General features: G+C 36.7%; 1 protein-coding gene across 1 annotated transcript; it reads left to right on the forward strand.

The window, feature by feature from the left end:
- The first annotated feature begins 1,124 nt into the window (after window positions 1-1,124).
- Window positions 1,125-37,212, forward strand: ENPP3 (ectonucleotide pyrophosphatase/phosphodiesterase 3). Its single transcript, XM_027634173.1, has 25 exons — window positions 1,125-1,435; window positions 3,171-3,249; window positions 5,957-6,079; window positions 7,274-7,399; window positions 8,890-8,950; window positions 11,092-11,189; window positions 13,775-13,854; window positions 14,415-14,534; window positions 15,886-15,995; window positions 17,380-17,445; window positions 18,247-18,319; window positions 19,667-19,775; window positions 19,938-20,066; window positions 21,168-21,199; window positions 24,088-24,215; window positions 25,935-26,001; window positions 27,440-27,527; window positions 28,276-28,445; window positions 28,545-28,593; window positions 29,347-29,501; window positions 31,429-31,564; window positions 32,070-32,147; window positions 33,484-33,616; window positions 35,174-35,330; window positions 36,859-37,212. The coding sequence occupies exons 1-25, from the start codon at window positions 1,319-1,321 to the stop codon at window positions 37,030-37,032; spliced, it is 2,658 nt and encodes an 885-aa protein (XP_027489974.1). The 5' UTR covers window positions 1,125-1,318; the 3' UTR covers window positions 37,033-37,212.
- Window positions 37,213-53,308: the final 16,096 nt, after the last annotated feature.

A 53,308-nucleotide genomic window follows, 5' to 3' on the forward strand; every position in this document is an offset into this window, starting at 1 on the left:
ATGCAATATTAAAACTTATAGCCTGGTTCAAAGGGACCAGGCATGGAGATTGTAATGGATATAACTTTAAACTATTGTAACCCATTGTTTGAGTTGTGTTATAGGAAGTACTACAGCAGAAACCATATGAACAGAGGGCAAGCCTCACAAGAATGCCTTGTTGAGTGTAACTCAACTTGAGTTGTAACTTGTTGAGTGTAACTCAACTTGAACAGGTTTTGGCAGCCAGTAGCTCCACATAACACACTGCCTCTCCTGTCCTGAGCAATCACCATAACAGATGGAACCCCAATCATGGAAGGAGGGAACTCAATGGGCATTTTATAGACATTTTACAGGGGTGGACCATAGAGTAAAGAAGTGATATCTGTCTATAAATTAAAGGACATGGGGGGGGGGGGGTGATTAATGGGGATGCACTGGAAAATGTAGGACTTGAGCATTACACAAATTATATAGAATATGTAGTAGAGATTGTACTGGTTTGGGCTGCAGTGGAATTAATTTTCTTCATACCAGCTTGCATAGTATCATGTTTTGGATTTTTTTTGTTTTTTTGTAATTATAAATTTACTTAAAAGTTGCAGTTCATGTGGTGCTCAACTTTAGAATTAGATCAACATCTGAATAGTTACTCATGCGTAGCCCTAGTACACTATAAAGGTACATTGTCATAACAACGAATCCTTCTATTAACCACCAAGTTGAAAAACAAATAGTTTATACAAAACTTTTTATTTTTTTATTGGCTTTGATTTGGCTGTATACCATTCATTTTTAGTCAGTACCTCCACAGCTACTGAAAAAAAAAAACATGTAAGAAGCTGAAAGAAGATTGAAACTAAACGGGAGGAATCCCCTGGTGCTAAATAAGGGAAGGGATCTGAAAACATAGGCGTGACACAAAACACGAAGTAAGAAACACGAAGTAAGTCTCCTTTCCTGTTGGTTTTGTATATTCAACACGTTCTTTAAAGATAACAATTCTCTGGAATTTTAACCAAATAGCTGAGTACTTGAGTTTGCATTTTATCGCTTAGCAACTCCTAATCTCCGTTTAAGAGTTTGCCCAGTACCATTCTTATCTTGAAGAGTTCCCTGAACAGAGATAATTCTTTTCAGCCTTTGACCTTTCAGAGTCGTTTTCCTGCTTACTTTGGCTTTCTGCAAAACTGACACTGATGCAAAAGCTAAGATCTCATAAAAAAACTTATGAGCAAAGTACTAAGAACTCTTGAAGCAGGAGTACCATCTCACTCGCAGCTAACCCAGCTGGGGAAGACAGAAGACGCCCAGCTGAGGGGCAGATCTCGGCAAAATGGAGCTTGAGGATGATATCACCAAGGATTACAGATTATCTTTGGAGGAAGTATCTTTAAAAACAACAGAGTACGTGAAGAAAAAAAGCGTCCTGAAATACAAAGTCATCTGTGCGGTAAGTAGGTGCTGCTCTTCAGTGCTGCTAGCGTAACAATTCTCAAATCTGCAGGATTTTTAGAAGTTTAATTCTATTAATATAATCATTCAGGGTAACTTGATAATCGGTGGTTAAAATTTTACTGCATGACTGCACTAGCTTCACTGGCAAATTTCTAAAGTTCTTCTGGTACCTATCAAGCAATTTATTTTTTTTCCGGCAGTTTTTGTTTTACCTCGTTAACCTGACAACTTTATTGCTCAGCAAAGACATTGCTTCAATATTTTTAGACATTCACTTAAGACAGATGCGTTTGTGGCCAAAACAGCCGCAGTTCCTTTTTGCTTACTTTTTTGTCTTTCGATTTGTCGTTAACAAAACAGATCATGTAGGCAACACGTTGGCAAAAAACACTCAGAAAGCAAGGCATGGGAAAAGCCTAATTAACCATTTCGTTCAGTATTCAGTCCCACATCTCAAATATGGTGTCAACTTTCCCTCTTTCCCAAGGTTTTCAGAGTCATGCAGCTGCCTTATAGATAATAATGTGTTTTGTTATGGCTTTAAAACCTTTTGTTGTAACTTCTGTTTGTGACCACACAAGAAACAAACATTATATATATATATATATTTTAGAAAGACTCAAGACTTAATTTTGAAAACAGCCCAATGGAAAAAGAGAATCAAGCTACTATATTTTTCAGCTCTATGTCATCAGAACAATTTCATGATACGATTTCCTATTTAATGTTGCATTGTTCAAGGATTGCATAAAACATTAGGCAAATATTGGAAATTGTGAAAAAAAATAAGGAAGAAAAATATGACTTCTTTTCCTTAAGTCTCCAGTAAAAAGCAACGAATCATGAGAAACAATGTAGGAAAAATGCGTGACTGTGAAGGAAAGTGAATTATGCTTTAAAGCGCTACTTAGAAGAGTAAAGTGCATATTCGTGCACTAGTTTTCAAATGCCTACTTATACGAAACCCAAAATCTAAATACTGGAGGTGTAAACTGTTAATATTCTACACTGATTATCTATGTTTTTGATAAACTATATGCAGGAAGTACTTCCTTGGCACCTTTTTTCTGAAAGCTTAGGCAGAGAATTGTATGCTCACTAACAGTAATCACACTGCCTGATAAATCCTGCAGAGAACAGAGCATATGCATTAGGAACAACTTTTCTATCGATAAGTAGCTGTAATCTTGAATTTAGATATAGAACTTAGCTGTGGAAAGCTTGAATATTTGAATAGGTGCTATCAATGCTATTTCACCTTAAGAATTAATGTCCCAAAATCTAGAGTCTTTGTGTAAATGTTATAATAAATGCAGCATCTTCTCTGTGTACCAAATACAAGTTTTGGGGATTACCTTCAGCTGTGTTATTACTTGTAGCAGTTGAATTACTTGCTGCTGTAATAGCTGTACTTTCAATTTAGTATCATCTAGATATGACATTATTTATTAATTTCAATTACAAATGTCATCTCCCCAGTTACAACACGGGACTAGCCACAGTTTAAAAGGCCTTGACTTGTAAGCAGTTCACAAGGTGAACTGAATTCTTGTGCTTCTCTTGTCTTCAGGCTCAGAATGTCTCCGATTTTTTGAATGACAAGTTCAGAGAAGGGATAAGTTCAAAAGAAATCACATGTTCATAGAAATATTAATCATACAGTTAATTTCTAATAAACTTAACAGTTTATCACAGTTGTGAACTTTGGTTTTCCTGTATCCATGAAACAGATTCTGCTGTGTGCTTTGGTGGCTGTATCCCTGGGACTAGGTTTAGGACTAGGACTGAACCGTGGTAACCAGGAGCAAGGTATGTATGTTTATGATACTTTCAGCATAGTTACCAATGAAGCTGGATCTGGTAAAGGCTTTCAGCAAAGGCTCTTTTATAGTGTAATGTAAATGATCTGTGGAAACTCACAACCTGTGAAAATAAAGCTGTTGCATTTTTCAAGTTGGACTGTGTAAAAACTGAACACTCAAAGTCTATACTCAAAAAACCTATTCTAAACCACCAAGTGCCTTGCTGATCTTTCCAGAAATGTGAAACCTAGTTCACAACAGATTTGAAAGTTTTATTATATTGATACTTTTGGGAAATTTGAGATATGCATTGTCTTATTACATATAATGTCTTTCAATATTTTGTAGAAGAAATATTATTGGACCATCTTCAGGACTCATACTTTGAGTATATTAGTGCAGCTGGTTGATGATAATACTGATCACCAATTTTCTCTAAAAACTTAAATTTCTGTAAAACTATGGTAAAAAACGGCATAATGGTTTGAATTGATGAAATGTTATTTTTTAGTTAGAAAAACAAAGTAGTGTTTTGATGAACTGGATGAGAACAAACAAACACAGCACACAGTGAATTAAATAAAACACTTCCTTTAGAATCATAACAACAGTAATCTCACATTGGAGGAGTTCGAGGAAGCACAGTCTGTTTCTCATTCCTAACCAACACATATTGTAGTTGTTTACCTAGTAGTTTATCAAGTCTTAGCTCCTTCTGAAGTCTTTCAATGCTATGGGCCTAGCAAATAAGGTGAAGTAGAACTGTAATTGTTTTTTGATGATGCTTGTGTTGTATTATAACTTTCTGTGTAAAATGTGTAGACACTGGTTAAATCTTCACTGACATTTACTTGAAGAACTTGCTCATAACTGAGGTAAGTAATGGCACCAAATGAGCATGTTATGATTTTGGTGCCTCTGAATGCAGGTGTTATAGAGCAACCCTAAGTAGGGACTGACTAACTTTATTTGCAATTTTCATAACCAGACTTACTTGGGAAAGATGAATTAGCAACCCATGGTATTGCAGTGCAGACTGGGAGGTACAACCTCAGCCCTGAGCATCATACACCTTTGTGCAGCTGCATTTGCTATGAGTGCAGTGGGAAAGAGTGTTGCAGTTAAGGAACAAAAGGAGTCACAGTAGAGGTGGGTGCTGGGGGATTGTGATCTTGGGAGAATGGGCCTAGAAAGGAATCAGGATTATCTCTCATTCTCTATGTTTAAAAATTAGCACAGAGATTGTGTATGGTGATAATAAAATTGCGTTTATACACTCAAGGTTAATTGCCTTATAGCTCCTGTAATAGTATTGACTATATCAAATAAAAGTTAATGAAGTACTAAATTCCTGACCTTGAACAGTTGTTTAAATATTGTGAAGAATTAGAAACGTGGTCTGAAAATTATGAGAGCTATGAACAGTTTCGTTACAGACAGAGGAAAAGGTTCATATTTTTGTATTTATTTTTTTCTGACTCAGACTCATGATTCTGTATCATTTTAAATCACGTAGACCACCTGAACAACTCTGTGTTGTTCTCTATCACTGGATAGAGAAAAAATAAAATTAAGGACTCTAAACTTTAGCCAAAAAAGCACAGCATATACTTATGTATATTTGTGAAAAATTCTAACTCCTTCTTGACAGAACAGACTCCAGTCATAACACACTTAACTGTCAATTACTTCTTACCATCCCTACTTTTGACGTGTCCATTTGTGACCATTACATATATTGTTTATTATTATTGTAATTATTTGCAAGGCTTTCTTGTGTTGAACAGTAGTTGTTGATTTAAGCGCTTCAAGTGCAAGGTACAACATGACAACTTTCTACATGTGAAACAAGTTGTCTAGCTTGAAAAAAGTCTTTTAACTCTGCATGGTTTCTACACAATGGATATGAAAGCCCAAATTTTGTAGGCAGTGCACCCTGCAAAAGCACAAACCTTCTCGTAGTTAGAATTGTACCGGCAAACTGGAGTAGTTACTTATACCTATCCCTGTCTAACACTGTGAGTAGAGAAGAAAACTGGAAATGCAGGTGCTCAGCATGGTTCAAACAGTATTTCTGCAGTATAGAGAATGTGGACACAAGGTTTGTCCATGTGGAGGCTAGTGTGGACCTGCAGGTGATGTTTGGACATTTGCCCTGGTGTCCCCCAGGTGCCCTGCCCTGACTGTGGTGCTGGGGTGGGCCCTGGCTGCTGGTCTCTGCCCAGTTGCCCCTGGGGAGCCCTCATGGCTCTGGGTGCCCAGCCCTGAGGGAGCCCCCATCCCATGAAGCTTCTTGGCAGGTATATTAGGGAACATCCCAAGTGGGACTCACTCTTCCTGTTTCATCTCAGACCCAGAAATGAGCAAGGGAGATGCCAGTCTCCCCCTGCTTCTGCTGGGAGTGTGGAACACCCAGGCATTGCCTCCTGTGCCACTGCTCCTGGAGAGACTTGTTGCAGAAGCAGCCCTGCCACAGGCTGTGGGCCAGCATGGTCCCAACAGCTGTCAGGACCTTCAGCACCCAGAGGAATTTCTACAGCTTCCGTTTTGCCTCATTGGCTTGTGTGCTAGTGACTGCATTGGAAAATGACTTGGGAATTGGATTTGGGAAATTATCCCGCACGTTTCTCCTCGCAGCCTATGTCCATGACCGTTTAATCAACCTACCTGGGAGGGTTATCCAAACACTCAGTTTTGCTACCTTCTCCTTACAGTCAGCTGCAGACACAAGTGCAGTGACCCACGCAGGAAAGACGTGCCTGGCTGCCAGTGTGACAGTGGCTGCAAGGAGCGTCGGGACTGCTGCTGGGACTATGACGACACCTGCATGGAGCCAAGTATGTTCCCCTACAAGGAGTGCTCACTGGTGTCCATTTTATTTTGAGTTTGTTTTTTTCATGTGACTGTAATAGGAAAAGGGTAATTCTTGTATTTATGCAGTTAATACAGAAGTTATGTCATATTCCCTCAGGGGATAGAATCACAAAATAGCAGAATGGTTTATGTTGGAAAAGATCACTTGAGGTCATCTAGTCCAACCTTCCTGCTCAAGCCAGGTCCCCTAGAGCACACTGCTGAGAATTGTGCCCAGATGGCTTTTGAATGTCTCTAGGAAAGGAGATTCCACAACTTCTTTGGGCAACCTGTTCCAGTGCTCTGTCACCCTCACATAAAGTTCTTCCTCATGTTCAGGTGGATGTGGCAGTGTCAAGCTGCCCCTGCAGTCATATTGCTAGAAGGCCATAACTTGGTGACCTGACAGGACACAAAATCTTCTCATGTCTTTCTCAAATCAGACTCCTGTATTTTTGTCCCCTATGGATAAACAAAGCATTTGTTGTGCATATTTCCTGGCACATATAAAGCTGTAGATGAGCATGAGCAGAAAACATACATTATCTTTAAATAGAACACTTGAAACGACTTGTGCTTTTGAAAATGAGTGAGTGTTTCCTGGTCAGTTATGCTCTCCGGCCTCATGCAGACCTTGGTGAGGGCCTGGGATTGGAGGAGTCCATTTATCTTGCAGGGGGCCAGCCCAGCTCTGCATCAAGACCAGGCTCCTCTCCAGTTACTGACTCTGCTTTCCCAGCAGCTGGTTAGATATTTCTTCATCATTATTACTTTTTCTGCGGGCTTCAGCCCTTGCTTCCCTTTTTGCACTCTGCCAGGAATCATGTGCAAGAGCAGGAAAAAGATCAGTTTCCTTCTCTTACTTCTCTGTAGGAGAATATGAACTGGTTGAGATCTTCCTGGAAAGATGGAAGGCATTGAAGAGGATGACTTTGGGGACAGCTTTGTAAAATAAATTATTCTGTAACTCTGTATTACAGAATTTAATGGCCAAAGAAATAGGCTTTACGTGTTAAGTGAAATGTTGAATTTTCCTTTCAAAGAAAACTTGTAAAGCAACTCAAGCAGTATATGCAAATTGTAATTTTTTTTCTTTACCTGTCTGGGGGATTTCCACACAAAGGAGTTTACATAAGGTTGTGTGACCTGAACTATAATATTTTTCTTCCTATTTTCAGCTCGATCTTGGAGGTGTACTAATTTCCGTTGTGGTGAGACAAGGATAGCTGGAAGCTACTGTTCTTGTTCTGATGATTGCTTGCAGAAAAAAGACTGCTGTGTAAATTACAACAGTGTTTGCAAAGGTAAATCAAAATGCAAAAAAGTTTTCATTATAAATTATCCCATGAAATAGATAGATGGGGAAACATGGAAAATATAAATGTAGATGCATTTTTTCCTCAAGACTAGAGTCTGACAGTGACATTTTGGAAAATAAAGGTGTTTTGAGATAAAGCTTTTGGTATTTTTGACTGTGAAAACCAGTTTCTGGAGCACAATGTGAATGTGTGTCATTCATAAAAAGACAGAATTATTTCAATATAGTGGAAGTATACCAAGTGTGGGGGCTTTGGGTTGTTTCCTTTTTCTTTTTTTTAAATTTTTTTTCCGAGAATAGATGGAGACATTTTTCTGCTTCAAACTTCATGCAATCCAAAGTACATATTGTAGTAATCATCCCTAATTTAAAATTTCCCATCCTTTTTTTTAGAAATCTATTTTCAGATTGTATTTCTTATGTTTTATTTATTTCTGAATATCTTTGTTCATGGCTAATTGTTTCATACAGGTTCTAGCTAACCACATAAAGGATAGCACTGGTATATTTAGATTACAGGAATGATATCTGAGGAGTATACTGATGACATGGTATCTGCTATCAGAATTCTGTTATATTGTGAAGTGGCAGAGATTTAAGGCAACCCAGCCAAATTATATTTGTTATCTAAACACAAACTGAAGCTAAACGCAGCCAGGTGTGTGACTAGGTGCTAAATTGATTGAGCTGACATGCTTAAGTTTACTGTACATCCCTGCCACTGGCTGCTTACAAAGAAAGAAATTACCAGCTTTCTGTGGTGAACTGAGAACTTCAACAGACATTTCTTCTTCTGTTTTCTTCATAATCTTTCCTTTTAAGATGCTTTCTTTTTTTCGTATCTTATTGACCTCCCTTATTTTTTACATAGAGATGGGCAAAGTTCAGAAGTATAGCTGTGAAGCACATGGAAGATGTTCAAAGGAGAACAGAAAGAATTACTTGAAATTTGAAAGCTGTGGTCAACAAGGGAAGATTGAAGGAATTTGGGCGCTTTACAGTGTGCTGATTTTGGCCAACTTGGAGCTTAGTTTCCAGCTAGGGTTAAACCATGACATACAGAAAGAAAAAAAATGCTAAAGGGAGGCCTAGCAATCATCTCTAAGTGTGTAAGTGGTATCTGCAAAAGAAAAATGCAGTAATCCAGTGTGGACAGGATACAGTTTAAATATTTTTTTATTTAAAACCAGAAAAAAAACTAAACTAAGCTTTCATAGTGATTTCTTCTCCGTTTTGTTTGTTTGCTTCACTCTGTAGTATATGTGCTTTGTTTTTAAGTTACAATTATAAGCATTAGCCCTTCCAGGATTTGAGGGCTTAATAAGTTGATTTCCAAAGGTATCTTTAGCACTACATTTCTGTATCAAAGCAGAAAAAATTCCAGGAAGTGCTCTAAAAAGATCATTCAGGAAAATTCTTTGTTCTTTTGGTGTGGTTTTTTTTCAATGCTAACTCAGTATTTTCTTTTTCTTTTAGGTGAAATACCTTGGGCAGAAGAACCATGTGTGTCCCTTGAAACTCCTCAGTGTCCAGCTGGGTAGGATAAAATAATTTTGTCTTCTGAGCAAATAAAATCCTTGTGATGGTCAGAAACACTGCAGTGTTCTGAAGCAGATTTTCATATTTACTGAGAGTAAGGTTCCTACTCTAAGGAATATTCTACAGAAGTGGCTGTGGCTAGGAATGCTTTTTCTTTCTAAAACCTTTGTCATTTTGTTGTACATTCATTGATCATTTACAGTTTAGAGCAGAGTACAGGAGTTCAAATCCAGATTGAAAGTCAGTCTGCAAAGACCTGGAAAAATTATTAGGCTTATCTCAAGGTTCATTTATCACAAATTGTTCATAGTCCATTTTATGTTACGATATCATATCTGTGGCAATTCAAATAAATCACCTTATGCAATCAATAATAAGTGTTAGAATCTGTGATTGCAATTCTTTGAGCAGCAGGGTTGTTTTGGGTTTTTTTTGCTTCAATTGTTTGTGGGAAGAAAGGTGTGTGAAAAAGAAAACTATGAAAGTAGCTTTATATCTAGAAATGCTAAAACAATTTTACTATTTTTGCTGTGTTGCAGAATCATAGGTAGAGAATAGACAGAAACATAATTTTAAAGTTGTCCTCAAAGAAAAATGACTAAATTTCTGGTTCAATTATGGTATTTGTGATGTTATCCATTATTGTATTTTACTGCCAGTTTAGTTTAATTGGAGCAGTAAGACCATTAGTATTGTGGCTTCTTCATGGGTTCCTGCATGCGCCTTCCAACATAGGTATAAAAATGTACTTTTTAGGTCAATAAATAACTTGCTGAGTTAACACAGTTTCCTAGGCTAAAGCTTAGAAACTAGGAGAGGAGGGTTTCTTTACATCATTACGATGTAAAGCTCCCTTTAATTTCAGATTCAAATCAGGAAGCTGTTTTATACAAACTGTATTTATGCAAACTATTGATGCCAGTGTAGTTCTCTGTTTTGGAAAGACCACTGTGAGTGAAAAACAAACTAGGGTAGTGATTACTGCCTGATGTCAATACGTAACTTTTTTTTAATAGTTGTGACTCAAAGTATTACTCAAAAAACTAGTTTGGAGTCAGTTATCAGTAACTGCATTTTATCAATCATTTTATCTTCTAATATTTTCCAGACTTATTTAATGAACTATTCCTATAAATTACAAATACGGATTTTAATTCTTTTTAAAGATACTATGTATAATGAAGCCTACTTCAAACCACATTTTTACAAAACTGCGTTTACTACATGTTCATAATTTTTATGTTTCTTTATATGTTTCTGAGGAGACTGCAGAATATATAATGATGCTAAAATAAAGACTGAGTTTGCAGTGACTTATCTTACTGATTTTGTCACTCGGTATTAAGAAAAGAGGTACTATAGCACCAGCACTTCATAACCACTTTTTTCCACTTTTCTAACCATTTTTCCTTAGTAGTCCTTTTACACTGGTTAAAAGAAAGCATCCTTAATAACTTTGAAGTTTATTTCACCTCCTAGTTTGAATTTTTATAACAAGTATTTAAATATTGTTCTAGAAATCAGCTGCAGTATGTGTCTATTTTACTGTGCTTACAGTGTGAATTCAGATCTGAGCCTGTTGTCCTTGTTTCTTTACCTAAAATCTTACCCTAAGCCCATTAGCAGCTTCTGCTTTTAAGTTTAGTTTGTCAGGGACCTGGAGGCAAAGTAGTGTTCTCCAGCTCCATGAGAGTTGGGAAACTTGAAAGACATAATACACAAAGAGCACGGGCTGCTTAGTGATGTCTTCATAAAGGAAATGTGGTAAGGTAAGGGGTTAGCCAAACCTGACATTGCAAATACGTGACATTTCTCAGCACTGAGGCTAATTGACCATAACTGCTTGCTGGGAGACTGCTGTACTTTTGCAGTCCTTGTGTAGCTGCCTTGAAAGATTTTTTAAAATGCATTAAGACTCAAGAGATAGAAGTTATCCCATTTCTATGTAGATATGTACTTTGACTGTTCTTTAGTCTGGGTTCGTATTTGGATGCTAGTCTGCAGAATTTCTGTTTATTCGTACTTGTAATTAAATATCTTTAATAAAACTATTAACAAAACCCAGTTTCTTTTTCCAGGCTTAAAAAGTAACCAACACTCCAAACTTCTTTATCGTGATAAACTCCTATTTTCTTGTAGTTTTGATCTGCCACCACTTATCCTTTTTTCAATGGATGGGTTTAGAGCAGAATACTTGCAAACTTGGAGTTCTTTGCTGCCAAATATTGAAAAACTCAGTAAGTTACCAAGAGTGCTTTGACTACATTCTTTAAAATCTGCATGCAACCTCTCCAATCCCTTTTGCTCCTGTCACGCGTATGTGTTGCTCAGCAATAAAAAAATGAGAAATCAGGTTTCCCTCATCTGTTGTATATTTTCATTATTATATATTCTACATTAATTCTTGTATTTGACTGCAGAGCAAATATGGCTTTTTTTTAACAAGGCCTTTAGTACTGGTCAGCAGCTTTTTATTAAATAAGTTGTTTAACACTGAGAAAAAATTATGGGGAAGAATTTCCTGCATTCTCTGTTCTGCATTGAAAACCAGTTGAATAGCTGTTAAGGAGATCAACATTGAAGTATAATACTAAGAGAAAATGCATTGGATTATTGGGAAATTTTCCTCAAAGATTGATTTTTTCAAGACAGATATTTTAAGATGTTAAAGAGAAGCTCTATGTTTAAAAGTCTGAAAGTGAATATGATTATATTGGACTTAAATGAAATATAATTTAAATATTGGCATAATTTAATATCTTGATATTATTGCAGTAAGGCTCAAGTAGCTATTTTCCAGTATTTCTCAATATTGAGAGGAAGAGTAAGTTGAAGATCTTCAACTTGTGCTCTAAAGGGCTCTAAAAATGAGAGCCATTAGTGTACACTTGGTTAAAATTTCCTCGCTTCATAGAGCTCTCAAGACACTTTGTACATGGACAAAATGTCTGCATATTTATTCACTTCTTCTCAGCAGTAATATTCTAAATTGACAGTATTCGTATCTCTTCTGAATATGTCATATTACGTTTCTATAGTGCTCATTTGAAAACTTCACCTGAATGTTACAAAGTACTAAATTTTACTAAATAGTTAACAATCTTGTTTGTGGATAATGACAGTATCCAGAAGCCTGAGCTTGAAGCAATGTGCAAACCTGACTTCTTGTGCAAATGGTTTATTCTTTGATGTTGTTCTGACTTGAAGGAACCTGAATCATTGAAGAAATCATGCATGCTGAAGTAGTCCTCAGTTCCGGTCTTTTGAAACAGGTGAAAAGGAAATGCCAAATTGACAAAAGGCACAAATACGATGCAATGAGTATGTTTCCAAAAAATACTTTCAAAAAAGAGCAGATATTATTCAACATTACTCATCTTTGTGGTCAATTACTTATGGACATTCATGCTTATATTTCTCATAAATCTACAGGAAATGGAAATTCCTTTCTTTGCAAAAGAAAAAATGCAATATTGATTTGTAGCATAAAATATTTTCTCTCTATTAACTGCATTAACCTAGAACTTTCCATACAGCTTTCAAGCTAGTCGTTACAAAATATGTGCACTATGAATATATCCCCTTTACTGTTCAAGAGAAATCCATAAAAAATCATGCTGATTTTCTCATGTATTTGTCAATTATTCAGCCCTTCTTCAAACACACTTAAAGCCTTTTTTTTCAGTACCTACTGGCACAGTTTTGTTGAAAACTTTCAAACTTTCATTATTTGCGTTGTTTAGTTGAAATCAGCTTCCATTCTTTGACTGAAATTCTGTACATCAAAGTGTAAAGTATTTGAGTATGAATGAAATAATCATCTGGCTACAGCTTAATATAGTTAAGAGTTAGATTTAAAAATGGCATTAAGACATCTTCCAGTCTTCACACCTTTCTTTTGTGGTTAAATAAGTTGGATACTACAGTGGATTTAGACATTAGAGATGCTCAGGTGCTACATACCTTGGATTCATGAAAAGTAATGCAACGTTTGGAGATACAGATAGGACACCTGGCATGGGATTTGCTATATATCAGGACACCTACATGTCTACATATGTCTACATTTGGACATATTCTTGGAGGTGTCTGCATGTGAGATGTCGAAATGCTCATTGAAGTCAGTGCCTTCATGGTTAGTACAGTCTGTACAGTGCAGCGCAAGAGCCTAGAGAACAAGGCAGCTCATCCAACAGACAAAGGGTGCCACAGGACAAATTGTTCCCTTAACCTATGTATTTAGTATTCTTAAGAGTGCCATGGCCTTCAGCAACCATGTCAGAAGAACACAGATCTGGCAACTTTCATGCAGATGCCTTGGACACTAGAGGATATCTGGAAAAGGCACCCAGCTCCAGTGCTTAAGCAACTGGTCCTTCCCTACTGGTCACCAAACAGCTCTGCAGAATATCTTGCTTGGTCTGATGTCAGGCTCAATCTTATTGCATAAAGATGTATGTCTAGGACATTTTGGACCTCAGAAGTATCTGAGAAACTTATTTGGGTTGGCAGACAGGATGTAGGAGCAGCATCTAAGGCCAGACAGGATCATAAAAGACTTCTCAAACAACCCTAGGCCTCCAGGATTTAGGCAGCTGAATTGAGCATCCAGGTCCACTGAGTACAATGGGACAGTAGGCTTAGCTCACAAGGAGACACCAGGAATGCAGGCATCTTATTTTGGGGTCACATTTCTCCATCTAATACTACAGCAGCTCCCTGTGGTGATTTTTTGTTTGTTTGTCTGTTTGTTTTTAAGACTGTTAGTTTTCAATTAAACAAATTATAAGAAAATTTATGTTACTATCATGATCTGTTGCAGAAACATGTGGCACACATTCAAAATACATGAGAGCCGTTTACCCCACAAAAACCTTTCCAAACCACTATACTATTGTCACAGTAAGTGAGAATTTTCTGGTTTTCCTTTTCATTATCTGGATGACAGAGAAAGGATTTTGTGGTGCCAGTCTTTCTGTGGGACATGGGAACTCAAGCTATAGGTATAGAAGAAAGATAGAGATGCTGAGGCAGGCATGATCTATGTGGCTATATATGTATGCTATCTGACCCTGGCCTGTGAACCCATTAGTCTTCATCTTTGTCAGTCTAAGTGGATACGGGTGAGTATGGATGCAGACACAGTCTATGGATGACAGTATGTGTTAGGATGGGTCTAGCAGCTGATATACAACCATGTGACTTATGGGGTACTCAATCTATAGCACCTTATGTTTTAATGGGGCTGGGAAGAAAATATGGAAATTCAAGGAAAAGTGGCAGACGCACTAAATTCATTGGCAGGAAGTTGATGATCTGTGTGAATTAGGAAAGTTTGTTCTGTTTCTGTGATAATACAGTCCAAAAAAACCTGCAGTGCTGTAACATTGCTTTGAAACATAGTTTAGGCTCCATTTGATTTCAAGACTAAGCATTTTATTATGTTTATTTTCATTTTGCAGGGGTTGTATCCAGAATCTCATGGTATCATTGATAACAGCATGTATGATGTAGACTTGAATGAGCATTTCTCACTTTCGGGGACGGAAAAATTCAATCCTTCATGGTGGAAAGGGCAACCAGTAGGTTTCTTTCTCCTATAGCATTTTCTTAAGTCCAGAGTGACTCATGCATCATACAATAAAACCACATAAAAAGGGAATAAAATGCAAAACTATGCAATATATTTTCAGTAAGTACTAAATAACCTGTAGACTGCCTACAAAATATTTTGGCTAGTATTGGAATGGATTTCTTGCCACAAGGAGCCACAGTAAATTTTTGGTATCATTTGATTTTGGGGTATTTTTTTGTTAGTCTTTTGGCAACTAACTACAAAATGAAATCTGAAAATCTAGTTCCAAATTATATCGATTTACAAATACACTTAAAATGTTCAGGCATATAAAAGAAAGGAAGGGAATAGCAAAAAGCTTGATTTCCAGAAGAATTAACAATTATGTATAACGTATGGCACATTTCATAACACTCCCCAGTTGTACCTATGGCTGTGATTACCATTATTAGTTTAGCAGAAATATCAAGCTGTAGTAATAGTACTAAAAATTAAATACATTACATAAGCAGTATATAGTACAGCTACTAATATCATCTACTAATATACATTGATGTGTGTGTGTGTGTGTGTGTGTGTGTGTGTACCTGTGTAGTCATGTTTATAGTACACTCAAATACATGGATTTTGGTGCTATTGATTCTTGAAGGATTCCATCAAGTTTGTAACAGAACCATAGCTGCACTTTCTAGAAATAATAGAAATATACTCTCATAATAAAATCATATAATTAGAATCCATATTTAGAATAAAAATAGGAATAGAATAGAATAGGATAGAATAATTTCATTTGGAAAGGACTTACAATGATCTTCTAGTCCACTGCCTGACCAGTTCAGGGCTGAGCAAAAGTTAAAACACGTTGTTAAAGACATTGTCCAGATGTCTCTTAAACATTGACAGGCATAGGGCAGCAACCACCTAGGTTGCCTGTTCCAGTGTTTGACCACTGTATCTGAAAAGAAATGTTTCCTACTGTCAAGTCTGAATATCCCTAAGGCAGCTTTGAACCACTCTTCCATCTTCATGATCCGTTCCACTGGCGTTTGCCACAGGAAGAAGGATCATCACCTATTGCCAATTATGGAAGTACTTGTGTGATTTTTTTCTTTGCTGACAATGTCCAAGAAATGACAACACCGTTTCTTCCATGCTACTAATTTTTCTTCAGAATGTGCACATAAAAAAGAAACTTCAAATCTGACAGTTAGGCAACTGTGTGATGTGTGAAAGAATAAAGAAAAAAGCATGCTTGTAGCACATATTTCTGATCCAATTATGTATTTCTACTTTAGTGATCTGAGGTCCTCCAGTGATGTAAATTACTTAAAATAATTTGTTTGTATCTTTACCCATAGATCTGGCTGACAGCAATGTACCAAAATTTGAAAGCAGGCACTTTCTTTTGGCCAGGCTCTGATGTTCAAATTAATGGAACATATCCGAACTTGTACACCATATTCAACAGGTAAGATTTAATAGAGCTTGTACTAAATTCCTGCAAATTACTCCAAAAATCCAGATGCTATTTGACAGTTGAAGGAAGGAAGTTAAGTACAGGATTTTCAAACAAGTCTGACAGATAAATGCCATGTCACATCATCTAGGTTTTGCCATGGAACTACCAAAAATAGCTGAAATTTTCAAAACAATTCAGGAGATTCACAATGACAAAGTCAAAGGATACTGTGTATTCTAGGAATACACTAGGAAAGCATTCTGGAACCGATTAATAGCCACTGCTAAGCTACACCAATGACTGCCATATTTCCATGCATAAAATCTACACATATTATATAGGTCTTTAAAAATACTTGCACTTGAGAATAAGCTTTCAGATAACCTATAACCTAACAAGATGAACACAAACTTGGAAACCATGGCAAGATGCTATAGGAGACAGAAGGTAATTGAAGAGAGGATGCTGGATAGGGAAGTTACTAAAGGAAGACAAGTTCTATATCAACTCCCTCTAGTCTTGCTTGCATGTTTAATAATGTGCACTCTGTTGCTGAATCATAGTTCTGTATGTTTTTTTTTAGCTAACTCATAGGTTCCACATGTGAAGCAACAATTACCTTCATAGTTTTTTTGTGGGGTTTTTTGTTGGTTTTTATTTGGTGGTAGAGATTGTTTGTTTAGGGTTTTGGGGGGTTTTGGTGTGGTTTTTTTGTTATGGAAGGCATTGTTATTAGTAAATTATTTCTAAATTTTTGTGATGATTTCAGGAAATTTCCCTGAGTCTTTGCATTTACAAAGATAATCTAAAGCAAACGTATAACTGTAAGTCTCTATAGATAACAGGCTTTGCAGTGATGTGTAGGATTGGTACTCAGAAAACACTTGAGTACTTGTAAGTAACATAAAGCTTGTGCACGACTTTGAGGTAAAGCAGAGCTATTAATGGGTAACTTCTTTCACAGAAGAGAAAGCATGATCTCACAAAGATTTTGATTGGGATATTACTTACTTTTAAAATATGAAAGTCTAAGGTTTATGCATGCTGGAAAGAATAAAAATTATTCTGAGTTGTACTTTAGATTTATTTCCTGAATTTGAAATCTCTTTCTTTTGCTTGCATATATTTATAAATATATGAGTAATCCCATCAACATCACATGTTTGTCTTTGCAAAATCAGGATGTGTCTAATTTACCATTAGAAGTGAGTAACAGTCAAGCAAAAATGAGAATAATAAAACTAATGACTGGTACTTTGTTAAAATGCATAATTTTTGAGTTCCAAATCTGTGACTTTAATACATGACTAGAGTCTGGACACTTTCTCTGTATCTTGGAATTAGAAGCACTTATCAGAAAATCTTGTTAACATAAACTTTTTTTTTTTTTCAGTTCAGTTATGTATGAACAGAGAATTTCAAGAATATTGAAATGGCTTGATAATAACAAATCTGAGAGGTAATACTTAGTAATGTCCAAGAAACTATAGCTTAAAAAGGTTTTAATGCTTAACAATTGAAATTTCTGTAGATGAATCATCATCTCAAATGATAATTTGCAGAACTTAAATCTGTTCTATAAGAACAGCTAATAATTTTAGGATCAGGCTGTACATACAAAAGTTGAAAAAATGAACATATTTCTGAATGGGGTGAACTGTTGTAAAAGTTTTATTTTATTGTTGTGGTTTTTTTCTTGATGCATGGCCTAGAGGAAACATGGAACATTCAGTTTCTAGTCTATGGATAAAAGCTTTCATATGAAAGATACTGCACAACAAAGGTTAATTTTTGAAAGTAATTGCAGGAAGTAATTCAAGATGGAAATTGTATATCTGTACCGATTGTGGTGTTAATTTTGTGACATGTAAGCAAGGGAAATCTTTTATATGATAATGTTTACAAAATCCTAATGTGCAGTTAGGAGATGATCTCTAGAGCCTCATTGCTCAGTCAGGAAGAGATCCTTTAGATGGTAGTTCCATTTACATCTCAAAAAGGAACAGCTTGTTCTGGTGTCTGATGTCTTGAATTTTTTCAGAGTGATTTCTGGATACCATTGAAGACACTAGGTACTGTTTTGGAAATGGTAATAACCTGTGTTGTTTAATTACAAAACTCAAAGGAAGTTGAATGATTATATTTGCTGTATGGACTTTTAAGGTTTCATTTAATATTTATTTTTCAAGTAAAAGTGTTCTTTTCAAATGTCACCTCCAAATCCTCTTAATATGCTATCCTTATCTGTTTCTAACTTGAGGCCTGATTTCTACACTTTATATATCGAAGAACCAGATTCTTCTGGACATTCATTTGGACCAGTTAGTGGTGGTGTAAGTAGTTTATACTTTTCTTAGACTAAATCACACTACAAATGGTGTTGTACTATGAATTTAAACAATTTATATACCTGGATAGTAGATTAAAAATTGCCATGACTGTTTTATGAATTTTTACTAAGAACTTTTACTTGTGGTTGAGCCCACTGTTATGATTGCAACACTGTGTGTGAATCAAAAGAGCTGTATCCAAACAGACTAGCAGAAAACAATTTAAGATCATACTATTAGAAATAATATTAATGGTTAAGTTCAGACTGAACTTTAATTATATTGCCAAGTGATACTTGGAACTATGTGGCCAGACAAATCCTTAGAATTGTCTTTTATTTATTCCTAACACTGTACTTCAGTGTTTCTTAATTTGTAACCCAAAAATATTATATTTCTACTTGCATGCAGGCAAAAAGTTCAGCCTTTAAGGATCTTAGGACTTATGATATCAGCTCCTTCCTGGAATGGCCTTCTTTAATATATTTGAAGATGGTCTTCAGCAAAAGGCCTTGTAGCGAACAAGGGCAGAAAAACCAATTTTGTAGGATAGTTTTAGGGCCCCTAAATGGAAAGGGAACTCAGAGGTTTTTTGTACGTAAAGGGCTTATTGTATGTGTAGTTGTATATGTGCACATTGTCCAGACACACAAGACATTTAAGAGTGCAGCAGTTAGGAGAACAAGTAGGGTGCAAGTGCTCAGACTTGGAGCTCTCAGACTCAGCTGGGTATCATTCTTACTGTAGGACTTAGAGAAGAAATATAAGTCAGCTGTGCCAAGTAGGAAGAGGCATCCTCTGTGAACGGCTGCAGCGTGGGCTGGGCTGGATTTCTTTCCTTTTACTTCAGTGGGGGTCAGTGGGTTTTTGTAGGAAGTTTAAAGGGACTGTATGTGTGAGACGAAGGCACTGTGCCTTCTTGGATGTTATACTGGCCATACAGATAATACATGAGTGTTAATATCTTTGAAGCACCACTTATTGTTAGTATGATGACATGTCATAGTAGAACAAAAACAGTATGATATTTTTATATAAATTTGGGAGTGAGGAACAAATTCAATCTGAATGTGTTCCTTTATTCCTTTCAATAAACACATTTTAACACTTCGTTTTTCTGGAGTAGCAGAAAAAATTATTTGTGAGTCTTTTTAAGATGAGTATTCTGTGGTAAAGTAGTGGAATTCTGCACATCTATACTCTAGTGGTAATGGAAAGAGAAAAGAGGAAGCAATATTAAGAACTAGAAAACTGACAGAAAAGCTCACTTTTTTAGACTTTGATGATTGCATTTAAGTGAAAACTTGAAATAAGAAAGAAAAATTCTAATGTAACTGGTTTATCTCACAGGTAATTAAAGCCTTACAGGTAGCAGATCAAGCACTGGGGATGCTTATGGATGGACTTAAACAAAGAAACCTCCACAACTGTGTAAACCTCATTGTTTTAGCTGATCATGGTAATATATATACCTCTTTTTTCAATCTGAATTTTACAGAGTAACTGTTTTCTTTCTCTGTGTAATATATGTGCTTACTAGTTTTAATCTATTTTATAATAACTTTATCTTCCTTGCCATATATTGTACATAAAAAATAACTGTTTCTATATTGTCCTTTAGGGATGGAGAAGACCTACTGCAAACAGTTAGAATATATGACTAATTACTTCAAACAGGTTGATTTCTTCATGTATGGTGGGCCTGCAGCCCGCATTCGAGCACAAAATGTTCCAAAGGACTATTTTACCTGTAAGTGGTGATAAATCCTGGGATTGCATAATCAATATAGCAGGAAATAAATATATAAATAAGGAAAATGGGTAATCAGTAATAAACAGGAGAGTGAACCTAATCATCCATGGAAGTTGTTTGGGTATTTTTTGCAAGAATGACCCCTTTAGATGAAATTTGACATTAGCTTTCTAAAAACAAATCTGAGCATTTTACAGAAGAAAAATTCCTACAGAAAAGTAAGACTGTTAAAGGAAATAAGTCGACAATTATACTGAGATTGAGACACATACAAAACATCATTATTTTCTCCTCCCCTCATTACTCTGCTTCTGTCTGACTTAGACTGTTTTCTACTTAAACCAAGGAAAGGCTTCTTTATGTTGTATAAATATTGTGCCTACACGTATAAGTACAATTAGAAAGAACAAATAAAAGTTGCAATGGGGTCCCAGCTCTTACTTGAGATCTGGAAGAAATATACCTCTAAGAATACTTTAAAAATTCTATAAAGTCTATACACTTGATTTTACCTGCATTCTATTCCCTGACGCAGAAAGGTTTGGGATTTTTTTTTTCCAGTCTGGTAGCAATTTTTCTTCTGTAAAATGCTCAGATTTGTTTTTAGAAAGCTAATGTCAAATGGTCAAAGTCACTCTTTGAAAATTTGGAAGGTGAAAGTACTAAGACAGACTGAAATTTTTTTCTGTGACTGTTACTGGAAGTGGAATACAAAATGAGTACTCCAGGTCCAGCTCAATGTAAAAAAATTTATACTTCAAACAGAGGTTAGATAAAACAGAAACCCTTGGGTCTGATAATCATTCAGCTTTAGGTGTTGGCAATCATCACCATGGCAGTTTTCTACAGTCTGTCTTGACTTACCCAAAGTACTAGGCACTTCCACAGGCACGCTTAGAGGCAGTTACCCTTGGAAGTGTAACATTCCTACATTACTGACAGTTACCCTTGGAAACATAACATTCCTACCTGTTATGTCTTCACAAGCTACTAAAGAAAATCAATTTCAGAGACAGAAAGCATGCTGAAATTTTTTTCATGAGGCTTTGGACCTTCAGCTGTTTGAATGTATGTTAATTCATCTTTTCTTTTTCACAGTTGACTCAGAAGGAATTGTTAAAAACCTCACAGTGAGTAAATATTTTCATAACATTTCCTCATAGCTACTCTTAATAGAACTCTGATCAAAAGGGACAATTTGTAAAAAAATAAGACTACAGTGCCTGTTTAAATAGTGCACTGACTCCAGTGTACTGTAGGAGGCAGTTCTGGAAGTTCTTCAAAGATGATGCACCAAGGTTTGCCATAGGGGACCTCTGTTCAGAGCAAAAGATTTTTCTGTACTTCACTTTGAAAGAGGAGTGGTGGACTTTACATGGAGAAAGTAGGGTATATCTTCATTATAAAACACAGTACAGCACAGAGATGCTTCACATAACAGGCATCTATTAGCACTGGACCACAATTGCTGCAGCTAGGCTAGGTTAAAGCAACTTTTCCACGCAACAGATAATGACATCGTAGAATACGTTGCCGCAGAGTATTGTAGAGGATGGAAATAAAAATAGGAAAGGGGGATTTTAGACACATTAATACAGGGCAACCCTGTAAGGGCTTATAAACATGATCCACAAGGAACCTCTGACTTGAAAAATTCCTGAAGCCTACAGGAAACTGAGCAGGTACAAGAAAGAAGCTCTATTTGATACTTGATACTTGTTCTTACACTTTCTCTAAGTATCTGATTCTGGGAATTTTGGAGATCTGATTTGAAGCAGAGTACTAGGCAAGATGGACCTCTAGCATGAGGCAGCGTGGCTCTTTTAAGATATTTTATGATGTATCACTTAAATACTTGCAATGCTTTTATGTATGCTGCACCACCCCTGGGACCCATACTGGTATTTCTGCTTGGGTCTCTGCCATGCTGTGTGGATGTAGCACTTAAGGGCAGGTCCAAGTTTACCTGTGTCTCCCATATTGCTCCCATGGCTCTTTGTGGGTACACTTTGGCAGCTGAGCTCTGAAGGATGCAAACAAAGGAGTGCAGAACAGTGCCAAACAAAGGAAGTCCAAGTCTGTTTCTTTTATTGAAAGATGGTGTGACAGTGCATGTTTTTTTTTCTTACACTGTTTTAGATAGTTAATTCACTGCCCTTTTTTTTTAGTGTTCAAGATATACATTGATACATCTGGGATGAATGTGGTAGACAGACTAAAAAACTTGTAGGAGAGTTGTCTTTTTGTATTTCTTTGCATTTACAATTTACAGTGAGTAAATAATTTAAACTACTTACTCTCTATGTGCTGGCATAAATTCCCCTTCTTTTCTTCATTCTTTTGTGTGACTTGTCCTAGGGCAAGCAGTAGACAGAAGTTCTAGTAGTTTTAGAACAAATGCTTTCAGTTTGGAAAAATTCTGGGCTCCCCATTAGGCACATCTCTGACAAAGCACCACTAGATGTCTTCCTTTAACCTGTTTAACAGCTCAGTTATGCAATATTACACTTAGCTTTTGCCTGCCTTTGAAGTTCAAAGGGCGGTGAACCTTCCTGTTTAATTTTCTTCTGATTCTGAATGCCTAGGAGCATGTCCTTTATTCACCAGTATCCAAAGTAGATGCAGGAGTAGGATACCAATGGTTGGAAATAGCAGAGGAGCTTTTCAGTGCTACATTCCCTACCTCACTGTATGACATGGAGTCTGTCATATCAAAGAGCATTAGTGTGAGGGGAATATCGCAAAATGCATGTTGTCAACCTCAGTTGAAGCTGTTACTGCTAATAGTTGCAGAGATGTGATATCTCTTGCCTTATGGGAATAGCCCGGTATCAGGATACGTCCTCTTTTCTATTCACAAATGGTTAGTGTATTTTGTCCCTCTCAAGTTCTTAGAATGAGGGTTTTGGACAGAGAAGGGAATCGTGTGTTGTATATTAATTGCTGATCAACAGATTTAAAGTTGTATGTTGATTTCCTCTATTTTTCCCTTTAATTAAACCTCTTCTCCTGGGCTAGCAAACACATTGAATCCTTATTTTTCATGTGCATGGATTCCTCTATGCTTCTTTGATGACTACTGATGCACACTTACTTCATATGTTAATCTCATTCTGTGCAGACCATACAACTCAAGTACTTAGAGGTGAAGATGTCAGATCAGATTCTAAGGATGCTATAGTTTGTACAGCCTTTGTGGTGAAAGAGGTCCACTTCTGTGGCTTAGCTACCTTGCTAACAGCACTTCCCTCAGCATTTTAGATGTTCTGTGTAGTCCCAGGGCTGGATTCCTTATCAGGAGCAACACTTCTGAAACTTTGCCATGATGCTTGCAGCCAGCTGGAATGGCTTCAAATGGCCATGCATAGTTAAGTCTTTGCAGTATGTCATGTGGTTATCATTAGGCTCTCAATTCCAAGCTCATTCATGGCATACCTACTAACACAACAGTTTTGAATGATATTAACACATTAAATGTGGATGTAAAAGCTAAGACCTTTAGCTAGCAGCTGAGCAATGGACATTCACATAGCACGAGAGTACATGTTCAGGCTTGCAGCTGAAACCCTAGACCACAGTCTGTGTTATGTATACTTGGCTTGCTTTGTTATTTATTGAATGGTAAAGTAACAGAATATGGCAGAAATAAACTGCCAGGGAACTTTGTCTTGTAAAGTGTAACCTTACCAACTAGATGCCAGTGATATTAGTAGGAACAGATACACTAAACACTACTATTGAATGTCTTTCAGCCTTGGGTGTACCTTTACCTCAGTATTTGTAGACTTGGTATACATATTATATATACCATATTTTTTAACAGTTCCAAAAAAGGGCCACTTTTCCTTCCATTGCTTTTTGGGCCAAAAATGACATCTGCAGGTTATCTGAGAAGCTATCTGTGAATAATGGGCTCTGTGATTACGTTCATGTCACTAGGATGTTTGTGATAATTTTGAATGATGGGTGGTTTTTTGAAACAGTGAAGCTCATGACTGGACTCTTTGCTCTCGCACAGTGCAAAAGCTCCCCTCAGCACTTCAAGCCCTATCTGACGCCTGACTTACCAAAACGATTCCACTATGCTAACAACATTCGTATTGATAAAGTTCATCTTTTGGTGGATCGACAGTGGCTGGCTGTGAGGTAACATAATTTGTGTGACTGTTATCCTGTTTTTTTTCATCCCATTCTCATCCTTTTTATTTCCTTCACAGATGCCTCAGTTCCTTTAGGCTTGTTACATTTCCATGTTTATTAAATTTAAAATCTTTACTATGTGTAAAAAGGATACATGCCTTATACATAAAGCCAAGAATGTGTTACTAGTGTGATTCAAACTTTAATAGTCTAATATAAGAATCATCATTATTTCAGATTAAATTTTTACCAAAAAAAAAAAGTAAGCAAAAAGAAAGTAAAAAAATGAATACTACCTCAAGCAAAATTCTCAAAAATCACAGAATCACAGAATATGCTGGGTTGGAAATAATGCAATTAAAATTGTTACATAAAGCATTCTAATGTCTAGCCCTTTTCTTGACATTGCAGTCACCCCTCCACTGCCCTTCTGGGTTCTAAGGTTGATGGCTTCAGTCTGGTGCATGTGTGAATATGGCCAATGACAGTATTATGAGTCCTTCACCAGAAGGAATGTGTCCAAGTTTCTTCCTCACTCTGTGATCTGAATAGGTTCTTCCCATATGTGTGCTAACACTATAGTTTACTCATTCTTCACCGGTCTGCAAGTAAACATTACTTCTCAGTTCACTCGATATGGTGCATTCCACAAGTGTCAGACGTACTTGTATTATCGTGCAAAGATAGGATGATAAGGTAACAAGTTAGACATAACCACCTGGTCATTACCAACAATTGCTGTAAGAGAGAAACATTAAAAAAATAGCTCTGAGCAAGTCAAGAGCAGTTCAGACAAGCCTTAGACCCAAGGCTTTGAAAAATCAATTCAAAATCTGTGGTGTTTGCAGCAATACTATATTTACTGAGTTACAGTATTGCAGTAGAAGCAGCATGATCCAACTTGGAATTTCAAGACTACCAAAAGAGTAGAAAATTCCTGATCTAAATGAATATATGACTTGATTGTTTTGATGCAACCAAATAATCGTCCTGGACATATAAAAAGAAATGTCCACTGAAAAATCTTAAAATCACTCTTTTTTGAACAGTGCTCAAATGTTCAATCCTCTGAAAACAGGATGCTTGTGCTTTGTGCATTGAATTAATATGGGATGACTATCTCTTTATCTTTCCATGTGTCTCAGCAACGGGTAAATTAAAATAAGTGTTAGTCACTATGTCAGACTATTCTGACATGTTATTAATTCTATAATCCAACCCTATACTTCCACATCTCACCTTCACCCTTCAGAATCCATGATGAAAATGCCTTGCCTTGTAAGGCAAAATTCCTTGCATTCTTATTTATATTATTCTGCAGAGGCTGATATCAGAGTTCTCCCCTTATAAATTTTCTGTTAAAATGGAAACACCACAGAATATAACTGAGGTATTCTTCCTAAGCAGATCACACTTGTTCTGAAACCTGTAGCTAGGTGAAGTCCTCGTTTCAAAAGTAACCATTCTTTCAATTTATTTTGAAAACATTGTTTCACTGTAAACTTCTAACCACCTAGGATAATTTATTTCTGTCCATAGCAATTTCTCTTACAGGAGAAAGACATCTTCATAAAAATGAACACTGTAATGAGCAGTAAGTACTGCAATATTATGTCAGAGTCAGTTCTTAAGACATGATCCAGAGTCCAACGCTTCACAATGACTGTTATTAACTGGTTCTATTTGTGCTATTTTTATTTACACTCTGTGATGGTTTCTCCTTAGGGATGAAAGTTACACATTTTGTGATGGGGGTAACCATGGCTATAACAATGAATTTAAAAGTATGGAGGTAAGATGATTTCTATTCAAGTCTTACACTTTATTAAATACAAAATCATGGTTTGCTAGGTAAACCACCAGAGTACAGAATATATGATAGTTTTTACCGTGTACTTTTTCTTCTATATGATAGTTTTTACAGTGTGCTTTTTCTTCTATGTCAACAAGATATGTAAACTGTTAACGCACATTCTGCATCCACATATTTGTGTTGCCTTCCATCCGTGTGTACAAGGGCTACTTCACTGGGGTCCTGTAGTAAAACCTCTCCAGGCTTACCTTGGCTGCTGGGAGCCAGATAGACTACAGTAAATTAAGTACACCATGTTTAACTACGGGACACTGAATTCTTTTGTTATTTCATTCTTCTACCAAGACAATGACTGAAAAATCCCCATAGGCTCTGGGTGTTCACCTAAGCGTCTGAAAGCCTGTATACTTAAATAAGCCAAATCTCATTGTCTGTGCTTATCTTACAAGAGTTAATCATATCATCAGAACAAAAAAGTTAGTGTAGTTTCATCTAATTTTCATTTCTGTTTACAATGAAAATATTTTGAGGTCTTGAGCTTTTGATTTTTCATGTACTTTCTGTGATGTGAACCTTTAGATATTATCAAGCATGCCACTACATATTCTGTGTCCAAGAATCAAATTCTTCCAGATCTTCACAACTTTTTTTAAAACCAAATGTCAGTATACTGATCAGAATGACGCTGAATGTTTGTATGGAAAGAAAAGGTAAATTCTGGTTACCCTGGAAACGTTAATCATAGAAAACCTTATGCTGGTGGCACAATGACCAATGCAATTTTTTTCTTTATAAAGGAGCAAATGTCATCTTTCTAAAATAAGTTAAAAATTCCTTTTCTATTATGGAAACATAATATTGCTTTAGAACAGGTCATTGTCCTTTTTAGTCATGTTTCCTGTGTCTTATGGCAGAGAGCTTAGGAGGGTTATAAAGTAGTAGAAACTACTGTGAGGTTGTAAGTAGTATCAGTGTTTTGCTACAATGCTTGTAAACTCCAGCAAGGGTCATCCAGCTCTACATTATACCATTGGTGATAGAGAGGTAAGTCTTTGCTGATCTTGGAATGGGTCTCCACAGTTCTCTGCCGACTGCTTTAGCCATGGCTATAGACTCTTGAGTGACCCAAAGCCTTAAGAATGCAACGAGTTTTAAAAAAAAGCCCCCAAAACCCAAACAAGAGTCATTATATAGTTCAAAGTATCTTGCTAAATGAATTTGTGTTTTGCAATTTTCTTCAAATTATATGCAATGGCCAAAATTTGCCTTCTTTACCAGAACAATCCTGTATTTTTAACTTTTATGACTGCAGAAAGACTATTTTGTTTCATTGTCTTAGTTTCCATAAAATGCAACTGAACCATTTTTGAATTTGGATTCCTTTAGATGACCTTTTTTTTTTTTAATAATAATCTAGGCTATATTCTTAGCACATGGCCCAAGCTTTAAAGAGAAGACAGAAGTTGATGCTTTTGAAAACATTGAGGTTTACAATCTTATGTGTGGTGAGTAGAAACAATCCAGTACTTGAGATAATAAACTGCTTTCAAATACCAGTGTTATAAGTGCTAAAAGAAGAGTAACTAAAAATTCAGTGAATTCATTCAGAAATTAGATTTTTCCCACAAAACACTAAAGAAATGCTCTTATGCCTTCTGTACAGTGCTGAAATGTTAACTGCCAAAAGCAGTTCTGCTTTGAAGGTTTTTTCTGTTTGCAGAAGAATTCTATTCAAGAATCAGAGAGAACAATACCTACCATGTGGGCTTGCTGTTGAAATGATGCCTGCGGAATTGTGGGATAAGAATCTTGTAGCTTGTAATGTATGAGGGATAATTGCAGTTCTGGCAATGAGCAATTAGGAAGTATGTGCCTCAGGAAATATGTATTAAAGCATCACAGAAAAATGCAATAGGCTAGGATGCTTCACAGTATAACACAGTTGCAATCACATTTGTACTCCACATTAAATCATCTAAACTTGTGAATGTTATGGAAATATATAAAACTATACCAACAGTACTCAAGTCTATAATTACCAAATTTTGATGCAGTGGAAGATAGCAAAGAACCCCCCTACCTAGAAAATTGCAGGTTGATGGAAGTAGTTACCATCATAGTTTAGATAATGGAAAAAGCTATGTCTTCTACATTTAGAATGCATAGGAGGTGTGTAGAACTGCAAAGTGAGTGACTTTTGAAAATGCCATTTTAGTCTTAAAATATGTTTACAAATATCAAATGTTCCAACAGATTTGCTGCGTATAACACCAGCACCAAACAATGGAACACATGGCAGCTTGAATCACCTCTTAAAAAAACCTTTTTACAGTCCTTCACATCCAAAAGAAGAATCACCTCCTTCTTCATGTCAAGTTTCCAGTTTGATTCCTGAAGATGCATTGGGATGCACATGCATGCATGTAAATAGGGATTTCTGGTATCATTTTCAAGTGTGTTTTGCTTCCTTTGTTTTTTCTAAACTGTGGATTAATTCTGAATGATTCTCTTATACTTTACAGATACAAGAAGAAAAACTAAATGAGAGGTTAAATCTCACTACAGAAGAAAGTAAGTAACAAAATTGAAAAGTACATCAGTACTTTTAAATCTATACTTGGTTTATATTTTACGTAGTTGGTATCAGTGGGGATTTTTGCAATGTTAATTACAGTTGGAAGTGAAGTAGGAAAGCCAAGTCAGAAGCATATCTTTTTTCCTTTTTCCTTTGTGTTTCTTTAAAGAATGCCAATGGATACTGTTATAGAAACATATATATATAAGAATAGGGTCTGAATTCCATTAAAATCTTGGAAAAAATTATACAGGTTCCAGTGGTCTGTGGAGAAAATCTGAGTACCTACAGCCTACACGTTGTAACTCTTGTTTCCTACCTTGTATCCATAACTTTGTCTTTCTTTAATCAAAAATTCCCATAGATATTTTTATGTGCTTTTTTGTGGTTTCTGGAAATGTTAGGAAACATTGTAATGCTTCCTAGCCAAATAAGATGTCATTTTCACTGCACTCCAAGATAAGTTCAAAATATATATATTGGTATGAGATTTCAAAGAAACAAGAATTTAAAAATCTGATACATTGGCTTTTGTACATTAAACATAATAAGAAAACTATTTTCTACATTTTTTATTCCACTCATAAACTAAAAGCTTAAAGAAACACATATCCATGTTTTCTGGTGTTTTTTATTTCTATGTATTAAAGTTTTAATTTAAATTCTTTTCTCTTCTCTTCTCTCTGAAACCTTTGTGCCATCCAATATGTTAGAGAAGAATAAATCAATAATTATTGTTTAAATTTTAGTAAAGAAGGCAAGCTCGTATCATTTGCCATATGGGAGACCCAAAGTTCTTCAGAAGAAAAATGTATACTGCCTTCTTTCCCATCATCAGTATGTGAGTGGATACAGCTATGGTATCTGGATGCCACTGTGGACTGCATACACTGTGAATAAGCCTGTAGGTTATCATATATCTGTACTATTCTTAAATATATGATATAATGGTTTGAAAACGGGGTCTGTTCATCAGGAATCCTGGTTAAGTACTGATGGCCTAAGGCCCTTACGTCTGAAAACGAGAAGTGTCTTTGATATCATTTAAATTTCAGCTACCTTTAAATATAGTTTTAAAAAAGTGGGAATGGCCATTTTTTAGGGACACAAAAGGTATAGAACAATAGAGCTGCTGATAAGCTGGTTCCCTTCAGCCTGTTCTGTAAAAGGGATAATGCTGTCAACACAGTGCTCCAACTTGCCCATCAGTTCCTGAGGAAAAGCAGGCTTTTTGATTTCCAAAATCAGAAGCTTTTAAGCTTTCCTAAGAGTATCGTGATCTTTTTTCTATTTGGAAAAAAATTCGGAAAAAATTTCCTATTTCTTTTTCCAAACTCTTCAAGACAGTTTGTACTAATGCATATTTCTGTATGTTCTGCTTATTTGCTCTCTGTTACATGATATCATTTCTCAAAAAATGTAATTATAGTTGAATCAACCTCTCAGGGTTCAAGGATATGTGGCTCCAGAAGAAATTGTTTGAGTTTTCAGGGTCTGTAAACTAGTGGACATTCATGGGCTTATTTTCCCCCATAATTTGACCCTTTTTCTAAGTTGTCTTGAGGAAATAACTTCTACATTGATTTTCCTGTCTGAAGAGGTCTGTTACTGATGTCTATGAGATTTCTTATTTTATCAGCACAAATATGGGGAAATAAGAGACCATAGAAAAGTTAAAGCTGTTGTTTAATATCACAGCTTAATCATTAAGTTTAAAATAATAGTTTCTTCCATGACCCTGATCCATTAAGCTCGCCTTACTGATTTGGACACTATAAAGGACAAATTGATCAAATGAATTGGATATCAGATTTGTACTTGGATATACATTTGCTTGACAATGACGTGATGTGCTCAGGTGGCAAAGAAAGACTTTTGTATTATATATTTCATTCCATGTGATATATATGTTTTCAGTTAATATACAACCTGACCATAATATGGGCATCTGAAAGAATTTTGACAAAATAAAGTAAAAAATTTAAATCCAGGAGTACAAAGAGGCACAAGAAGAACATTCTTGTTTTTTATTTCTACTTGGTTTTAACCAATCAAAATAAACAATCTACTGAAAATCAATTTAGATGTTTATTCTGTTTATAAAGGTATAAAACAAATAAATAGGTTCAATTCTTACAAAAATTAAAATAAATTATATGCAATTTACATGTACAGGATGAAAAAGAAAATGACGGAAAAGCATATTCAGATTATTTAGTTAATGCTATCACAAAATTCTGAAAAAAAGGTTGTAGAAAAGGTTATAGGAACAAAAGTTAAGGTTATAGAAACAACTAAACACATCAGAATCACTTTTGACAAGATCTTATCTAGTGTGCATGTTAACATGTCTCAGTGAACTTAGTGAAACTAGCCAGTAAAATGTACCAAATTTACTATGAATTTCTTTAGATATAACTCTTCAGCAGCACAGATTCTTATGGAGACAGCATTCTCAGATGCTGAGATGATAGTGTCATTTTTGTATACTAACTGCTTTCCAGGAGGATGTGACATCAAGTTTGTGTTTCCAGAAATATGTAAAAGTGACAAATGAGTCAAACGTCATCTGTTTTTGCCTAAGGTATCACCTTATTTTGCTACTACAATTTTACATGCTGCATAAGGATTTCCCTGAATTACCTAAAAACAGAAGTAGAGGAAAAACACTATCCAGAAAACATTAGTATCCCTTACTTGCAGTGACCTGATTCACTATGAAAATAGGAGAGGATTCAATGAAGTCCATTCTAGAAAATTAAAACCATACAAAGCACTGGCTTAGCCACAGCCGTGGGTGTAATACCTTTTTATTTTTTTCCTTTTCACAGGAAAACACATCTTCTCTTCCTCCCACTGTTTCAGACTGTCTGCGGGCTGATGTTAGAATCCCGGCTGCTCAGAGCCAAAATTGTTCCAACTACCCAGAAGAGCTGACCTTCACCCGCAGTTTCCTCTATCCTCCCAGTGAGCATGGTTCTTTTTATAGCTAGACCTTAGAAAGTCTTAATCAGCTGGATGTGGGTTTATGTTTAAACATATACCCAAACACCAAAAAAAACTTCTTTTGGATCAGCATGTTGGGCAGAAAAAGGTTTCCAGTGTTTGCAGACTGACCAAAAGCAGGACAATTGCTACTTGTATCCAAATATTTTCAGTTTAGAACATTTAAGTTTTTCTTTAAAAAATGGAACAACTTGAACGTGATGAAAACTGGTTGGAAAGATGTAAAGGGTTAGAAGGAAGGGCTATGCCTTTTCCTCTGCATAAATATTAATTTCCTGTTGTCAAAGTTGATAATTATTATTTATTGAACAGATTGTACAAACAAATAAGGTGATATGTTTGCAGTAGGATCATACGCTCATGCTCAAATATAAAATGTAGTTGAATTACATATACCTGCAATTCTTAGTGATATATTGTCTTTGTATGGTATTCCATTCATTTATACTTTGGTCTTTCTATATAGACTTCAATTCATCTGCTGTTGAACAGTATGATGCCTTACTTACCAGCAATATTGTTCCCATGTATAGAGCTTTCAGAGGTAGGTTGCAAGATTTTTATTAATTATGATTAATTTTCTGTAATTCTGGGTTTGATAAAGCTATCACAAGGACTTAAAAACATTTATGCATGGCCTGCTGTATATCCAGATGTTGTGAAAATACATTTAAAACTTTTGAAAACTTTTGAAAAGAACACGTTTGCAATTTTGAAACACACTTACATGAGTTTTTTTTTTTTCTGTGTATAGTCCTGTCTGATCTCTGCTTAGATGTACCTGTTCACTTTTGAATTTTCTTTTCATCTACCAACATGAAATGATAGCTAGGAAACTCTCATAAAAATATCCCCTTGGGAAAATGCCCAAGGTGAATTAAAAATGGTACTTTTTCCTTTTGCAAAATCTCAAGAGAAGACAGAACACAATTTGTAAACAGTATCCTGATAAAGTGCCTGTTTCATCAAGCAGAAACTCAAATCAGATAATATTAATCTTGGAATATTATTTCTATAATAGATCTTTTAATTATACAAATGTAATAAGCTACATTAACTTTTCTAATCAAGCCTGACTCACATTTGTTTTTAATCACTGATAAGAAATTTTCTACAACTGCGTGTCATCCTGTTTTACTCTTAGGCCTAGGCTCATTTTCTTAGAAAAGAAATAAAAAGAGGAATTGTGTAAGGTAAAAGCTGGAGAAAAAGCAGTGATGTAACTAGCTTTCTAATGCATTCAGACCTCATTTAGATTATGAAAAATTTTTCCAAGTAAAACTATGAGAAATTCTCTAGACCATGAAGAAGAGGAAAATCAGTAGGAGATGCTCTCAATCCTCAAAACACATGTTCTTTTTTGCCATGCTAGTTATAAATATTTGAATAGCCTCACTAGTTTATATCTTACAAATTGTGTTTTCTCTAATGACATCTGTGAAATAGGCCAAGTTGTCTAGTGATATTAGATGTGAGTTCTGTAGAGTTAAACTGACTCTCAGGTGGTGAATATTTCCTCACAAAACCATTATCTCAGTTCCTACCAATTGTAATATACTAACAAATAGAGCAGAAATGAATGACCTCTCAGCTCTAGAATTGTAGCTCAATTTCAGATTGAATGCATTATATCTTCAGTTGTCCAATTTACCTTGCAGAACTATAATAGCATTTACTGTACCTCTTTCAATGGTGAGTGAGAATATGCCCCTTCTGATGAAATCCAAATTCTGATGAAATCAACAAAGAGTTGATTTTACAGGCAGTTTACTTCTGAATTTTTTATCATTATGGCAAAAAGAGAAATATGTTATTTTTCTTTAGTGGTGAAATTATTTCAAATTTATATTAATTATGCTTTTATTTTCTTTTAATGACAGAGATATGGGACTATTTCCATAATGTGCTTCTTCAGCAGTACGCTAGAGAAAGGAATGGTGTAAATGTTATCAGTGGACCAGTGTTTGATAACAATAATGATGGCCATTTTGATAGTCTTGATGAAATTAAGCAGTAAGTACACAAAAAAGCCAGAAGTCAAATTCTATATTATTTCCACTGTATTTCCACATAAGCAAGTTATTATTTAAAAGGAACAATAAACAAATATCATGGAGATATTATTTATATATATATATGGAATATTCTCTTTTTAATCCTACATCCACTATTACTCATAAACCAGCAAATACTCTTGCAAACAGATACACTACTGTAGAAGTTGAAGCTCCAGTAAAGAGCAAAAGTTTTGCAGATACATATGTATCTCCCTACACAGGCACAGATACAGACCTGTAATTAGTTTCCCAAGCTTTATGCCTTAGATTTTGGGCCTCTGCAACAGAAATACAAGAAGAATATATGTAATGTAATTATGCAGAAGACGTGCTTAGCCATAATTTTCTCACTTTCATGTTGTGCTTGCTCACGTATTTGTTGTTTTTTCCTTTGTATCCAACTGATGTGTTTTATCAAAGATCAGATTTCTGTGTTTGCCTTCACTGAATTGTATAACTGGGAATGCAAAATGTAGCATTCCTGAGAGGTACTTTTCATAGCTATGACTTACACAGCTCACTTCAACATCTGACATGTTTGAGGTACACATAAAAGATAAAGACTGATTATTTATGTTAGTGATAAGGACAAAGGGAAGTAAAAACAAAATTAGAACTACAACTTAGATTAAGGAAAATGCCTTGTGACAGTAAGAGCATTTATGGAGTAGAAAGGTGCTGACAAATCTGCACAGCTGAATCTGTCACTGGAGATGTTTTATTCAAGGCTAGACTTCATACCACATCTGTTAATAATGGTTTGAGAACAGGAAAATCAGCTCTACCACGCAGTAGGAGCATGGAAGGGAGGAGAAACTACAACTTCCTTCCAAGCAGAATGCTGTAATACCCAGCTGACTGCATAATGTTGCCTACAGTTTGGAATAAGCATGTTTTATTCAGCAGCATAATGATTTCAGTGATGGTGTTTTGTTGAATACTGAAGATACACAGAAAGCTTGGGAAGCGTTCAGCTCCTCATCAGTTTATACACAGAAGTGACCATGTTCACAGAATAGTCAGAAAAGGGTGGCAAAGACATTTTCAATTGGTTATCCTAAGCTGGTTTCTACAGTACATAGCCACAACTCATAATTCTGGCATTTCTTGGCATTTCTGGCAAGGAACCAGAAGTTAATTTTCTCATTACTCTTCTCCAATTCACAGGGTTGAAATTCTTAGTGTAATGAAGGGCAAATATGATGTTCTATCCTACCCCTTCCAGATGTAGATATCTCTGGTTTTGTAAAAATTAGTATTGACCTGTAAGCAGTCCTGTTGGTTTCAGTGGGACTGCTAGTAGCAGAAGGAATAATCTATGTGTGCATGCTGTTCATGAAATAGATAGTGAAGCTGCCTATCCCATCACGTATTTTTTTTCAACTATAAAAGAAATTTAGTCATATAGTATTGAAAGATCTATGCTGAGAAAAAGTCTATACATTGTTAATGGCATCAGTGGTTTTAATATTTGATAGTGCAATAAATGTCTTAATTGATGTTTATTTTGTAGGTATGTAAACAATACAGAAATCCCTGTCCCAACACATTACTTTGTGGTTCTGACTAGCTGCAAGAACAAGTCCTATACTCCACTGAACTGTTTAGGGTCCTTGGATGCTTCATCTTTTATCATTCCTCATCGACCTGACAACACTGAAAGCTGTGCTGTAAGTATAGTTCTATGCTCCTGTGTACCAATGAGCTTTGTGAACTGATTCCCATTGGAATCCAGTCATCAGGAGAATCTTTTTAATTAATTCATTCCAAATGGGTTGAGAGTGAGTTGAGAGTCAAAACAATGACTGGAAGAGCAAGAAGCTCCAGTAGAGGTAGCCTGAAACTAATCAGCTGATAGGAAGCAAAGAAGAAGAAAGGAAGGTTTGACAAGGTTTGACTTGGAAACACTGTCACCTAGAACAGCCAAGAACGGCAGTACAGGCAACAGGGTAATGAGATAGCTTTACGGAAGGTTATAGCATAAACTTACTCCAGAGATATCAGAGGACTTCAGTGTAGCTAGAAGAATTCCTTCAATCATTTGTTCCATCTCTATGAGAAATTGGACAGCAGGCATTTAGATGGATGGTTCTGCAGTTGAAATTCATACTTGGATTAAATAAAATCTATGCTTAGCACTAACAGTGTAAATCCCATGTTTTGTAGCAAACAAAATAAATTATCTGAGTCTAATATGTGTTGTTGTGCCAGCTGAGTATCTATTCTGCAAACTCTGGATTGCAGAAGGTTCCTTAACTCAGTGTGTGTATTACAGAGTCTCCAGACACAGTAATATAGCTGCATGGACTTGAATTGGCTCTCAAAGCCAGTTTTTAGTTTATTTATATCTTTGAACTCATAACTCAACACAGGTGCAAGTTTGTGCTATTTGGAAACAACTTCTGTCTCCTCATTTGTGGTGTGTGTAATCCACAACTTACCAGTGATCCTTTTGGTAGTTAAGAGTTGACTAACTGTACAAAATAAATAATTAGAATTAATTAGTTAGCCTTTATACTTTGGAAATTAACTGTTATTTCTAAAGTTTAGCAAAACCCCCCGAAATTGTTGCACTTCATATTCATTGTATCTTGCAGTAACATAAATTTTGTGAACCATTTGTGTTAGGAGCAGATATTATTAATGGAAAAGCAAATTACCATCTCTTTGCAAAAAAACCCCCTCTGTAGTAAAAGAGCTGAACAGTAACATTTTTGATTGATTAGTGGTTACATTTCCATTGTTTTCTCCATCTAGCTAGCAACTATTATTGCTGTACAACAATCAAGACTGAGCTGTTGTAAGGACTTTGTTCGGGTTGTCGGGTGCCTGTTGTTGGACTAGCCTGAGCGCTGCAGCTGATTTATACTGTAACTAAAACTATCCTTACTTGTGTGTTTAAAATATGACTCATATGTACTTAGTAGTTAAAGGTATACTTGCCATTTCAGCACAATTTGCTTCTTTGTGGTTTTAAAAATGGGGAGGTGGGAAGAGGAGACATCCATTTGATTCTGTTTAAATGAGATACCTAAAAGCAAGGCTATAAAGATGCCTAGGAAAACCCAAAAGAAGTTTTACCAACTGGAGGCCTTTAGCCTGTCAAACTAGTTCAAACACTGGTAATTGCCTAGCATCACCACCAAAAAACAGAGTGCCTTTTTTGTGTTTGAACATTGTTCTTGTTTGTTTTGACAGGAAAATAAGACGCTTTCCGAATGGGTTGAAGAAAGAATTCAGGCTCATTCTGCACGTGTTCGGGATGTGGAGTTGCTAACTGGGCTTGACTTTTACCAGGAAAGAAATGAACCCATCTCCGAGATCTTTAAGCTAAAGACATTTTTGCCAATATTTGAGACTGAAAATGACTGAGTACCTGTGAAAAAAGTGTCAGCACATAGAAGAAAGAAAATTTAAGTGATTTCACTTTTTTCTTTGCTAAAGTATGTGGGAAACATGACTCCAGCTCTCCTATAGGAAAACACACTTAGAGGAGCTAATTTCTTTTTTTAAATTTGTGTTTTTTGGTCAAGGGTTTTGTGCCAATAGAAATTGAATAAAAAATATGAATAAAAATTATGTAAAGTGAATTGAATCATCATTGTTGAGCCAGGCTTTCAAAATACAGATTATATTTTTATTATATAAAAATTAATATACAACATTATATAAAATACACAATATAAAATATTAACATAGATATTTTATTAGTCATGGGGAAAAAACCAAACCTGCAAAAGGACATATTTTATAATAGAGAGATGCCAGAATTGTAGACTGTATAGAAAATATTTCTATAATGGAATTGGAAAATGAAACAGTTTGAAAGGAGCATGTGTGATTTTTCCCTTGTTTATCACAGAGATTATGGTTATCTAATACTAGGATTCCCTTAAATGTTCTGAAGTTCTCTTTCTCACCTATTAATTCACATGAAAACATATTCAGCGTCACAAAAAGTTTGCATGTTGTGGAAATGTCTTCTGCAATCATTCTCTGTGTTTTCCACTTGGCTTAATTCATTATGCTGGTAATGTGAAGTTGGAGTAAATGAGCTATACTCTGTACCCTTCAGAAATCTTAAAGCATTCTGAACATGAAGAGGTAAAAGAAATGCTCTAGCCAGAAGAATTTTGTCTGGATGTTTACCTGTATTTTCAGTAATTTCCAAATGCCTGGTGACAAACTGTTTGTGTCTATTTTTAAGTAGTTAAACCTGAGATTAGAGCACCAAATTACTAGTAACATCCAAAACCAAACAAACAAAAAATCAGTATTCCTTTCTGTAGAGACTGTACACAGAGACTCTGTAACTCACACTGTGCTGTACACAGATTATTACTGAGGGTGGGTAAGCAGGACAAGACAGTGGAAATTCTCAGACTCTGCTATTATACAAATGTCACCCATTAATAGTGTTGAGCTGATTTACTCCACTGAAAATGCTGCTAAATATAGGTATGAATAACAGCAGATAATTGATCACTTGTGTTATTTGTGGGTACAGTGGGGGCATTTTAAAGAACTGTGTCAAAGACTGTTTCAATCTGTAACTAACTGTGTACTGAAGGAAGTATATCTGTTTAAAGAGGGAAACTTTAAAGTCTGCACAAAAAACCCAAACCCACTCCGGGACATTTTTTCCCCCCAAGTCTTGATCATTGTATGCCCACACATTCCAAACATAGTTTAGCAATATTGATCTTAAATCATGATGTGGGACCAAAGATTTTTATCTTTGGTTAAGCCACTACACTGTCTCCTTGAACACGGAATTGTATTTCACCACCCTATAACACTACAGCATCTAAGTCTGCCCATCTAAATCAGAAACTTATGCTAAACTGCCCCAATTAAGACTACAACTGATTTTTCACTGCATATTAAATCATGCCTAACTCTAATCAATAAATCTACACAACACATACTTACTTAGGCACGTACATTAATTAATCCAAATCATAAAATGAATTTCAGAGATAAGAAGAAACAGTTTCTTAAGAGTATAATATTTGGTATGTCTACATAAGCAATTTGAACTAGCTTGAACGATGTGCTGTTCTTGTGACTTGATATATTTAAATTTTAATTAACCCCTACATTACCAACCATGGCAGCAATACAAGCTTCAGGACAATACTCTACTTCAATTATGAAAGCAAACTTCTGGTGCAGATAAGCCTTTGTGAACAGTTACACTCATTTTTGAATTATGTATATCTCTGGGTACCTGCATGACAAAATAATATCTTTGAGTTTTGTGCAGACTTCTGAATATTAATTTCATCCATGTTCTCACACATGACAGGTACTGGATTTAGCAACAAAATTCATAGCAGCAAAATTGATTCGTTGTTCTCCTTCACAATATTCTTTCAATATTCTTACATATCAAAGTGCCTAGCCTCTACCACAAAGCACCCCATCCTGATGATAAAAGTTGAGCCGCTATGTGTAAAGGTCCCTGCCTATCAGGCTGATAAAAACTGTACTTATTTTCAGTATTTGTGTAGCATCTAACACAAGAGGCTCTTGATCACATATTTGGGTTTTACACAAACTTTTGTGGTAATGGTGTCTGAAACTGCAGTTATTCTAAGAAAGCAAATATGAAAGTGATTTTGCTGTAGTCATGTTTATTTCCCCCTACTATTCATTCAGCTGTCATCTACAATGCTGCCGTTTCCTTTGAGAAAGCACGCAGGATCACTCTCGAGGAGAAAAGACAACGCAGAAAGAATCGTATCCTGCTGAATACACCACCTAAGGAGTCTTTCTGCTGTGCCTTTTGCAATCGGATATGTCTATCTCGTATTGGTCACATAAGCCACCAGCGTACCTGTAACAAACGTGGATAGAGCCTTCCTAAATCTTCATTCGCGAAGCCCAGCCATGACGATTCATTCAGCTGTCATAATATCTAGCATTCAAAAGTGAAGTGGGTCATTTACAGGTAAAAGTATAGACATTACACAGGAATATCCCACTGAAATTTTTCTATGAGGAACCTTTATTCTTCCCTTGGCACTGACGGTTGGGTACTTTCTTCATGTTGCAGAGTCTCCAAGTGGCATTTCCCTATTCAGTATCATACAGCTTCTGTCATGCCCCATAACATAAACTCTGATATAAACTGCTTTGGGCCTCCTTAAACCTCATGAATTTTTTGTTACTTAGATGAACAATCCTGGAAAATTTTCTTTCCCTTGTCATTACTAAGTTCAACTAGGGTGTCAAGTCATTGACTGATGTGTTGCATAAACCAACCTGTCCCCAGTCCAGGAAGGTCACCCACAGTGTGTTTTGCCTGTAATGGTTGGAAGTTGGAAGGAGAGAAAGTGCTTCCCAAGACTACTTCCAAGGAAGTGCAGATCTCCAGTTCTTACTCCATGTCCGAGAAACATGGCTAGAGGGAAGAAGACATCAGTTTTCCAGAGGCTTTCCAAGGAAAGGCAAACTTGCAGAGCTTTGTTTGCTGCCTAGCTTGCCTCTTATCAGTGAGTTAGATTGCTGCCTAACAGATGGAACAATTCCCTAAAGGCATGTGTGGTTTTGCACAAGATTAGGGACTGTATAGAGCCAAGAGGCAGGGTGGCCTCATCTGGGCAGGTGGTGGGCACAGGCTTTCCTTCCTACCAAAGAAGAGGCTCAACTAATCTGATATTTGGCAGTAAGGATGACATTTCTCTGGCTGGTCATACCTCAGCAACAGATCCCAGAATCACAGTTAGTGACAGCAGGACATTATTTAGAAACCACTCTCAGGAGAGCCACAGCTGGACAAGTGAATCCTGACCACTTTGTAGCTTCCGTGAGATCAACAGTTTACAAACAGATTTCCCAACCATATCAACTCCAGCTGTGCTTGCAAGGCATACAAAAAAAGACAACTGAGGGTTTTTTAATCATTTGCATAACTGCCTGTGGTGCCACGTAGCTGAAAGAAAAATGAGCTCTTGGTCTGCCTCCACATTTTGATGGGAGCATAGGCCAAAGTTAAGTTCTGTCATTTCGTTAAAACTCCCAGCTTTTTAACTCTCATTCTGTCCTTTGGTAACCTGTGTTCTTAGCCAGATCCAGGAAGGATATCTACAGTAATTCAGGAGGATTGCAGGGTGGCTACAAGGCACCACAGGGTAAGGTGGAGGTAAAACTTGAAAGGACCTGTAAGGTTAGTCTAGATGCATTTTATAGATCATTGCAAACATAGTGAAAGAATTTTTTCTTATGTTTAAGCTGAATCACCTGTGTTTCAGTCTGTACCCATTTCCTCTTGTTCTGTAACTGGGCACCTCTGAAAATAGCCTGGCTCCATCCTTTTTGCACCCTCTGTTTAGGTATCTGTCCACAGTGACTAAGACCCACCCCAGGCCTTCTCCAGGATGACCACTCTCTCTCTCTCTCTCTCTCTCTCTCTCACAGGGGCTCCCAGTCTCGTTCCTTGCAGAAAAGATAGTCCAGTCCCTTAATCACTGTAGTAGCCCTTCACTGGACTTTCTCTGGTATGTCTGTACTGGGCTCCTGTACCAAGGAGCCCAGAACAGAATGCAGAACTCCAGATGCGGCATCACTACTGCGGAGTAGAGATGAAAGATCACTTCTCTTGACCTGCTGGCAACACTCCTAGTGCAGGTCAGGGTACCATTAGCTTTCTTCGCCCCATGAGTACATTGCTGGCTGTGTTCAACTTAAGCCCCAGGTCCTTTTCTGCCAAGCTACTTTCCATCTGGATGGCCCCCAGCATATGCTGGTACCTGGAGTTGGTCCTACCCAGGCTCAGAACTTTGCACTTCCCCTTGTTGAATGTCTTGAGGTTCCTGTCAGCCCATTTCTCCAGCCTGTCAAGGTCCCTCTGAATGCAGTATGGCTGTCTGGTGTTACCACTCACTCCTCCCAGTTTAGTGTCATCAGCAAACTTGCTGAGGGTATGCTCTGCCTCATCATCCAGATGTTGGACACTACTGGATAGAGTATAGACCTCTAGTGACTACTCAGCAATGGGAATGCCTCAAAGGTTTCAAGGCTAAGATCTGTGCTTTTTCTGGAATGCTTTTTGAAGGCAGTGGTTTTATATATTGTGATGATTTTTTTTCTCAAAGTCCTGTATTTCAGATGTCAGACTTTTTTGTATAAGCAGCTTAACAGTCATCAGCACAGAGGGAAGCTATGTCAGTCATCTGTAAATACAAAAGACTCAGTTTGATCAACCAAAAAAAATTTTCATTACAGCTATGATAACTAACGATCTTTCTGTCCTCTTGTTATCAGACAGGTCATCCACAGAATTCTCTCTCAAATCTCAAAAGCAACCAGGTCTCTAGGGAAAAAAAGAGGACTTACAGGGAATGACTGAGAAAAAGCATTTTAAAAAGAAATACTCCCTCTGCTTTGCAGGAAAGCTAGTGAATATAATTTCCTTCTATTCAGCTGTACTGGTTTGGCCTTTTTTCTCCGTGGCTATTAGTTTTCAGGGGAAAAGCTGATAGACGGGTGCCTAACTATAAAAACTACAGCTGTGAATACCATTTCTATCATCTCTAGAGCGTTTGGGGGATATTCCCATCAGCCAAGAATGCAAAACAGGATTCAGAAATGATAGTAGGTTTTAATTTCTCCTCACGAATTTCTCCTTCATTTGAGGGAAAATGATGCCTTTTCTGTATCTAGGAACACATTTTCATGCAGCAGCATATTCCAAAGAGGTTATTTTGCAGCCTACTTTTTGTCTCTTCCCCAAGAGGCATTGTCCACATTTTTTCATCTCACCAGTTTCTATTCTTTTACATTTTTTATTCAGATTACAGATGCTAGATATCTCCCTAGCACCATTAAGCATTCCAGATCAGTGTTCAGTTACAAGGAAGAAGAAGGGCAGAAAAAAAGCACTGTCTGAATGCAGAAAAAAAATGAATATTCAAGTCTTTGTTCCTTCGTATTTTTAAGACCTTAACTGTAAACCCATGGGAAAAATGAGTTCAAGCTGTTGCTTACTCTAATTCTTTCCACAGAATGAGAAATCTTACCTCATTTCCTTTAATCAGTTATGAGTTAGACCACATTTTATGTGGTACCCAACTTAATCTCATGAGTAGTACACAGTTTTGGAAACAGTTTAGCTGCATAGGCTTAGGAAACATACATGATAGGAGCTCACATTTGTTTCAGTAGATTTGTATTGGTGAACATTTTCAACAATTTTTGTATGCTGTTTGGTGTATCAAACTTGCTTTTGGCGGTTTGGCAGCAAATAATTCCCTATAATCCTGGTTCCTGAAGGCACTGTCAGATGAAGTGATAGCAAACAGGATGCTGTCTGGTGGAAATGCTGTGGAATGAGAAAAGAGGAGGAGATGGCAGTGAGGTGTGTTTCTAACAGGACTGGTAATGTTTCCCTAGGAGACTGTGGGCTGTGGAGGGCACAAGGATTACCCAGTGACCTCTCTTTGCAGAGACCCATAACGTTGGGTAGAAGAAACAACCACACAAGTTTCTGTTTTTTGTGTAATGTGTTACTGGCTGTATTTTCTGTCTAACATCTTCTACTTCCCATGGTTCCAGCTTATCATTTCTCTTATTCCAGTGTGCCTTCTCTTCACAGCCCCCGTCATGTTTCTTCTCAGTGCTTGTGTCTCAATGTGATCTTTGGCTTCTCCAGCAGTTACCACTTATAAGGAAAGGAGTCTCTGTTCCTTTCTCCAACTTGGCCCTTAGCATTTGGCTCAACTGTTCACATGCCAACCATAGTTCCTAAACGATAAATTGGGAATAGAGCCAGTATGTAAACTAGCTCCATGCTCAGTCTTTGGGACTGTGATCACTGCCACCCATGCTTTCTCTGACCAGAAATCTTACTACTTCTGCAACTCAGGACTTTCAGAAAGTTTAGTATAAAAGTGATTAATTTAGTCATTAAAATCAGATGGCTTCTGCCAAAGAAATAGAATAAGCTATGGGAAGCTCAGAAATAAGCATTTTCAATTACAAAAACCTTTTAACGTGTATGGCATCTAACAGTTCTCTGAGCTACAGATTTAATTTAATGTACCCTAAAAAAGACCCTGAGCTAGAAAAATTCTGTTGGTCTGAGTAACTTGTTGTTGAGAACTTCTAAGTAGCATCATTGCATTAGAAATGCTGAAAAACCATGTGGGTTGCAGAAGTGTATATATAGTTTTTCTTTTAATGTCTTCCTCACAAGCAAAATGCTTAAGAGAAATAATCCAGGGAAGATGTTGATAGCTGTTCTGCCCACTGTTCTAGCTACTAAAAGCTACCAACTGTTACCAAAAAAAGTGCATAAAAGAAATGTGAAGGCTTTATATAACTTTATATAGAAATAAAAATAGAATAAAAGTTTTTTGTATCTTGCATAATAAACAGTGCATATTTCAAAACAGCAGGGAGAAATTGCTACCTGCTGTGAGTGCAGTTATGGAAAGTTCCCTCTTTTCCTTTATGAATAATCTAACATAACCACGGACATAATGCTGCAGTATTGCTTGACAAATTTGTTGATTAATTGCTGTAAAAAAAATGGGACCTTGTGAAACACATTTGATGTATGATGTAAAGTCAAAAGGGAAGCTGATTTCTGGAATAACTTCGGAACATTATGAAACCCACTGTAAGAAAGATTATATTTCTTCATAGGAATTGATTTTATATTTTCTATTATATGTTTCTGCACTGTGATTAATGTAGAATAACTGCACTGTAAACCAGCACTGAACAAAGTTTGTTCTGGATAAAGCTTCTGCTTTATGAATAACTGAATCCACAGTCTATTTCTTGTCCAACCAAGCTGCACAGCATTCTAGACAACTATAGCATGGGATAATGACACACAGGACATGACACACCGCTGTCTTGTTTATGCTCAAGGATTTTCCTGTGTGACATCTTGGCTTGTTTATGGAGGTTTGAGGTTAGACTGAAGAAAACTGTGATTTCCTCCTAGTCTCTCATAATCCGTCTGCTTTTTAACTGCTCAGTGTGATTTGTGAACTGCTGTCAACTTGTACTCATTGCTTTGAACACAAAAGAGGTGTTCCATGTATATTGGTGTTTATATAGCCATGGGGACTTGGTTGGACTGAGTAACAACTGCAGAGATGCCCTAATGGCCAAGGAGAGGAGAGGAAATAAAGAATGGCATAATTTCTTCTTCCTATATTAATTCTGAGTGGTTTTATATACAGCTATTTACAGGTTTGGCCAGCTCAGACTAGATGGCACAAGGATTGTGCGTGGACCTCGAATGACCATCAGTGGCAGTGAAACTTCCAAGAAAGTGGTCTTAGTCATGCTAAAACCTGTAAAAAGTGCACCCAGGGCTTCAGAAGACTCTTACCTTACAAAAAACTTGCTTCAAAGTGAAGAAGGGTATGACTACCACTGGTGACACCTCCCCATCTTGGATTGCCAGTTGTTAGTAGGTAAGTAGCTGGTCAAATAGTTGTCCATATGGTCTTCAGAGGTGAGTGTTGTAGGTAGAGGCAGAGTAGAGCTAATGTAAGGCTGGCTAATGCACACTGATGATACATTTTTGTTGCTGTTGAGTACATGAAGAGGGCTTCAAAACATAGGGGAACATTGTAATTCCAGTTACAGAAGAGGTGATTTCAATTTGGAGCCAGAGCAAAGGAAGGCTCTGATATGACATGGAAAATTAAATCCCTATATGGTTATCTACTTAAATCACTTCATAAAAAATAAGAGATTTTAAAATCTTGTTTTTGTTCAGCAGAGCAAACCCAGAACCTTAGAGGAGATAAACCACTCTTTCTAGCTGTATTGCTAGGATTGATAGTAGTGATGACAGATTCTCATCAGTAAGCTTCTGGAACAGCTACTCTACGAAAATTGCAAGGGATGAACAAAAATACTTTAAAGTAAAGAGCTTGGTCAACCTCTGAATGAGCCTGAATTACACAGTTACCCATGACAGCAGGAACTGCCTTGATGACTCAAATGGATCTGTGCTCTTTGCCTCAATGAATAATGATTAAATGAAGAAAAAAAAGGTATTTTTACTTTAGAAAGGTAATGCAAGATCTGTTTGATTGAGACAGTACTCAGGGATGTTTTAATGGAGATTAATACCTCAAGTTCTTACAACCAGGAACTTGAGAAACTTGCCTGGGTTTATTGCAATTTAAATAAAACTACCTGTGTTGCCAGGATTTGTACGAGCACTGCTCATGCTGCCATTTCACCAGTCCTATCTCCTGCTCTGCTTTGACTGCTTGTGAAACATCTTCCTGAATACGTTTACAGGAAAATTGTTCCCTACTTGCTTTACTTCCATCTGTGCGTGCGAGGTTGGGAAGTATGTTTGTGGATGACTGACTAAAGGAAAAGGCAGTGGGGAAATGGAGGAGTCCTTTATTCCAAGATTGGGGTTGTAATGCAATTCATCAATATGTCCTTCCTGTATTGACTTTACTGACTGTTTTGCACACCGTCTTCAAAAATGTATGAGACAGCCTCTCTGGAATGACATCAGGAGATGTCATGCTGAGTCAGAAAATATTTGTACAAAGTGCTTTTGACTAATTATGGGAAAAAGGGCATGGATAGAGCTGGTCAGAAAAAACTTAATAAAACTAAGTCAGGGTTTAGGTGGGTGTTTGGGGATTTTTTTTTTTTTTTTAATGAATTAGTCAGATCACCAAATTAAAATTATTTTGCGAAGTCTGAATTTGCTTGCAGTGGTGTCCCAATACAACCTTGTCAGCCAAACAATTTTCAGAACAAGGTTAGATGCCAACACATCCTCTCCATGACTTTTTCTTTCAGACTTCTCCTGAGCTGACAAACAACCTGAACTCATTGAATCCTGGCTGACAGCCACACTGCTCCATGGCCTGCTGAGCTGACAAAATCCATAGTTGGAGCAGCTTGAAGGCACAAGCTTGATGCCAGATTTTGTACAACTTGAGTGAGTGTCTTAACAACTAATCTGCTACTTGTTTTGTTGTTTTTCTGTCTGATGTGTCCCCACACCTGAAAGATTACTCTGACCTGGTGCAGAATGTGAGAGTTTTTGAAGTCCTAAAAATTCCCCGAGGACAGGAAATTTTTTCCAGCACAGCATTTCTGCCATGACTTTCCTCTGCAGCACATCCAAAACTCATGCTGTTGCTCTTACTTCCTTTGCCAAAATCCTAATCCAGCTTCTCATAAGAAAAATATATGAATTTTTGTTGGAACATATACAGAGACTGAGGCAAGGCAGCCTGGCTAAAAGGAGACCAGACACATGATGGAGGATGTGGTCTGCTCAGAAGCTTTAATTTCAGAGAAGCTGCCTTGCAGGTCATTTCCATTTATATCCACTGAGAGCAGTCAGTCAGAAGACAGAGAAGAAATGCAAGAGACCAAAAGCAATTAAATGTATTAAATTACCTGATGTGAGAGATGATGACTGACTATTATGTGAATATCATAATATCTGGGTCCCTGCATCTTTTGTTTTGGATGCAGGGGGCAGCAGTTGATCACTGTTCATCAGTATTATTATTTCATTAGGGACAGAAGACTACTCAGCTGTTATCCTAGGATGCTAAACAGTGAAAAGACCTGCCTGTTTTATCGTTTGCAGACTTCCAGAGTAGTTGAAAAATAAACTCTACTTTTCTGTTCACCTTTCAATTATCTAGGGGACACACAATGCATAAGATAAACACCAGCGGCTGATAGGCAACCTCAGAAAGAAAATCAGAGTGAAATTTGTTTATACACTTAAGCCAATGCATGAGATAAACTGATAGACTGGAGCTTCGGACTTTTATACCATAAAGGAGAATAACGAGCAAATTTACTCCTTGTAGCTTTTACCTTTAAAAAGTTTACTCCAAATAGTTTTCATGTGAGCCTTGCAAGAATTCAGTGTTTACTTCATAGAGTACAATCAATGCTTACTTATCTCTGCTCTCCATATAAAACTTGTAAAAAGATCAATGTGTGGTATGTACTTTGAGACTTTAGGCACACATACAGAAAGAAGTGTAGTAATATCTTCCTTGCATTCTCAAAACTCCTTTCTTTAATATCTATCTTCCGATAATTAACGGAGAAACTAAAAAATAATACTTGCTGGCATATAGGCTTTTGTAAGCAAAGTACAGGCTGGATGGAGTACAAGGGCAGCAGCACTGCTGGGACTGACCATCAGTTTTAAGATTCGTCCCACCTTATTACTGGTGCCAGTTGAATAGCTCTTTTTTTTTTTTGGAACTCATAGTTGTATAAAAGACCATGTCACAGTGGTAGCCCCAGGAGCTGGTCATGTATAAGTCAGCCTCCTTATGAGATTGGTCTTCCTGATTGATCTCAGGGTTCTTGAGTTGGATTTCCTCGTGTTAGAAAGATGAGAAATGTGGAAAGTGAGAAGGTTGCAGCTCCTGTATTATAAATTGTGCTAGCAAAGAGGGCTGTAAAAAAACCCATAGGAAATGTCTCTGTGAGGTATCAGGCAAAGAAACAATGGTTTGTCGACATGGAGAAATAGTCTGTGTTGTTACTATGGAAAAGTTAATCTGTGTTTACAGAATCCTCTTTGACACTCCCATTGCTCTCTAAGAATGCCAGAAAGAACATGGAGCTATGCCCAGAGTTTTCTCTGTTTCATAATTCTTTGTACATGATCTGAAAAACTATGGGGTATGGTGGATTGCTAAACCAGTCAGTCACTTCTACTCTGAGTTAAAGCACATTGTTACTTCATCTTAAGGAATTGGTTGCCTTACCCCTCTCCTCCATGGAGAGCAATTAAAAGTATACTCTTGACCTTCCCCTAAATAAGGTAGATTAAAAACATATTTTGAAGTTCAAAATATAAGATCTTGTCTGGCTCTTTGATTTGATTAGTGGTTCTAACTGTGTGTCACAAGGCATCACTATGAGTTAACTTGCTGTCAATTAATGCTACCATGATTATAAATACTAAACATGTCTAAAGGGTAAGTAACAAAGAAGTGCCTTAGCACAAATGTTTTGCCATCTTCAAAATGCCAGCTATCACTACTGTTCATATGCTTCCTCTGCAAATTATCTTGCAATTCAGAAGATAAGAGTAACTACTAGAGTAACTAAGTTCAGCTACCCCATGGTTAGTTAACAATGCAAAAGAGTTATAGAAAGATATCTTCTGGAGACAAGCAATTCTTCAGAGACAAATTGATTTACCAATAACTTGGAAACTTTGTTTACAAAATATCTGGTAAATAGAGCTCTTGGAACTTCCCATGAAAAAGGAACCCCAGACAAAAATAAACGTTAACTAAAAATACACTAAGTTTCTTTCTTGGTTAAGGATAAAATGACTTTTAGACATCACTAACATCCTGGTTGAGTCAATTCAACCTCCCTCAAGTCAAATACATAGTTTGGTTTGGTTGAACATATTAGTTTTTAAATTAGTTTTTAATTAGTCTAAAGAAGCATTCCTACAAAAGAGCTGATGATAATATTCTTTGGGGTTTTTTTTCTTCACACCTTCTTACAAAAATACAAAGAGAAAAAATAATATAAAAATTAGCTGTCAAGGAGTTATTTGTCAGGTAAATTTCATACACCTGCATTTTGAGATATTTTCCTTTTTTCTAGAGTCTAAGTCCTAGTAGGAAAAGCTCATATGAGAAGGCAACACTTGCACAGACTCAGCATTACATGTGAGTGACGCTTAGACAAGATTTGCTCTCTCATAAGTGATGGACTACTGAGAAGCTGAGGAGAAACAAGTTTTGGCAAGGGAAACAAATATGGAGTGAGCAAATCTGTTTCTGACACCTGAAGATAATCTGGTGGTGGCATGTCCACATAAGGAATTGCTGATTTAGTTTAATGTAGACAACTGTAAAAAGAAGTTTGTTAACAAAGTTGACATAAATGATTTGGGAATTTTATAAAGGATACTTAACTCTACTCCTCAAAAGATTCATTTGCAAATTAAGCTGGAACAAAGAGTGGATTATGTAGTGAATGGGCTGAAATCTTACTGCCTGAAATACCCAGTACAGGCTTGTAGTCAGCAGAGGAGTGGCTGCTCTGTTTATTCTGGCTTTTGTTATTCTGCTTCCTCAATAGATGCAGGAGTATTGCCTTCCATTTCTCTTGTGGTCTACAGGAAGGTATGAAAGGAGACTAGTAGAGATTGGAAGCCTTATGGTTTTAGTATTCCTTTATACTAATTTTGGAGTCAGTATTGAGTAACTCACATGTGTCCCTTTAGGACTGGTTTAACATGTGTTCCCTAGATGAGGTCTGTCAGGCTCACCTGCAGACTTCAGTTCTCTTTGTCCACCATATCTTTGTCCACCAACAATATTATGACTCATAACAACATACTCAAATTCTGCTCCGAAAGTAAAGCAGTGGATTGAGTTTTGATGGCAAGAAGAACATGGGCATTGACTTCTGACTCTTAGTTGAAGCACATTGTTACTTCATCTTAAGGAAGGGGTTGCCTTACCCCTCTCCTTCCTTGTGATCTTCTGGGCTTCTGAAGATAATGTCCATGGTCTGTTGCGTAGACCTTGCTTCAAACTTGGAAGAATGTACTTCCTGGTGGGCTCCACAGTCAGAAACAGCTGTTCTTCCTTGCATCTAGCTCTGGTGACTCTCTAGACAGTCTTTTGATGATGCCCAGGTCAGGCATAATATGCCCAGGCCATACAATAGCAGGGATTCAGCAGTAGGCACCCTGCTAGAGACTTCATACTGGTCCTCCAAATATATTTATTGAAGCGCGCATTGTTTCCCTTTCTTGGTGGGCTTCTTGCCTGGGCCACATCACAGAAAATGGTTTAATTTTATCACTCTGGAACAGCTTTGCTAGAAACAATTGTGCATCCTCTTGTATTTTTATAAATATTTCTAAATATCTATTTTCATAAATGCAGAGGAGGCAAGTAGTGGAGCCCAAAAGAATAATACTAAAATAATCTCCCAGAATTTCTCTGGGTAGTTTTCTGTCGTGAGAGTCTGAGATGAAACAGCACAGGTTAGCTGGATGACAAGGCAGAGTTGAAGACTCCAGCTTTGAGCAAGGACTGATGAGCTCAAGTGCTGGCCACACTCACTCAGACTGTTTGGAGATGAGAGTGTGAACATTTCCTACCAGGAGACCGTGTTCCCCTGCTTGGTGATTTTTTATTTATGTGCATCAAGTCAGAAAAAGAACAGAAGCAGAACAGATGAGCAAGAGATGTGTGCCAGCGAAGAACTCAGGCATAGGCTGACATGGCAGTGCAAGGACAGGCATTTACTTCTAACAGTTACAACATGTAAGACTCTAATTTAGATGGTAGTTTCCACTGGAAAAGTTAGTCTCCCCGAGAAAACATGATTCTAGTCAGCTCACTTAGCTATTATTAGCTCTAAAATTCATGGTTGATTTAAAATTTATAGACGGATGTTCTTCTTAAACAGTGTTTAAGCTTTCAAAAGTGCTCATGCAGAGACCTCTCAGGATGAAAGCTGTTATGGTCAAGATTTCAGAAACATGAAGTATTTATTGTTGTGTTTACTCTGAAGCACAGAAATACCACAAACTATTCAAATTACTTGAAGGCTTTATGGGTGTCCTTTCTGTGGAGGGGTAATTTGATTCAAACAACAAAATGTTTTCGTTAGGTGTTTTGTTCTATTGAATCAGATCACCTCTTAAACTTACAGTGCTTACATACAGGGCATTAAAATTCAGATGAATGAGAAACAGCATCTGTACCATTAAAAACCAAAGATAAAACTTCCCCTCTCCTTCCTTCCAGGTGCTGCTCTCCATCTGTCCCTTCCTCCCTCACTCCTGGAGATCTTTGAGTTTTATCTCTTAAGTTTTCCAGCGGGCCTTAACATTATACTTGTCAAGTCTAACATTAATGTTAATAATTTGAATATTAATGTTAATAATAATGTTAATAATGTTAAAATCCTGTCTTATACCTTCATTAGGTCTTTTGTTTGTTTGTTTGTTTGTTTTCCTGAAAAGAACACGTTTCTTCTCTCATTGTCCCTGAACACAGTATTCTAATTTTGTGTGTATTTTATGGAGTAATTTCATATTTTACAATACCAGATGTTTCCTTAAATGTGAAACAAGTTCCTGGATCGTTTGTTGTTTGTTGAAACACCGGAAGAAACAACTTGCATTGTGAAAATCACAAACTCTTTTTTCCTTGATAATTCAGTGCAGCCCAACCTAAAGCATCATTCCAGGTACTTTTCTCAAGTAAAGATTTCTTCCAGAATCTTGTCTTGATGACATTTTAGTATGTTCATTTGAAATAGGTGTTGTTTCAGCAGTGAAATACAAACTTGGTATTCCATGCACTTGTTTCCAAGTCAAGTAAAAAAGTGGTGAATGTCAATGCCTGTAGCTGTTGGAAAGGAGACATGATAATGCTATTAAACAGGACATAGGACTTCCTCAAATACACTGACTTACATATTTTACATGAGGACAAAAAATACTAAAATTTAAAGAGGTATTTCTTCAGGCCCCAAAAATTAAAATGCAAAATTTTCTACTGCACAATAAAGTAGATCCTAAAAGTGTGCATGTGTTCAAAAAGTGGTTAGACAGGATGAAAAATTATCTCAAACGGTACTTAGCAGGAGACCTTCCCTTTGGCTCAAAAATCTTCTAGATGGAGACCTCTGACTGCTGTTCATCCTAATTTAATACAGCAGTTGTTGTACTTCTAGGGGTGAAATAAAAGTGGATTTCAAAACTGTTTATATGATTTAGGAATATAAATTTGTATGGAGCTGCAGTATGTGCATTCCTACATTCCTTATGCATTTTTTTCAAATCTCTGCCCTCAACTCACTACCTATTTTGAAAGCCTTTTTTTCCCCAGGCTGTTTTTTGTCTAATCTTGTTTACTTTGAGTTGTCAAAAATCAATGAGATGTAAGGGAATATCTAGTTTAAATCAAAACATATTTAACTTGTGAAAGAATATTTTATCTTCTTTAAATCAGCATCTAGCTGCCGTGCATGTTACAGTACCTACACTATTGCTTTTTTCTGGACTCCCCTCAGATTAATAAATACTGCTTTTAATCTCACTACAGGCACCATGGAATTTACCTGTCAAGTCTTCAAGAAACCACTGGAGTAGTTACTCAAATACAGTATTTTCTCCCCCTTGTTTTTTTTGTTGGTGAAGATCCTACAATTCTTCCAACATGTACAAAAGTATTCTTCCTGATAATAGTCTTGCTTATGCAGACCTCTCAGAAATGGTCGGCACATTAGCTATTGTCCTAGTTAGAACAGCTGGGACCAGTTCATCACTGTATGGGTGTAACCCAAAACCGTGTATTCTATAGTCTTTCATGCCATTTCCCAGAAACTGTTATCAATAGACTATTTACACCATCTGCCCAGGGCAGGCCTGACTCCTTAGGCTATAAACTGGGTGTTAAGAGGCCTGCGAGATAAGAGGGTGCTCCTCACACCCATATTTGAACTCCTCGCCCTGAGGGAGGTACTAGGCATTCCTGCCTGAACTGGAAGATACATAATCTTGGGGTCTTGGGACTTTTTTAACCACTCGTGGGATCCAGAGGAAGACTGCAGACCACCACTCTCAACTAGACTGCAGACCACCACTCTTGACTGGACTGCAGCCACCACTTTT

This window comes from Corapipo altera, unplaced genomic scaffold (assembly GCF_003945725.1).
Source record: "Corapipo altera isolate COAL_440 unplaced genomic scaffold, ASM394572v1 2b, whole genome shotgun sequence".
Classification (NCBI taxonomy): Eukaryota; Metazoa; Chordata; class Aves; order Passeriformes; family Pipridae; genus Corapipo; species Corapipo altera.

Excerpts from the sequence above, each read along its gene's own strand:
- ENPP3 (XM_027634173.1), top strand. The coding sequence starts at position 1,319 with ATGGAGCTTGAGGATGATATCACCAAGGATTACAGATTATCTTTGGAG. Across the intron at positions 1,436-3,170 it reads AATACAAAGTCATCTGTGCG|ATTCTGCTGTGTGCTTTGGT; the intron begins GTAAGTAGGTGC and ends TCCATGAAACAG. Across the intron at positions 33,617-35,173 it reads AGTCTTGATGAAATTAAGCA|GTATGTAAACAATACAGAAA; the intron begins GTAAGTACACAA and ends TTTATTTTGTAG.